Consider the following 71,486-nt stretch of genomic DNA (forward strand, 5'->3'; position numbering starts at 1 on the left):
ATAAACTAAGGAAAAAATCTATAATAATAATAATTGTTTAAAAGGTATATATTCGAAAATGGTATCACGAAAAAGTGAAGTGGATTTTAAAAATAATACCCAAATTGATAGAAACAAGATCAACGATATTTTAAAAAATTCTTAGCAGCAGTGGTAAAATAAAACTTGAAATCAAAGATAATAAAAATGGACACAGGACTCTGACATAACAAATGCACTTTGTGGTGCTACTCGAAACTACCACGCCGACCATCATTTGCTAACAGCGAAAATTTCAAAACTCCAAAATTTCTTCAACACACACAGTTTAAAATTTACAATATAAATTATCCCTCTTGAGTATTTCAAGCTAAGCTAAAATTACTATTGTGATTGGTCCCTCAAATAATATATTCTGATTTGACCATCAGAGACCATTAGTTAAATCAACAGTATTTCTACCTCTACTTTCTTTACCAGATGATTTAAGTGAAATGCAAAGTCGAATGAACATACCTTTGCATTCAAAATAGTGAAGCGAAAAATCTCTGGAGAAATATGATGATCCCACCTCCTAGACAGCCGGAGAATTGACTTTGCAGCAACTAATCTGATACAAGCCCCGTCACTTTCACTACAAACAAGTTTCGCCAGGCAGAATTAATCAATCAAGTTTCAAGATGCACATCCAAACAGCTAGTACATAACACACAACCAGACAACTTTTTGCAGATATTTCATTTGGCATTTTATGTGCCCATATGTCACGTTTCCAGGTATCCGGACAATTATCAGTTTTATAAGGAAAAGAAAAAACATTGTAACCGTTTAAAGCGCGTTTTCCTTATTATTATTTTATATATTCAGCCTATTGTACATAAGTTGAATCCTTGGGGCACTATTATACATTCCACTTAGCTCTAGGGGTAATAGTGCAAATTCTCTTATTCCGTGAACCTCTAAATATGGGCTCTCTTCATTTGTAAATGCATCAGAGTCCTATTAAAGAGAAGACTACACCCTCTTCTTCTGTTTGATACCAAGTAAAGATATCTATAACTTGCGCATACAAAAAAATTAGGCAAAAACGGAAGAGTGAAAACAATTAGTTTATCAGTCATACCTAGAATTCGAACCGACATAACGATCACTGTGCTGCAACATTCTTAACAAAATGTCCAACAAACCAATAAAATCTCGTCTTACACAGTTCCCTTGCTCTGGCAGATAACTCTTTACTAGTGTTTTTAGTCCATAAACCTGCATTAATACGTGTTAGAATGATTGCATAGCCGTTGTGAAGGATAACAAATTTGCAGCATCTAGTTGAGAAATAACACTAACATTTGTTTGAGCTCCCTCAGATTTTATCTCAAGCAGGTTTAGAAAAACTTATCATTGAGAAAGAAAAACAGTTGCAAGTTGAAACTTATCTTATACATGTATATATAGACAGATACATTTATATATAATCAATATGAGCCCAGTTACTGTATATCGTTACTTATGCAAGCGCACTAAGTGAAACTATAATTATGAACCTGGCGTTGCACGGGAAGTTGTGATGACATGCAAAAATAAACAAGCAAAGGTTGAAAATTGCGTAAGGTAGAAATTAATTTGATCCAGCTCATGGTCCCATAAAACTAAATTAAACAAAAAAAAAAGAAATAAAATATAATGGTAGAAAAGGACAAAATATAAAGTATTAGACTAGTAAAATATCTCAAATTAGAATGTCATTTATAAGTCAAATTCACAAAGCGACTTCCTACAAATCTATCTATATATTTAGTTTACTCTAGATATATAACATTTATAAGACGACACACTATGTTATAAATAATACAACTCACTTCAATGTCTATCTAAAATAGGGGTCACATTTGGGTTATATATATAGATATAGAGAGATAGAGATTACTAATTATCAATGTTCAATTTAAAATTTATAATCATACTATTTACGAATTGTGAACAGCCGAACTTATTCTATAGACTTCATGGAACCCATGGACCCGCCTAATTTTAGCAACAAGCAAAAACATAATGTGATATCACGGCATTATTTCTTTTTCCTTCTTTTTGACATTTGTACCTGCAGCTTTATTGGATGGAATTGCTGAATACCGAATTCAAATGCAGTATCTGATCTCTCATACTAACCTTCAATTGGGAGGGATCGCTACACCCAAATGAACCATCAGACGATGTTGCATTGTGAACGTCATCCAAGTGCTCCGCCTAAACAGAAAAATAACTAGCCAGTCAGAGAAACCCCCCCACGTCAAACTTGTCCCCGCATAATAAAATCAAACAAGCAAGAGCGTCGAATTTACTTGAATAATCTTATGAGAAATATATTTTGTAATTTCCGCATCTCGAGTGTCAAAAGTTGAAATAGAGTATTGTGCAATGCATCCCAAAGACTGCAAAACTGTTGGAAGATTGCGCTGGCTATAAAGAGAAATAATAAGTTCCTGTAAAGCAAAAGAGACAGGGGGATCAGGGCAATCTTCACTACTAAGAAGAGTTCATATAAATTATAAAATATAAACACAAGGTTATGCTTGTCATAACCGGGCCCATCAAATATGAATGACAAACATGACCTTCTAATGAGCCAAGCATTGTAACATGCAGCAACACTGGAAGCGAGAGCAAGACTCATGACATGAGCGCCGTTTTTATATAAGAATTTGGTACCATTTATTTTTTCATCCCCTAAAAAATATGACTCAATTACCAAACCCTGTTCCTTATTATAAAAAATTTCACGACACTCCCCTTAAAATTAAAAAAGGCACATATGAACTCGTTTTATATAGAATATCCTCAATTAATTAAAGCATACAACGGAAATCTCAATAAATATATATTTAATCAACATTACACTAACAACTATGCTAAAACTAAGCAAGATTTTAGAATAAATTAAGTTAATTGCTTCAAACATGAAAAAAAATAAAACATTGAGAAATATCTTTTTGTAAGTCATATTTTTAAAGAAAAATAATAATTTTACAGTTCACGATATTTCAATCAAGATAACTAACACATGAATTATATTAAAATAGTTATTTTCTCGCTAAAAAAATATAAAAATAAGAGGATTCATATCCCGTCAAATAACGGTACCTGATACAGATCTGAGAAAAATGATTGATCAGAACTCAAAGCAGCCATTGCCAATATAGCAAATTTAGCCTGTGTGCGAGTGCCCTCCAGGCACATTTTTTGGAGAAATGGGTAAATATCACTGTAAACCAAAAACAAAATGAGGCTAAACCAAAACAGAAGTCAAACACTAGTCAGACATTTAAGAGGAAACTATTGTGAGATCCTTGGATGGAACTGGGCCACGGTTTTCATGTTAGTTAAGCCGTTTTTTTTGTTTTTTGTTTTTTGTATGCTCCTTTTGTTTCCATGGGAAGAATTTCCTCTTCAACTACTTCTTACTACATTTAGATGGTTTTTTGCTGGGCAGCTGATTAAATTGAGTCCGAATCCATCACTCATTTAGGTACTAATCTTCAAAGCCCACCATTTTGATTATCAGGAAACGATGAGAAAGGGCAACTAATGGTGAATTTTATTAAAACCGTAGATGTTATGATGCTTGCCAGAAACATGGGTTTGACATCTATACAAGCACAAAGCAGAAGCAGAGGTGACCTGAGTTTGATCGAAATGTGAGAGCCCGCTTTTGCTAAGACCTCAATCAGCTTGTCATTAACTGCGCTCTTCTGTTCCACCAACTTTTGGAACTGCTCTTCGGAGTCTTTCAGGATTGCAGGAAAAGTTCTCACAATGGCCTAGTTGAAATTGACAGAACGATTTATCAAATGGAATCCGCATCAAACAATAATTATATGATCACGTGTGTGGCAAGCTTTGGTCAATTTCTCAATCAAAGGGAGACGACAAATAGTAGCCATATTAACAATTAACATAGAATGCTCTCAACTCTTATATTTAAAGGAGAAAAACCTTTTTTTTTTTCAGGTATGGTTAGTTCATTAATAAGAAACTCAATAAGCAGATGGTCAAAAGTACCATTCTCACCAAATCCTCAAAAGAAAGGAGGAAAGAAGATTTTCCATCATAAACAATCTTAGATTGACGTAATTCATCTCGTAATGATTACTCGTAAAAAACAGGTGCATCAAATTTGGTAGAGCTAGCTATACATTCTCTAGGGCCAGCACTTCTTGTATGCATTGAAATCAAGAGGTTCTTGGCACCAAAAAGAATGCACCATAAATATCCACTAAGCAGTAAGTTCTGTTACCAGGAGAAGCTTTACAGAAGAATCCTCGAAGCGCCTGTTTCCAACTGTGGAATTGGAAATATAATCTAAAATATAATGGACGTGCTCTGAGCTGAAAATGTTGTATGAACATTTAGAGAAGAGTGAACGTAGAAACTCAAAATATGGATTGCTCTCCGCAACCATTCTCAGAAGCATATCCTGAGAGAAAACAAAATAAGGGTCATATAAAATCAGAAACAATGGACAACTATAAAAAGATGAGTTACATCACTCGGGAAATGATATACATGAAAGATCTTACACGGTAACATGGCAAAAGATTTATTGCCAGGTCTTCAAAACCCCACATCAATTATCCTCATTAGAAAGAGGTTACGTATCCCAAAAGTGAGCTATCATATGCATCACTAGTTTCTCGTAGATTTAATGTAAGATACAGATGCAGTCAAAGTTCATGCAAAACATGCCTAAACCACTTTCAATAACATCAGTTTATCCAGCTCCTATCATCATCACAGAATTTACTTGCCATGGAAAAGAAAACACAGTCATTTATCTGCCACCTAAGTTATGGAAGAATGATAGGCCGTGTGCCAAAATGAGGAACAGAATAATGCATGGTACGCACTTCCTCACACAAGAAAAGGGAACAGATTCAAATAATATCAAGGCCAAAATGGTGAATGTGTGATACGAACACCACTAAGCCCTCCCCCTCTAAACAAAAACATACCTGGATAATTTTTCTGGTTGCAAAAGTCTGCTCCTCCAACATTTGTTCGAGCGAGTTAAATATATTATTATCTTTAAGTTGGTTCACTTTATGTAACCACTCTTCTGCTTTAGGGGGGTCTGGAAAAAATGAGGCCATTTTTGTGAATATATTTTCAATAGTCTTCTGTAAATCTTCAGACCAATTTTCCTGAAAAGCAGATATAAACTCCATTATTTCCCGGATATCAATTCATGGTCAGAAAGCACAAAGATAAATTTGCAACATGTTAAAACCAATTTATCTTCTACAAATAAGATATCATTTAAAATATACATAGGAGACTATACAGCATGCACAAACAAACTCCTTTATTTGATAAGTAAGAAGTTAGTGAAGAAAATAATGCCACCAAAGAGGAAAATGTCTGCATGTGTGCGCACTCGCGAGAGCAGAAGGAGAGGGGGGAGATACAAGCCAAAGAAAACAAAAGGACAATAATGTGTAAGGAAAACCAAGAAGAAAAGACTATTAAAACATCTTTAAATTTAGGAAAATTACTAAATCATCCAATGAAAAGAAGGTAACCAAGATGCTAATATTTTTCAACAAGTTTTATCCCACTAGATGGGGTTAGCCATATAGATTATACAACATCATTGTGCTCTATCATTTACCAAGCTTTTGAGAATGTTAATTAAAATGTCTCAATGAACAACTTTCATAAGTATTCTCCTTAGCTTTCCTCTACTATTCTTAACAGAGCTTAAAATTAGTCATTTCATTTTTCTCACTGGTGCCTCTCGCGGTCTTCTTTGTACATGTCTAATTCATCTTAAACGATTTTCTACCATTTTTTGCTCAATAGATGCTACGTCCACTTTTTCTCATATATACTCATTTCGGATTTTATCTTTACGTGTATGCCTGTACATCCATCTCAACATTCTCCCCTTTATTACTTTAACTTTATGCTCTTGTTGTCTCGCTAAAGCTCAACATTCACTAACATATAACAAAGATAATCTTATAGCAATTTGATAAAACTTCCCTTTAAGTTTATTAGGCATCTTTTGATCACAAATTAGCTTCTTTAACCTTACTCCAATTAAACTACTTAGCTTTTATCTTATATGCAACATCCTCGTTAATTTCTCCATCATGTTGAATAATAACTCCCAAATATCTAAACTTTTTCACTTAAGATACAATCTGATCTCCCAATTTCACTTTCAAATTATTACTGACTGGCCTCTTATCAAAATTACAATACAACTATTATATCTTATTCATACTCAGGCTGAAACCTTTTGACTCCAATGTCCTCTGTAACTCTAGTTTACAATTAATCTCTTCTCTTATCTTTAAAATAAGAACTATATTATCCGCAAAAAACATGCATTTGAGGATTTCCTCTTGAACATGCTCAGTCGAAATATTTAGCTCAAACAAAAAAAATAAGGACTCGAAGATGATTCCTAATGTAGTCCAATCCTTATAGAAAAGTCTTTTATTTCACTGCCAAACGTTCTTATACAAGTTGTTGCCCCCTCATACATGTTTTGTATAGCTTTAATATAAGCAATCCAGAGATTTTACTTGTCCAAAGCTTTTCAAAGTACTTCTCTCAATACATGATTATAAATTTTTTCCAAATAAATGAAAACGATGTATAAATCTTTATATTTGCATAGATAAAGTAGATAAATTGCTTTTGTAATCACTCTATCCGGCATAAAGCCAAATTAATTCACAGAAATATCAATCTCCAATCTCAATCTATGCTTAATTACTCTTTTCCACAATTTCAGTGTATGACTATAAGTTTAACCCATCTATAGTTTGCATAATTTTGAATATCCCTTTTATTTTTTGTAAATAGGAACTTAGATGCTTCTCCTTATTTCTTAGGCATTTTCTTGGACTATGAGATCTCATTAAACAACTTAGTTAGCCATCGCACCCCCCTTCACCTTAATATTTTCACATTTCAATAGGAATACAATCAGGTCCATTGACTCTACCATTTGCTATTTTCTTAAGAACTTCCTTTATCTCACTATCTCGTATCCTTTGATAGAATGACAAATTTTATTTTTCACAAATTACTAAATCCTCCAAGTTACTAGACGAACCCCCTCTATCATTGAAAAGTTTTGAAAAGTAAGTATCCTGTTTGTCTTTAACATAACCATCTATGATCAAAACTCTTCCCTCTTCATCCTTTATGCAACTTATCTATTCCAGATCTCTCAATTTTCTTTCCCTACTTTTAACAATCTTATAAATTTTTCATTCTCCATTCTTTGTTTCAAGACCATTGTAAAGCTCTTCAAATGCTTTAGCATCTTCACTCACAGCTTGCATAGTTTCCTTCTTAATCATATGACACCTTTCCCAATTTTCATCATTATTGCACAAATGGAACGCTTTAAAACATTCCCTATGTTTGACTTTTTCCTATACATTATCATTCCACCACCAAGACTCTTTATCTCTTAGACCAAAACCTTTTGATTCTCCCAAAACTTCTTTAGCAACCTTCGTTACCTTCTAAGGAAGGAAAATTAGTACCCTACCTTTAATGAGAAAACTGGTCCATAACATTATACTCAAGCACACGCAATAAATCAAACACACAAACTTTGAAGCCACTGAGCTATGCTTTCAACTTCTACCCACAGTTTCTGTCCAACTTCAACAATCAAATATGTTCACAAGACCATGCAACCATAATGTATTACCAAGAAGTTTCCATGAAAAACCAGATAGCATTCAATTTTTACTATGTAACAAAGCTTATTTTCATGGAAGGCCAACTTTAAAACCAATGCATAGTTGTTCAAGGAATAGAAAATGGCATAAATAGAATCTGAAAGAATGAAAAGACTTCCTCATCTTATATATTGCTAAGTTGATGAAAAGGCTTCACCAAGTTATGATTAAAAAAATAACTCAATTTTGGTACCTTCAATTGCTTCCGCAAAGCCAAATAGTTTTTAATCTCACTTTGCAACCTGAAAACAGGAAAGACTTGTAACAAATAATCCACTAATCTCCTTTCATCATATTCATAGCTTTCAATACCCCTACCTTCTCTTTTGAGATAAAATAGTATGCAATGCCTTTTCATGAAGAGGGCTGAAAAGAGAAAATATGTGTATCCAGTGATTTGCCCTTTCCTCAACGGAAAGATGCTCTGGAAATAAATCATCAGCGAGAACTAATTCCATGCTGTGTGAACTGAAACAATTTAACATAGAATAAATTTTATCAAGTCTGATGTCATCAAAAGAACTCTTGGTTTGCTTCAACTGGCAATACAGAGTAGATAAGCTGACCTGAACTCCTTACAATCTTTATCAAAGTAAAGCATCAAAATTTTACATGGAATCTCTTCAAAGTGATCGCTAGTTGTCATGCTGCCTTCACAACACTTCCTACAGTAGTCTTGATATACTTCCATAAGCTTTTGCAAGGCCATCTTTCTGACAGATATCTGGAAATGATTAGAAAAAACATATCAAGAGAAAGAAGAGAAGAGATATCTTAGAAAAAAGATGTTAAATTTCTAGACTTCTGTCATGTCATTCAATAGGCAAAAGCATTAAAAGCACATGCCTTTTTATCCCGAATTCTTTCGGTGACTTGAGATATTAGTTTGGATGGTACAAGTTGCAAGTTTGACTTGGAAAGATCACAGGCAACAAGAATTGCCTGCATTCTTACTCTATCATCAAAGTCTAGTAATCGATCTTCAACAGCAGCTGCTCAATATAAAAGATGCCATGAGTCACTTGCAAGATATCATGAGGGAACTATAAATCAGGAGGCAAAGCATCCTAAAAATAGAATTATCCCAATGACAAGTTCTAAGGAGCTTACATATAATTTCATGAAATTCTCTTCCAGATGGATTTGCCACATAAATAGCTTTAGCACAATGCAAGGCACTAATTCTAACATCCACAGACTTATCAGAAAATCTCTTCAAAAATTCCACAAAAAGATCATGATACTTCTGTGCGGCATGATGTTCTGGAAGTGCAAAAAGCTTTCCAACCAAATTAACAGCTTGTATCCGAACATCTACCTGATCAGCCTGTAAACAGGATCTTAGATGCAATAAATGTGAGAAGAGATACATTTCTAAAAGAAAATATCAATTTCAATCACTTTTTTGATTCAACCATTATAGCATTTAAACTATAAAGGGTAAAAGTGAATATACCAATAACTCTCTGATCAAGCTTGGAATGACAGCAAGAAGCATCTCAGGAGCACATTGGAATATTTTAAAAATTATTTCATGGTAAAATTCTTTCAGCCCAGAGCTTACAGCATCTCTGTCATTTATGCAAGAAGTTAAAAACCAACAAACAAGGGGCTTCAGCTCTTTCTCATCTGCACAACTGATGACCAATGCAGCTAGTTGAGAAGCAGCACAGGTTGCATCCTGTAATTCATTCAGAAAGAGCTAAGTGGAACTTTAAGGCCAGTACAGTTTTCTTTGATAGAAAACACCACACCAGTGTTATTCCAAGCAATAAAAGTAAAATGTCATAAATCTATCTTGATAAAATAAGCATTTCAGCAATTTTACTCTGTCCAGTATTCAATTCTTCCAGGTATAACAAGCAAGTAGACTGTAGGGCCATGCTTAGCACAAAGTTTAAGGTAAATCTCACTGTTTATGGCTTACAAATAGTGCAAGTGCAACTTTCCATAAATTTATATGATATGTAGATACATGTATGCATGCTTATGCTTATTTGAGAAAGAAAATTTTGAGGGCAATTGAAAATAATAGTCACATGCATGAGAGAGGTTCTAGAAATTAATTCACATTAGGTAGATTAAATAGAAATCTTTGCTTGACAAATATCAAATGATGCTCAGTTAACTTGGTATTTATACACATTGAACTCATTACATCAGGAGAGATGATTTCAGCTTTAAACCCATAGCAGCTTGCCTTTTTTGCCAACATGATGAAAAATGTTCAAACAAAAGAGCAACAAGCTAATATTCTGACAAAAACACTTGGGAGACAGCAACATTACTGTAGCTTGGAGGACCATGGATTTGTACGGCTCCAACTTGGGGAATGCGGGAGAAAGTTAGCTAAGTTACTGTAGCTAGTTATAAAGAGTTAGAGAAGGTACAGTTGGATGAGATGGCCGCTAGCACTATTATAGCAATCAGACTGAATAATTGAAGCATCAAATTATCGAATTCCAGCACTTATTTTCTCACTGATTGTTAAATAAGAAAAATATATGTACTTGCTTCCTGGAAGAATTCCCATTGATGAAGCAGAATTAATTTTGTAGATAAATTAAGAAAAATACACTTTAGAGGAAACAGCAGACTCCAACCTCCTAACCTTCAGATTTATAACCTTCAAGATGCTATATATCTAAAACGAATATAAATGACATGCATCACGCAAATTGACCAGAAAACAATGCATAACATTCGCTTTGCGTATGGATGATCATCAATATTCTTGTCAGCGCATTGGGGGAAAATATAATTTTACATTACAAAAAAATTACGAGACATTTAACCTCAACTTCTTTATATAAGACTTTGAAAAGTAAATAAAAAAAGATTAAAACATAATATTATATATATATATAAGCACACAATTAATAGGGGCCTTACTTTTCTTCCCTTTACAAGATTTTGTAATATCACCTCCAAGAGTTGCTGAGAAGCTCCTACGTTTAATATATCAATCATGATAGAAGACATAGCATCTCTCAAACTCGCATGGTGGTCATCTCTGAAAAAAGGGGGGGATGAAATGTATTATGTCATTATTGTCATAAAAAATGCTAATGAAAAAATAGGGGGCTGACTACTCAACCAAAAGTAATAACTACAGTCAAGTAAAGCATTGCCTTAAAAACTGATGTCCCAGTCTGAACTTAACAATATGATTAGGGCTGATGGAAAACGTACAAAGAAATGAGTGAAAGCTTAAAATTGATAAACCTACAATGAATCTAACAGAAGTTGAGAGATTTCCATTTCTATGGGAATCAATACAATATAACCTAGAGAAATTACAACACAAGCATATTTCTTGCATGCAAAATATTGGACACAATTGCCCATGGTTTTACTTATAAAAAAGCATCACATAAGTGCATTTGCAATTACCTAAACCAAGACTTCTGTTTTAAAGTCCTTGTTGAGATAATATGAGTTGTTAAAACACAGGACTAAATACTGATGAATTTGTCCAATCAAATAACACAAAAACAAAGGAACACATTTTTAGCCACAAAAGAGGATGGGTATTAACCTTGCAACAGAGAAAAAAATTTTGAACATCTCGACAATCAAAGCTTCAGAATCAATATCCAGCATGATCACACAGCATTTTAACCGAGCCACAGTTTCCAATATCTTCACCCTTTTTGAAAAGAGTGGACTTGAGGTATCAGCTAGATCCGCAAAAGTGCTAATGATAAGTTTAAACACACCCTGAATTAAAACATGTCTCTCAAATCAGTATAGAAGTAAACATAGTACAGGCACCCAAGTGCTGTCAAAAACTAAACACGAGAAAAAGAGAGAGCTAAAAAAACTCCCAGTTATGTTCTGTATGATGGTTACCTTTAAATCTTTGTCCTCAAAAGGTGGTTCTGGTGCCCTGATCCTAAAAATTTCAGTGACACATATAGCAACTAGAAGTCTAACATCTTTATCTGCATGTTGAAGCAGATCGCAAATGATCACGTGTTCAAGGGTCTTTAAGGAAGCTACTCGATTTTGGGCAGCTTCCTGCTTTCTGAGAGCTTCTTTCTGTTTATTATTAGCTTGTGCTTCATTAGCGGATTCAATTAGAGAGAACTGTTCTAACTGAGACAATGCACTTACAGCTTGCTGCACGAGAGTTTGTAATAATAGGATCACGGTCAGCATACAAAATATTAGATCACGTGTACCTTGAAGCAAATGATAAGACAGAATTCCAGCAAACTATTTTAGTGTCTGAAATGACCATGAACAGCACAACTTATTAAATGTAGAACATGCGTCTCTCCAGCCCCCACTCCCCGAAGACAGCAAGACAACATCAAAAATTTGCAAACCACTCGATTAATTATAACCACTTGAGAGCTGAGACTGAAATTCAACCGATTCTTTCTTTGGTAACACGTGGAGACGGCAGATGCAAGAGAACCTACATTACATTATCTGGTCGCGCTCTTTGGCCATGCACAGGATGCAGAGACAACATGATGACGCCAAAACACACCGCAAATGGGCTAAATAGAAGGGGAATACACATACAGTTATATTCTTAACAGGTGTTCTACTTCGAAGAATTAGAGGGCCTGAAAATTATTGTCCCCGCAAAGATTCACTTCCCCACTTTCTATGAACAACATGGAACGCAAAATTTATAGGTCCAACTTGTAAAGCCTACTATAGGTCCAACTGGAAGCCAGCTCCCTTCTCTAAATTCATCAATATCGACAATTAGCATTCACCAGGGGAAAAAAAAAACACTTTCATATTAGTCTGATAATGTGAGCCATCTTAGTGAAGCTTTAAAACAGGTGGAGAGTTGTCATGTGATGGACCGGTTACTGAAAACAAAACATGAGAAAGGAACCGGGGGGCGGAGGAGGGTAACGCTTACTCGCAGGGATTTGACAATGAAATCCTTCGAAGGACGACTTCGCTGGCCGAGACGAGCTCCAATTTCGGAGATGAGCTGCAGCACGGCTTGGTCCATGGAAGCGGCAACGATCAGTTAACCAAAATCGGATAATTTGGGGTCTGCGTGTGTGTGAAGCATGTGAAACGGCGAAAGGGGAGCGCGGTTTATGCGTTTGATTTGTTTTCGAGTGCGGAAGTCTCCCGCCTCTTGCATCAGCGTGGCTATGACGCGCCTCCATTTGGGCTCTTTTTGGCGGTAGGAACATCAAAGAATTATATACTATATACTCCTTTTATTTAAAAAATAAAAAATATTTTTAATTAAATTTTATCTCTTAATAAAATAATTACTTACTTTTAAATTAATTTTATTTTTTTATATTTATTTTTAATAAACACCCTACAATAAATATAAATTCATTATCAATACAAGCATTTTTGAAAAAAAAGATAATGATTACACCTCAAAATACTAAAAATATATTATACTTTTTAACATCTAATTTCTCAAAAAATATCTTATATTTTTAAATGAAGAAAGTAATTCCCAAACAAACATGAACCACCACTAGGCTATTGAAGCCTTTTGTTGTATACATGCAAAAAATTATATATATATATATATATATATATTAAATTTAGGGAGACAAGGTTGGTGAAATAAAATTTAGTATGTGTTTGGTTTCAGTTTGTTAAAAATTAGTTTGGTGAAAGTTTATTTGGTAAAAGTTAATTTAGTGAAAGTCAGTTATTATAATAAAATTTGTGTTTGAATACATTTTTTTAAAAATTAATTTAACAAACTAAAAGTTGTTTAAATTATATATAATAAAATATACTTTAAAATATACAATTATAAAAAAGAACATTAATTTATATCATTTATAACTAGATTTTACTACCCGTGCAATGCACGGGAGATTATTCACCATGCTTTATTAAATTTGATCATAATTTCTTATTCAATGCTTTCATATGAGGCAATAATACAAATTTGCAAGCTAACAATTATTTTTCCTAAGTGAAAGGGGGAAAAGAGGAGATTTCTTTGAGCTTTAGGAAAAAAAGTCAAACTTATTCTTGCACGTGTAGGTATCAATTTAAATTGTTCAAACTAATTTTGACATAAACTAAGATTTATAAATAAGCATAGACAAATAAAATATGGCTGATGATGTAATTAACAATGAAAAATTCAAGATTGAACAGTTGACTAAGGTTATTCACGCTAAATAATAAAAGATAGATTTGAATAATATCTAAAATTAGGTCTCAAGCCTTATTCTTTACATGGCTCTTCTGAAGTACATCTTAGGATGGGTAAGTTTGCATATAGTTTATATGTATTTGTTTAGTTATATTATAATAAAGATGGGTTATTAGCTAAATTCCTATGGCCAGCTAATAATTCTTTCATTTATTCTATGACCTTTTCCATTATTGTGCAAGACATTTGGTAGATTGATCTTTAGAGGCTCAAGTGCCTAATTTCTTGTACCTTTGTTAGCTCATTAAATGAAATTAGAAATTTTACACACAAGAAGTATTTTACTTTTCTAGTTAACAGAAGGGGCCATCTTGTAATAAAACAGATATGCAATTTTTTTTGGACCAATAAGAAAATCAAATTCACAGATATGCAATTGTTTGACTAATCACTATATTATCATTTACTTTTAACCACATAATTTTGTTAAAATAGATATGCAATAGGCACTATCTTGTAATCAAATAGTAATACAACAGTAATCATTTATTTTTAACTACATAATTATATTACTTTTTTCATCTAATTCACATGATTAATTTACCTTCTTTAAAGTAAATTGAAGATCCTCAATGGCAACAAACACTGCATTAATGACTACTTCTACAAGCAATTACATATCAAGTAAATAACATTCGAACATAATATTGATAGAAATTAAACATTCCTTAACTACAAAATTACAAAACATTCATGGGAATGGGAGGCAAAGAAGGCTCCAAGAATTGCTTTGGCTCTATAGTGCAACAAAGTATCAATTATACCTTCTCCTAACCTCTACTAAATGAAAGTATGTTTATGCATAGGTGCTATCATGTTTTTGTTTTGATTTTGCACTGATATTCAATTACATAATAAATTTTTAGCTGTAAAACATATAATAAGCTAGTCCTTACTGTAAAAGAGCATACGAAAGAGATGTAACAATGTTGTGCACCATATACTCTTCCATTAACCTGACGTATTCCATTAAAAACTTGTCTTCTTCCTCCGTCCATTGTTCTTTCTTGTACTCACTTCCTTCTCCTACTTTCATCGTTTTAATTTCTCACAAATAAAGCACTTCCCTTGAAGCAAAAATAATTACAATAAATTTCAAATAAAGCTACAATAAAAGGATAATTGGAGAGCACTTTTTAAAGGAGGGAGTGGCATGAGCAAACAATTGGAGAAATGAAAAGATAAGAGAAGTTAGAAGCCAAAAAAAAATTTAAAACCAAGACTGAGGAATGTTGCTTGGTTCATTTCCATTAGTCTCATAAATAACATTACATGTCTGGTAAACATATAGTAATGAAAAAGAAAAAACTTATCTTCTTAACAGCATATATTCATAGTTAGAAATTCTCAAATATAACTACTCAATAAATATTAAAAAAAAATCCATATACATGTAGAGAGACAACATGTAAAGGTTAAAGGCGACAAAAGGAAGAAGGAAAAAAAATCATACTTTGTAGAGGACACCCAAAACAGTAGAGGATAGAGGCAAAGGTCAAACTTAGACGAAGAAGCACCAGAAGGACATTGATGTTGGAAGAAGGAGATAGAAGATGAAGCACGAGGACAAGGAAGGAGCTAGAACTTATAGAAACACTGGAGGAAGGCTGTTTACACTAGAGTCCGGTAAAGAAGTTGCTGCAAAGGCCATAACTTATTGTATGCCATTTGCAATTTGGAGTTCTATGGGGAGAAGACACTTGAGTTCCTGGCTGAAGGAGATGCTGAACTTCTGAGGCAGGGAAGATGCATTTGGTTAATTAACTAATGGTTTTTTTAGGCCTACATTTGATAGGGATAAGTCGCCCATTAAAAATAAATTATTAGCATAGTTTATGGGGAGAACAAAATAGCCATGACCTTCTTATTAACAGAAAGCCTGGTAGAAAAATGACAGCTAAAGTGAATTCATTTAATGGACTAATTTTTCAGGCCTGCTCTTAAGAAGACAAATCGCAAAAATAGAAAAATGCAAGGTATAACATTTAGAAAATTTTAATCCTGGTTTATTAACCTAATGAGCGAGTTCTTAAGGTGTATGGCCAGATGGGTCTTACATGGTGTAATTATGGTGATTTCAGACTTAAAAGTGGGTATGGATTGATGGCGGGTCACTTGAATAAAGAAAGAGGAAGAAAGATCAAATATTTATTCTCTGTGCCACACGCTACATCACGTGGTTAGTCTGCCACAGTGCACAGAGATAAATTTAAATGTAACGGGCTCTTCTGCACCATGTCCCGTGGCGTACGGGCAAATTTTTTGATAAATTAGTTCATGTTTGTGCATGAAAACATAAGAGAGAAGGGGAAGAAAATGAAGAGAACATTGGAGCTCTACTAGGACACATATATTGGCTTCAATTGTTGATATTTTAAAGCTCTCAAATACCCAAGGTAGTAATCTAAGCTTTCTTCTTCCTTTCTCTACCTCATTTATGATGATTTATGATAGGGATTGAGTTGGGAGATAGATTTTCAGTCCATAAGATTATGGATCCAATGCCATTAGTTAAAATGAATATAATAGGAGTTATTTAGGGTATAGGAACACTACATTAATGGTTTTATCAAGAGTTTGTTGGGTAAAGCATTTAATATCCAAAAAGCCATATAAATGTGGTAGTTGGAAGAAGTTTGTGTTCATTAATGGTGGTTTGAAGTATTATTAATGATAATATGCATTAATGAAATCTAAAGAGCCCATTGGATATGAATGGGTAGTGAATTATGGGTTAATAGAACAATGTGTATGGAGTTATGTGTTGATAAATTCTCAAGATTAAGATAATGATGATGTTTTGTGGTATGGATGTAGTGAGGTTTTATTTTTGGCACCACTCAAGCTTGTTGAGGCTTTGGAAGTTGGTATAGTAAGGGGTAAACCTTTGACCTCTTAAAGATTTGAAGTAATTAGGAGAAACTTAATCTTTATAGTTAAATGTTAATTGTATTTGGGAAATGTGATTTATGATTTAAATCTTTGATGCATATCAGCAATGTGTTCGATTGTGAAATGATTTTAGAAAGGAAAATATTAATTTTGGCCACCTACTTATGATTTATGAATTTACTTGTGGCATATTGTTGTAAAAGTGAAGAATTATGATATGTGATATGTTAAATGTGTGGAGTGACTAAATATGAGATAATTTGTCATGAATTGATTCTTGAAATGCATATTATATGAGAAATGTGTATAGCATGATCATTGGCGACAGTTCACCTAAGGAGAGGAGTAGATTGGTTTAAATCCACGTGGTACTGACAGTGACTATTGGAATCAAGAACTTGCCTTAACACCGACCGTTAGAATCGGGAGGTGGCCCTTGTCCCATAGTTAATTTGAAACAGTCCCACTTGTTATATGAGGGACTAGAACCTAAATAGTCTCTATCAGTTCACGAGGAAGTTAGATTAGGAGTACAACGCCCCATGATTGTTAGCATTAGAGAAAATCAAATTACATAAGTGAGTGAGTTCACCCTGACCCAGTAGATCCTCACAAGTGAAAGGTTGGGTTAGTCTATGAAGGATGTAACCACGTGATAGCCACCGATTTTATGTTGAAGGTAACAGGAGGATATAAGATTGACAGATAATCATACATATAAGTCTGGTCACATAGTTGTTAGTTTTGTAGTCCGGCATGTGTTAGATATGCATGGTTGTTATTATTATGATTCCGTGTTGTGTTTTATGAAATATCATGATAAAGTGTGTTGTGATAAGCCCGGTCACATAGTTGTTAATTTTGTGAACCGTGATCGAGTGTTTATTCATGATATCTATATATATACCTAATTGTATCTATTTATAATTGATGTGCAACTATATAGATTAGGTGAGATTTAGTTACTGAATAGTCGTACTTACCCCTCAATTCTCAATATTTTTAGGACATAACTCATTGGATCCAAGTTGGGAAAAACATATAGAGGCCTAGGATTGTGGAGAAATCCTCTTTATGCCTCTTTTTGTTGTTTTCATGTGTATTTATTAATTTAATTGTCAACTAGGATCATCTGACATGATTATGCACTACTTGTATGATTTTGTACATAACTTGTGTATTTTGTGCTTGGGTTAGTAAGTTTTAATTATAAACCTATGGATAAGGCCAAAATACTTGTGCAAGTAGAGACATGCATTTTGAAAGAATTGGAATGAAAATTGATGAATTGTGCAGCTTTTGCTCCCCCTTTTTGTTTTGAAAAAAAATTGAAGTTGAGTAGTGATTTTATTATAAGCGTGTTTTTAATTGTGTGTGATGTATTGCACAGGTCCGTTAAATTCTATTTAGTATGGTCAGATGGTTGGTATAAGCTATTGACACGTAAGGTTGAGTTAGGACACCCCATTCGTGAAACTTTGTGAAAAGTGGTCAAAATAAATTTTGGTATCTAACTTTGCATATAAAAAGAATTTAAGTGTGAAATCAGTCATCAGTGCCATTAGTTAGAGCTAGGAGAAAGCTCCATGTAGACATCGAAACCACCTCAATCGGACATCGAACGAAGATTTGGGACTCGTTGGAAGTTCGCTCTATGTGCTGTCAAATGACAGCACTGATGCTATCAAATTTGTGCAATCTGCTGTGACATAGAGTGCCTCATGCTATGGCACATGGCACAGAGAAGACAAGCCATGGCGCACGTGTTTTTTTTACACAAATATCAGTTTTGAGTTTTAAAACTTATTGTTTTGGGTCCCACTTGATTTCTAAGCTTTCACATTACTTTCAAAACTCTAATTTGAGCTTATTAAATAACGTTTATGATTCGAAACATTGAATTTGGGATTCCTTTAAAAAAAGATTTGAGAAATTTCCTTTATGAAATTTTACAATTGGGTAGTCCTTTGAGGGTTAAACCCTAAATTTCCATGATTTGGAGTTAAATATGATTTAGTAAGAGAGACCTTACACAGGACGTGCTTTAAGGGTAGAGAAGAAAAGGCGTTACTTTGTCTTTTTTAGTACAAGAAAGCACAGACATTAGGGTCCCACTTTTGTGCAATGATGTCTGAACAAAAGAATTAGAGTTACTAATGAAAGTGAAGACCTAAACAATTTTGAGTATAAAAGGCTGATGCATTGAGAATAACTAAAAACCAAAGGATAAGAAAGTGTTACCTTTTTGTTGAATCATAAAGCTATGGGGGAAGGGGAAAAAAAAGTGAAATGGGCTTATTGCGCACCGATACTCCAGCGTACCTAAAATATTCCCAAAGGAATTGACCCAATAAAATTATACAGTGTCTTCAAATACCACACAAGGACAAAATAAAGAAAAAACAATAGAGTTACAGTGGATAAGGATTGTCTAGGGGAATAGTTATTATAGATATATTGATTTTTGTTATACAAACACTTCATATTAGATTAAAATGTCTTATAAAAAATAAGATTATAAATTGTATTTAATGAACTTTGTTTATACGTGTAATTTTGCAAAAAAAGAATGTTTTGTAAATTTAGATGGAGAAAGTATTAATTAAAATATTTCCTTTGATGTTAGGCATAAATTATAAATGAGTAATATACATATATAACACAATAATTATTAATAACTTATTTAATTAATTTTAATAAAAATTTATCACTTAAGTAGGAGAAATTAATGTAAAAAAATGAAGGATGAAAATGCAAAAAAAATACTAAACCAGGAGAAAAAGAAAGGAAAATACAAAAATAATTTGAGATAAAAGTAAGGTAATGGAATGGAAGAAAATAATTCAATATAAAAATAATTTGATACAAAAAAATCACCCGCTTTTGGAATGGAAGCACTGTAAAAAGAAACTACTACAAAATAATTGTTGCTCGTGTAGTGCCTTGTAGTTGAACAAAACAAATAATCAAATCACATGCAAATGGGTCACTTTTCTAACATGTAAGGGAGCAATTTAATGGAAGAAAATGTAAATGTGCTTTTGAAAAGCTTCTCTAAATTACATTGGCAAATCCACATTTTGGTTGCTTTTAAATGTGCTTCTAGAAAGTCATTTTGAATAGTTTTAAAGTAGCCAAACAACATTTGACTTTTTAAATATAGAAATGTTCTTTCAAAAAGTTAAATGTGATAAATCCAAATAGACCCTTAATAATCAATAATGTTTAAAGTAGTTGTTATTCATGCTACATAACTTGTCAATTGATAATATGCACATTTAGTGCACAACAATGTATAAGGTGGTTGCTATTTATGCTAAGTCACTTATCAATGAAAAATATGTACAATAAGTGGTCAATGGTGTACGAGGTAGTTGTTATTCATGTTAGGTAACTTGTTAATAGAAAATATGCACATTTAATAGTTAATAATATATAAGATACTTGTCATTCATGCTAGATGACTTGTTGATGTAGAATATGCACATTTAATAATCAATGACATATAAGGTACTTGTTATTTACATTAAATCACTTATCAATAAAAAATATGCTCGTTTAGTAGTCAGTGATGTATAAAATACTTGTTTGCATAAATAGCAAGTACCTTATACATCATTAACCACTAAATGTCTACATTTTTCATTGACAAGTGATCCAACGTTAATAACAAGTATTTTATATGTAATTGACTACCAAAGGTGTATATTCTCTATTGACAAATTACTGACAAGAATAAGAACTATCTTATACATCATTGATGAGTCATTGTGCATATTTTTTATTAACAAATAACCTAGGTCTTAATTGTACAATGGAGCCTCTAATTCCATTTTGTCTTTAGTCAACCTTCTCAGTTTTTAGTGACTTGGGGCTCTTGATTTGTTTGTTCAATCAATATAGTCATCTAATTATGGATTAATTAATATTGATGCTTTATTACACTACCTTTTATGACATGACTTATAGACCTTACATATTAGAATTCTATATCATTGATATTCTTTTTCTCTCTTTCTTTCACCCTTTCATTTATCCATATATTCTTATTGCTTCACAACTCATAATCAGATTCGTTTTCATTGCCCACTAAATGTGCATATTATTAATTGATAAGTCATTCGACATAAATAACAAGTACCTTATACATCATGAACTACTAAATATGCATTTTGTTCAATTACCAATCCATCCAACAGAAATAATAGCTACCTTATACATCATTGATAATTAAATTATATTTCACTAATCTTGTCTCCGTAAGTTATATATATATCTGTATATATAACAAACGGCTCCAATAGCTTAGTGGTTCATATTTCTTTTGGGAACTATTTGGGCCTAAAATGTATACATTTAAACAAAGACCAAAATAGTAGGAAACGTAGTGTCAAGCCCAAACAAACGAAGAGGTAGGCTTGATAAGTCTTTAAATGAAGCAAAGCTCAGTCCACATAAAGGAAACCTCCTTGATTAAATAAGTGCTAAGTCATGGAAGAGACGTAGCCTGTAAGACTCAAAATGACTAAGTCAAAAAGATCATTATCTATACAAGGGATCATTACTTGACGTGCCCTAAATTTCGCAAGTCCATGCCAAGTAAGAGCGAATATTTTGGCATAAAGCATCTAAGCTCCTTGTTTGGCAGACAAAATGGCATAAGAGGAGCATTATAAATAGGGTTTAGCTAAAGAACAACCGATAATAAATATAAACACTAAAGCTTCATCACCCTACTTATCTTTCATATTATATTGCATATAAGATTTTAGTTATTCCTCGTCCCTATAACATTAAAAAAATTTAACCCCTGATCAATTAAGCTAAACGAAGGTAATTAAGTAAATTATATTGTTGTATGGTTAAAGGATGGTTATAGAGTATTAATGGCCCAATGGGCAATAGTTTTAACTTAGAGATTAGGACTAAAATGAGGTTGGATCATCCAAACTCTAATCACCCTTATTGTACCACGCATCGTGTAATGTCTGCTTTGACATTATCAAAATATACCACACAACACTATCATGATAATTAAGATTAAATAAATCCTTATATTAAGTTACCATAATAGACAAAGGTCAAAATTCCAAGGTAGTTACAAATTGGGATCCTAAAAAAACCCTTTTAAAATGTGTTTAAGCTCAAACAAAACTTTAAAGTATCATTTAAGAGGACACAGAAGTATGGCAAAAGAATAAACAGCTAACAAATATTAACAAGGCAAACTAGGCATTATGCCAAACGTGCTCTATCCGTTGTAATGCAAATGTCATCTGTTACAGGGGATGAAATAAAGAGGGAAGTCCTTTCGTTATGCTGTGTACCACGGTGCATCCTGCTATCATGACAACATTAAGCTATCAGATAGCTTTCTATAACCAACTTTTGCAACATACCATTTCACCATAAAGCGTCCAATTCAAGTGTTCACATGTAACTAATCAAACTACCTAGTTATTAGCACTGATTTTACAATAAAATACATCATCATTTACAAACTCGATACTTGGATGTAAAAAGTCACCTTTTCACTTCAAAACATGCTTAAAGATGCCTAAAACCATAAAGCAATTGCTAAGAGCCTAGGACTACTTAAACTAACTCACATGAACCACAATGCACCTAATAGAACAAATAAATACACATACATTTATCTCAAGCACAATACAGCCATTGAAACTCCAAATTAACACTAATTAGGGGGTAAATGTATAATTCCACATAATATCTCTATGGCCATTAACTTACATAATTATTATAATAATACTTACACTAGTATTTTCACCTCTCACAACCTTTTTCATAACAATTACAACAATTTAGATCAAAATGTACCAAAGTATCATATTATTGTCAAGTGCAACGAAAAATGCATGTCCTAAGTTGGCAAAGCCAATCAATCATATATATTCGTTGATCACAACCAAAAAAGAAGACTATACAATTGATAACTCTCTTAATCCTTAGCATCATTTTCCTTTCCTTTACCCCTAATAGAGTTTTCACTTGTAAAATGTAATCATGAGGGTGAGAATAATATCTCAATAACCAAATAATCTAATATATCTATGAGTATGCTAGGAAAGTATATGAGCATGTGAAATAGCAAGTAAAACAGGTTGAATAGGAATATATAGAACACATAACACAACTACATAATGCATGATCGACTACTCCACCTTATATTCTCCTTATTTTCTTTAACTGAATCTTTAGGCTAACGATTCAATAATGGTAAGTTTATATGGCTAGACCGGTCGAAGCTCACTAATTATAGGAGGCAGCTAATCCAAATGCGCCTTCACCTATTATCAGATCATAGATTCCCTTTTTTTAATACCAGGGCGTTGTATGCCCAATCTATCATAAGGATAGCACTAGGACTTCCAAACAAGAAAACTGAGCATCGAGACCATTAAAATGCCAATAAATACCATATGAAAAATCACTTTGTACCATTCATTGTAGTGTATGCTGCATGTGCCACAGTGCATGATTAATTTTTTAGATAATAAACATGAGTTAGACTCATGAAAAATATAAGGAATAATGGAGTTTAAGAGAAAGGGACGAGGAGCTCGTGTTTGGTTCTACTAAAGCTTAGTGATTGAAGCATGTTAAAGTGATTCAAACTTGTCTACACTAAAGCAAGCCACTACTAACCTCTCTTCTTCCTCTTCACACCATTTTTAAGCTAGGTTTTACTTTAAGATGATTTTTGGTTTATAGGGATTACGGGTCTGAATCAATTGGCTTACATAGAGTTAATGAGAATTGTTTAAATTATTTAAATCTAACATTTATGGTTTTACAAGTGTTTGGTTGAAGAAGGCTATTGATAGCTAAAATGGCAATTAATGTGGTTGTTGAAAGTGTTTTAATGTTACTAATGATGGTTTGAGGGTTCAATAAAGTGAATGTAAGCTGAAGGGGGTTAATAAACTCATGGTTATGTATGAAGGAGAAGAGATTGTGATATTGAGAGTTTTAAAATGTTAAATTGAGGAGTAAGAGTTGTTAAATCATGACATTGATGATGGCGGTATGATAATTTGTAAATTAAATTACATATTGATACCATTCAAGCTTTGTGAATCTTTAGAAGGATATTATTGAAGGGTAAACATTTAGCCTTTCAAAAGTTTGAAGTAATTAAGAAAAATTTGTCTTATACTTTTATATATTTATTTATATAGTGTATTAAACTATTTTGAATTATGAAATTGTCTAATGCAAGCATGGCATGCAATCTTTAAATAATCATATAATGATATGGATTTATAAATTTGTTTGGGAATTGGTTATAAGGATGAAACATGTGATATGGGGTGTTATTGTGATACAATAAATAACCTATTGCTATGGTAAATTGACAAATTGTGATATATGTACGTGTGTATGTATGCATATATGTGTTATGCATAATAAGGGAAGTACTAAATTGAGGAGTTCTACGATGATATGATGATGTGTGAGTATATGATAATATGAAGTTCAATGACATATTGTAATGTGAGAATGTGATAATTATAAAATGATATAAGTACAATGATGTTGTTAAGCATGCCTATATTATGGATGTTTATGCATACTATGAATTATTGCACTTGAGCATTACATGATTATGTGAGATGGGAGTTCGCTTAGGAAGATGAGCAATGACTTAAAATCCATGTGATATAGTCATCATTTAGAGCTCCATAACCTGTCTTGATATATTTTATATTATTTGTCCCACTTGTTTGATAAGAAACTAACCCATAGTTTATCAAGAAACTTGAACCTATTATAATTTTTACTTGTTTGACGAGAAAGCTAATTTAGGGAGAACGATATCCTATATTATAGGATTTGGGAAAACCATAAATTACAAGTGAGTTAAGCAACCTTGTGTAATAGCCCACAGTTCTATATTGGAGGCCTAAGGAGAATATAATGATCATGTATATTGTTAGAAAGGATGCATGGTTGTTTATATTGTGACTCTTGTGATAAAATTACATGAATCCATGTGATTGGCAATGTTAAATTTGACATGGAACCTTGTAAATGATAAGTTGATATGTGAGTGAAAAAGGCATGTTACTTGTATTTTAATTAATTGACATGCATTAGTATATTTAGATGTATCCTAGTTACTAAATGGTTGTACTCACCTTTCTCTCTTCAATACTACAAGTATTAGCTCATTGAGATAAGGTCGAGGAAAACAACCTAAGGCTTAAGATTCTTATCCTAAATTTATAGGCCTGATTTATTTTGGAGAATTTATTTGTATAATTTAGAATGATACTGCCAACTATAAGATTACATGTTTTTGGCTTACTTGCATTATCTAACTCTTACGTTAAGATTTGTATTTTGGACTCTAAGTTGATTGTGTGTTAAATGTGATATTTAGAAAGCACGAAAATACTTGTGGAAGTGAGAAATAAGTAACTTTGTGAATGATGGTGATTTATATGTTGTGTTATGCAATTGAGATAGTAAGGTCTCTCTTACTAATTCCCAATTTATTAGAATTGAGGTAATCACGGGACTAACCCAACTAAATCACTAAGTTTATAAAATTTACACAAATAAGATCTCAAGTTTTTAAAACTTAAGATGGTATAAAATTATTTCATAAATTAAATTAGAGCAAAACTTGTATACAAAAGCATAGGCATCATACTAGGTAAGATAATATAAAATCAGAGTCAAAAGAGCAAAAACAAAGATTCTGGCAAAATATACTACATAATAAAATTTTATGTTATAACATAAACTACAAAACCCATGACAATAATGTTGTCATGGAAGATTTTTTAACTGAATTTTTGACGAGCCCTAAATCTTTGTCCGGTATTTGATTGAGGTGATCTAGGTGTCTATGTAAAACTCATTAAGTGAACTTGCTAATGGCATTGGTCTCATTTACAAACTTTATCATATTAAAAAGTTAGACACTCAAACCAAAACACCTGCTTTCTCACATTTTTCAACTTTCAAAGTATCCAAAACCCAACCAAAGTGTCATTAGTTCACACAACCATATAGATCATACTCAAGGGACTTAAGATGGCCCATGTAACATACTATAACAACCAGATATCACATATTTTATAAATTTAACCCTCAACCCTTACTTTAGAAATAACAAAGGGAGGCATTTTGACTTCAAAACTTAATATAATCCAATCCAAACATACATATAGTTAAATTTGCACTTGTATTAATATTTTGACCTTGCTTATATATTTTAACTAAAAAGATACCACATGCACTAGGGCCCAAAATACACATTTTCATACTTAATATTCAATAGCTCAGGTAATAACAAAATATGGATATTATAGTTGGCAATATCAATTAATTACACATATACATCTAAAATTACGAGAGGCCTACAGTAGGAAACTAAGCTCCTATGCCTCTAGTGTTTTCCTTTTATCTTGCTCGAAACTAGTGCTTGTAAAATGTTAAATAGAGGGGTGAGGACAACCATTCAATAGTCAATGTTAATCTAACTGATACAAATGCATGTTAATTAATTATAATGATGCAAATTTCATATTCAAATAAAAGCATATTTATATATTAAACCACTCAATTCATATAGTTACAAAACTAACGATCATGTGACATTATGTTACTTAGCATGCAAGGGTCATAATAATAACAATCATGTGCCTTTTATAAGACATGCAAGACCACAAAAATAATAACCATATGGTCTTATAATGATATGCATCAAAACACATATGGGGTTATAATACTAACAATCATATGCTCTTGTCAAATTAAACTAGACCACAATAATGATAATCATGTAGTTGAGATATGATATGTATAAAAAATGCCAACCTTATACCCTTTTGATACATCCAACATGAAATCCAATGGCTATTTAGTGGGCTTTATCTATGAACTTAAACTTCCTAAGCCTTCCACTCATGAGGAGCTCTTTGGCCAAGGCTACTACACTCACTTGTGCGACATGATTTTCCTTAATACTAACAACGATGGGGTGTTGTAATCCTAAGCTAGCTTCTTTATGAACTAGTAGAAACTAGTTAGGTTTGAGTCTCTTGAAGAATAAGTGGGACAGTCCTTCAATAAAAATGGGACAATGGCTACGTTTTGACTCCAATGGTTAGCAGTCACGCTAACTTTTGATTCTAATGGTAAGCCGCCAATACCACATGGATTTGCAGCATGTGCTCCTCTCCTTATAGGCAAACTTCCTCCTCATGTGATCATGTCATACATAACTATACAATACGTTACATGCATATTCTTATTCATCAATAGTACACAAGTCATTGGCATCATTTTTATCATAACGTGCTCAACATTTTTTCCAACATAATCACACTCACATAATATCTCAGTTTATAAGTTTCATCTCATCACACTTACTCGACAACTCAACACACACACGCGCGCGCGTGCATTAACATATCATTTTTATCAATTCAACCACATATACACATATCACACAAAATTTGTCACTTTGCCACCATTTGTATCAAAACTTAGCTTTACAAATATTACATATTTATCAATCAAATCTTCTCAACAATAATTTATTAAACACACAAATGTACAAACTAAATTTTCTCTAGTTACTTTAAACCTTTGAGAGGTTAAATGTCACTCTTCAATCACAACTTACTTTTCGAGCTAAAATCAAGCTTATCGATACTTTACAAGGTTAGTCTACAATTAACACTAATACCTATCACTAACAATCATCAAAATCACTACTTTCAACATATACTAATATCATTCAACACCAAAAATCATCGTCAACATCACAAATTATTCACTTCCAACTCTCAAATTTTAACACTTTAATCACCTAAAACTCTCAACTCTTAAGTTTAATCATCATATTAGGATTATTAATTCTCATTAGCTCCAGCTAACCTCATTAAACCCATTTACCACTAATAGTGGCTTCCAACCATCCTAACTTTTATCACTAATGGCACTTTAATACACAAATTTGTTCATAATTGGGAGCCTACTCTCATGAATACATAAAACCATTATATCTAGGCTTAAATAACTCAAACAACTACCATTAATCTCATTTAGACTAATGGGTTCGAACCTAAAGCCTTAAGTCCAAAAATCCTCATCTCCCAATCTCAAATCTTACTTTCAAAACGTGAGGAGAGAAGAAGAAGAGATAAGAAAGGCATAGATAGGTAAAATCAAGCTCTAATAACCTCAAAAATTTCTAAAAGTTGATGACCTGATAGGGAAAATACTCTCTTTGTGCCTCCCTCTCTATTTTATGGAGTTTCTCTTCATTTTGAATAGTTTTCATGTTAAAAAAAAACTGGTTTTGGCAATTATCTTATAGTGTAAATTTTTATGTTACAACATAATATACAATGGGTCAAAATCTAATTTTTTTCTACAATTAAAGCTTGGATGGCCCAAATCACTTTCAAACCCAATCCAATAGTCATTTCTAATTGTCATCAAATCCATTTATACTTAAATTTACATATTTACCTTTTATTAGTTTAATTAAGGGATTGGTCATTGAAAATGTTGTATATATAAAATGTATATGCTATAGTGTATTGTGTAGCATCATAGAAAATTTAACCCTGATTAAATGAGCCTAATTAAGGTAATTAAGTAAATTCATGTGATGTATGACTAGAAAGGTCTAATGAATATGTTTGATTGTAATTTCATCCTTAATTTCAAGTTTGAAATGAAGTCAGGTTGCCTAGGCATTAAAAAGGGAGAAAATCTCCAGGGAGTGTTTTTATGCCACATGCTACAGTGTGCAGCACCTTTGCTGTAGTGCATAGGTGACAATCTGAAAATAACCTTTCTATACCATGCGCCACGGTGCATAGTCAAATTTTTAGTTAAGTGAACTTGTGTCTATTTAAAACCAAGAGAGAGAGAGAGGAGAAAATAAAGAGCACCCCTTATTCCTTTGCAAGGTCTTGCTACATTGGAGGTTTAGACAAAGAAGATGTAGATATAAAGAGCCATCTCATTAGATATATCTTCTTAGAGCCCATCATTGTTAAAAAATTAGCAGTTTCATTACCTTGCACTAAGGATAAACAAACATCCTTACACGATTCTTTAGCTATAAGAATATCCTACATAATTCCATAACATTTCTAGTCATAGTTAGAATTAAGTTTAAGTGATAGCATTTGAAAAAAAATCTCATAATCCATTTCTATGTAGATCGTATGACTAGAAAAACATCGAGTCACCCTCAAACCTTTTATAATAGCCAATCATTTAGCCATGAGAGTTGAATCAGCAACAACATTCTTCCCACAACCACCCAAAAAATCCTAAAATTCATCTTTGCAAGCAAGACCAATACTAAAAGACTTCAAGACGCTATTAAAGGAGCCATCAACATTAATCTTAACTCCTCCAATAAAGGCCTCCTTTAAAACAAACTTCTATCAACTAACTCCATTTTTTCACCATGCTTCATCAATTTATGTCGAAGCTTTGAATTTTTACACTCATTCACAATCCTAAAAGCATTTATAATAACATTTTCAGCATTCACCCTTTCCTTATCAAATATCCAACTACATCTATTTTTCCAAATTTCCTAATAAATTGAAGCAATAAGTGCCCTTTCAACAGCTCCAATCACATTATTATCACAAAAAACATCAACCAACCAAGCAAAGATAACATATATACTAATATTATATATCAATATCCTAAACAACAACCAAGCCAACAAGATCTTATGCAAGGGTAGTGGAAAAGCACGTGTTCTATTGTCCCGTTCTCCTTCAAGTAAATCAGGCAGAAGGTATAAGCATAACACTTCCTTTTGAATTGGAAAACTTTTATAGTAATAGCACCATTCAACACTCTCCAAATCTTAAGGGGAGCTTCCAAACTCCAAATTCTATTCCATAATTTTCTATAAGGCCTAAAAGAAGAACTAGGCCCTTCCTCCTCCTTCTCTTCATTTTCAACTCTTGCTAAATGATATCCCGACTTCACACTATATTTACCATTTCTATAAGGCATCCAAATTAATATATCTTCACCAACCAAAGGAGGCAATCTCACCTTTAGAATTTCTTTTTTTACCCTCAGCAGAAATCGAATGCTCAATTGAGCCTAAGTCCCACTTTAAGATATATCAATTTAGTCATCTTCCCTAACACCTTTGCCTTTCAACCACAACCCCTTCAATCCAAGAACCCATGTGTCTAACCATAAATTTGCATGCTAAGCATCATTAATCTGCCAAACAAAATTTTTCTTTAACAAAGCACAACCTTCAAGGATGATTTTCCAACACCAAGATATCTAACCTAATTATTTCATATAATTAACACTAAGACGACAGAAATTAAGTAATGTAACAAGTACGCTAGACAATGGTCCAATATTTCTCATATCCAATAACAAATAAGAAAGTACATACTCACATCTATCTCTTGCAGAAAAGAATGGAGTGTCAAGGAATATGCATGCATGAAAGGTTTTTGATGATGACTGGTGAAGAACCCTCCTTGATGAAATTAATGCGAGGCTTTGAATCTTAATTACGCGGGTTACAGCCTGCACCAGCCGGCCCTTTCCACCTGCAGCTCGTTCCCTTTCAGACGAATTTATTTCATAATGTTTGCTTATGACAATGACATACATATCTCCATATACATACTTCGTTAGGATCAATACATCACTTTGCGATCTTTCTCGGTCAAATATTACATCGTGATTTGAATGCATGCGATGGCAATAAAACAAACACATATACTATACACACAGCACCCTTCATTTCTACATCGCACCTGCTCGTTGGATCCACGCAACTACGTAAAATAACGTAGTTATTATAAAAACGTTCTAGCTATACTGTCCCACATGTTATATTCTTCATCATCAAATCACGCGTAATGATCTAAACGGTTTGCTTTAATCTTATCGTACAGGACTCATAAAACTATTAATTATTAGAAAGGGGCGCGTCTCTCCGATTTTGGTCCCCATTACGTTGAAATCTCCTGTCAAGCACAAAAATCACGCAATTGTTTTTTTTTTTTTTTCCCAGGGGAAAAAAACAGAAGAGCGGACACTCACGATCTAATCTAATAGTAATAACAGGCAAATTATCACACCCAAAATAAATCAATAAAAAATTTCTAAAGTCTTCAATCCAATGAGACCAGCTGAAAATCCTGGTCAATGGAAAAATCAAGGTATGTGTTTATGCAGTGGCCGCTATTTTCTGACCCAATTGACCCGCCCAAGCCCAAACCTTGGAAGGGAAACCCCATGTTGTGCGACCCACGGTCCCTGTAAGCCGGATTCTAGCGAGGAAGGACTGCAAGAGAATGGGACTTGGCCTCAAAGGGCAACGCCAGAATCATAATTTCCATTTCCATGGCGTGATATGTTGAATCAAGAGAGGGAGATAAAGAGAGGCAAAGAAAAACACGTTAGAACCAGCCTTACGGTGAGACAGGGACACAACATGTGATTGGAGTGGAAGAGATAACCTCATAGTCACAGTTTCCAGCTCTCTTCCGTTCCCTTCCTTCCCTTGTCTCTCTCTAAATCGTCCCGGTGGAACTCGCAGTTGTTGCTTTCTCTCAGAGACTCATCGAACGGGCTCCGAGATTCATTCGGGCCTGCAAAAAATCTGGGTGGAGTTGTTTGATCTGTATTGAGTTCTTGGACGAGGGGATGGAAGAGAGCCTAGTTTGTCAGTGGAGCGTGATTAGATCCCTCTTGGCAATCCTTCAATGGTGGACTTTCAATGTCACTGTAATTATCGTCAACAAATGGATCTTCCAGGTCTGTATCCTGTTCATCTGATTGTTGATCCCCATTCCTTCCATTCACCTATTGAATTTCGTAAAGCGGCTTACGGGTCATTTCTTTTCTATTATGTTTTGGATTTTAAGTTTGCTGCGATGTTGGCATCTTTTAGTTATCACGATCAGTTTTATTCCCGTGTCCCAATTAATCGTAAATCTTAACCTGTTTATTTGGATTTGAGAACAACGAGGAATAGTATGCTTGCTTTGCCACTGACGAAACATTTATCACCTTTGTTTCAACTTGGTTATATATATGTAAACCTTAAAAGCTGTATGAGGCAAACTTTTGATTCGTAGAATTTGGATTTCTTGAATTTGATTTCCTAACCTGGACGATTTAAATATTTTGTTAGAACCTCTGTTCTCCGGGCGGCATCTGAGATACATAAAAAGCTTGTTAATCATTTTGATGATTTTCTCTTAATCTTGGTTCGTTTCTTAAGAGTTTAAAGAACTACTCAAAATACGCTGAGTGACGCAATGTCCCTGTTTTAGACAGGATATAATTTAGGGAGACTTTAAAATGTAATGAACTTGTTCAGAATAGTTGTATGCCTGTTTAAATTGTGATCAGAATAGTTGCATGCCTGTTTAAATTGTGAACAAATTTTACTTTGACTTTAAAGCTCCTGGAAAAGTGTCATTTTTCAAATGAAGCTTGGACATTCCATGGGCACTTGATCCACAAACTTGGTGCCATTTTATGTTGATCCCTTAACTTCCTCGGATATTCTTAAGTTGTATTCATTAGTTTGTCAATTTCTAGACCATTTCTTAGAAAGACATAAACGATTTAACCAACATATGATTTACTTTTTTTCATGCTTTGTTCCATCCCCATGGGAAAAAAGTTCTTCAACTTTTTGTTGCTTCTTCCACATATTTAGACTGTAGATATCCATTGTCCTTATTCTTCACACGGGTCCCTCAGTTGTCAATGACAGCAACTGCTATAAATCCAAAGGTTTTCTTCTTTTGCAGAAATTGGATTTCAAGTTTCCCCTATCGGTATCCTGTGTCCACTTTATCTGCTCAGCCATTGGAGGATACATAATTATTAAGGTGCTGAAACTTAAACCACTGATAACTGTTGACCCTGAAGATCGCTGGAAAAGAATCTTTCCAATGTCGTTTGTGTTCTGTATTAACATAGTTCTGGGGAATGTGAGCTTACGATACATTCCAGTATCTTTTATGCAGACAATAAAGTCATTCACACCTGCAACTACAGGTGAGGCTCAATAATTGTGTAATATTTCCTTCACCTGCTTCATGTCAAACTTATTAAGGACAAATTCATCTGATCTTTATGAACTTGCACAGTTGTGTTGCAATGGCTAGTTTGGAGAAAATATTTTGATTGGCGCATCTGGGCATCTCTTGTGCCCATTGTCGGGGGAATTCTTCTCACATCTATTACAGAGCTTAGTTTTAATATGTTTGGATTCTGTGCTGCTTTATTTGGCTGTCTGGCTACATCCACTAAGACTATTCTTGCAGAGTCTCTGCTGCATGGATATAAATTTGACAGGTAGGGTCATTATGCTTGTCTTCTTCTCTTTGTATTTGATTGTTTCCTTTCCCATACTTGCCACTAATCGATCAGATTATATTATCAAATGCCTACCCCTTCCGATGGTAAATGAATTTTCAAGTCCTACAAACACTTTAATGATCCAATTTTCTGAAGAACCTTTTGCCTCCAAGATAGAGATAGAAAATTTTCCATATTGGAGCTTAAACAATTTTGGGTGCCGAGAAATTTGATCACATGACAAACTCTATATATTGGTCAATATTTGTTGCAATTTGCACCAAAAAATGGGTGTGACCGGTGAATGGTTGTTTCAAGGTTCACAATCTTAATTTTGAACTTATTTAACTACATATAAAACAGAACTTCTTAGGATATTAAGATCCTGCCACTTGGTTTTTTTTTTTTTTTGGATAACCACTTAGTAATATTTAATTGTGGAGTGTTTACCAAGAAAATCAATGCAAATGTCCTTGTAACAATGAAGTGGAATATTGACCTTGTAAGGATCATGCAAATTTAAAACCTGTGAACTTAAAACATTGGGAAAACATAGTTTTGGATCTTGTAATTTGCTCGAGTTTTGTTATAGGTCCCTATACTTTTTTTTTTCAGTGTTTTATATCCGTACACTTCTGTTTTTCGGTGTTCTAGGAACGTAGAACACTAAAAAATAAAAGTATAAGGACATAGAATACTGACAAAAAATGCAGGAACCCAGAGTTATATTTTGCTTAAAACATTTCACAAATAAAACTTACTATTGGAGACAAAAGTTGGGATCCCAAAATTCATGTCCAGCCATACAGAGTGCCTAGGGCATGTGAAGCCCAAAGTACATCAAACAGTCACAAGCCTGCATACAACCATCAAATACCAGGTATTTAAAACTAAACTTACATCATTTGGCTAAGTGAAACAAATCATAATTTATTTGCATAAGGATCATACTGTAGCAATAAACGTCCATCATTAGCCATTATCTCATGGCTGACATGGCATTCAAAAAGAGTTTTTCAAGTATCATAATTAAAGTTATAAGTTCAACATAAAACTCCTAGGTCCATGGCATTATGACATTATGCAAAAAGAGGCATGTGCTACACCAAGGAGTAAATCTAGATTGATGCAAGTTGTGGGCATCTATATGGCTCATTTTGTATCTACTTGCTTCTAAAGGCTGCGATCAGTATCAAGAATATAACTTTTTTTAATATTTTTTATTTAAGCTGTTTGCGTGTTAACTAATGTTGAAGCCTATTTTATCAACATCCACTAAGGTGCTGAGCTATTGCCTTTGTTTCTTATATTTCAATTTATGTTTTCACTACCAAAATAAAAATTTAAGCCCGTTGGGTAACTTGTCATCTTTCTTGCACACGTGAATCTGTGATAACCTGTAGTTTTTTAATCTCTTCTATACCTTCAGTTCTGCGCATGTATAGATTTGTCTGAATATCTTTAGCATGGCGTTAGTGCAGTGCATATGCTGATTTTTTTTTATTTTTTTTTGGTGTGTATCTTTAGCATAAACACAGTTTATTATATGGCACCATTTGCAACCATGATCTTGGCGATACCTGCAATGTTGCTTGAAGGCAATGGAATTCTGGAGTGGCTTAGCGCTCATCCATATCCTTGGACAGCCCTCATCATTATTTTGAGTTCCGGGATTTTGGCCTTCTGCCTTAACTTCTCCATTTTCTATGTGATACACTCCACCACTGCTGTAACATTTAATGTCGCTGGCAACCTCAAGGTGAGATCCGAGTCAGAATTAGATACCTTAACCTACGATGCTTTTAGGTCATGTTTGAACCCATCGTTTTCACTGTCACTTGGCTTTATATATGTATAGTTGAAAATTCTGCTTTTCTATTCAATACATGTAACCAATCTCATGATCACGTTCTTAGAAAGAGGATGCCATTCCTTCACCTCCACATTTTTCTCATCATATTTCCCTGCTCCCAATTGTCATTGAATTTTTTGTTCAGTTTTACATGATTGTCACTTATGTCAAGGTAGTAAAACCTGGTGTTACATGTTGAAACGGAAATGTTATATTGCCTGCAATCATGGCGATTGTGATTTTCTTATTATATTTTCTAATTAATAAGAACCATGCTTTATATGCAGGTTGCAGTTGCTGTCCTCGTTTCTTGGCTGATATTTAGAAACCCAATTTCACCTATGAATGCTGTTGGCTGTGCTGTGACTCTTGGGGGATGTACATTCTATGGATATGTAAGGAATGTGATCTCCCAACAGCCACCTGTTCCAGGCACGCCTCGAACACCCCGGACGCCTCGAAATAAATTGGAGATGACTCCTCTTGTAAATGATAAATTAGATGATAAGGTCTAATGGGTTTAGGCAGGTATCAGGTTTCTGCCGTTTGGAAGGCAGTAATAGCGAGAGAGGGTAAAAAGGGGGGCAAAGTGTTGAGTGATTTCTTCCCTTATATCACCCGCTATTTCTAGTATACATCCCCCGCCCCGAATCCCGTTATTGTTAGTGTTTCTTTGTCTGGATCAAATATTCGGTACAGTTCTTTTGTCCTGTAATATTTCTTTTCTTTTCTTTTTTTTTTTTGTCGTTCCTCGATACCTATAAATTGCTATTCTTATTTATGCCAACTAATTGAATGACCCTAACTTCGGTTCTGGGTTTCCATTTTTGTCTTGTTTCATTAGGCTTTCGCAAATTTACTTTCATCCCTTTTTTCGAGGGCGTGGAGAAGGGGTGGGACAGTGGGAGGGTAATTGATGGCGGAGCATTGAAGAATATGTCAATTTCCAGCGCCAAAACAATGTTAATGTTTGGACATGATTCTAGTTTTTCTTTTATGGAATAGTGTGTTCGTTATTGAAACCCGTGGTCTCTAGTCCTCAATAAAATATGCAGACCGCATAACCTGAACCGCACATGGGATGTATGGCACCAACTTTTACACAGGTTTTGTCGCTCAAGTAGAGTATAGGCCTGATTTATTTGCATTTTGCGCGAAGTTTATGATAAATCAAAATTTTCATGATTCTTAATATTATTTCCGGCTACTCTTGTATTTATATGGATGAATGTGTTGATGATTCCATACATCAACAGTTCAGAATCACCTCCCGAAATTTGAAGATTGTTTAGGCAACCTTAAGGGCCGTTGGTTTTCCATTGAACAAAAATTAGTTTGTTAAAAATTTATTTGGTAAAAATTAATTTAATACAAGTTTGTTGTGATGACAAAATTTATGTTTGGATATAATTTTTTTAAAATTGGTTTAATAAATTAAAAGTTGTTAAAATTATATATATTACAATATGTTTTTGAATGTATAATTACTAAATAGGGCATTGATTTTTATTATTTGTAATTTTTGTTATATAAATATTTTATATTAGACAATTTAAATATAATTACATTTTTCTAATAATTTTAAATACCCCTCATATTTTTACGAGACATTTTTGAGAAGGATATTTGAGTCTTATAAGAAATATTTAGAAAATTATTTAATTATTTATTACATTTTTTAATATTACCTTTTTTTTGTTTTGGTTTTTGTTTTATTTGGCTAATTTTTTTTCTGTTATAACACATGTTTAAAGATGAAATAATTTGATATTTTTTATTTAGTGTTATTGAATTAAACAAACCTTCTAATTTTATCTTGTAAAAATACAGAAACTAAGAGTACAACGCAGCTAGTGTGAAAGTTCAATTAGTAAGGTTTTTAATTTAATTTGATTGGGATGCCGATGATGGAATCAAGGGCAGAGTGTCAAAGTGATGGATGATGTATAAGCTTTGAGGGTTGAAAATGTGATTTCAATTTGAAAAGCTCCAAGAAATAAAAGGGACCGTTTGGCAACTTATTCTAAAAATAGTTTTTTATTTTTTAGAATAAGAAAAAATTATATGATAATGTATTTTTAAAAAGTGTTTTAAAAAATAAAAAAAATAAAAATTATTTTGGAGAGCAAAAAAATGAAAATAACTTTTAGATGTTTTGATATTATTATTTTGGAGAATAAGAGAAAATGAGAAAAACACATATTTTTATTATTTTTTTATTTTCAGAACATGTTTTACGAAATATTAAATTTCAAAACAATAAAATAAAAATAATTTCAAACAATCCCAAGTTTGTCAAATATATTTTCAAGCCTAATTTAAGCGTGCTTTTAGAAAAGTCAAGTTGGATATAAATTATTACTCAAACAACTTTTAATATTCTAAAAGTCCAAATGAACTTTCTAGCCTAGCAGGCATTAAGGCATGTCTGGTAAAAAAGAATTTTGAAAATGAAAATGGAATTGACAAATGATTTCATACACAAGCATGTTTGGTACAATTTAATTTTCATTTTCAAGAATCCTAATTCCAACAAATTAATTAGAATCCAATTCTATATGATACCTAAAGAATTCAATTCCGTTCTACCTGTTTACCACCTTATCCTCACTCTTGTTACCACTATCTTTGATCTCCACCTCAAACCTTGGTTTATGATCTTCACCTCTGTCAACACCATCTCCCCTCCCCATGACTTTCCACTATATGGATCACCATGTTCTCTTCTTTAATGTTAGACATTGTTTTCAGATCCTGCAGCTTATATTCATGTTCAATCTCTTGATGACCGCTTCTTCAATCTTCTGCACCCACATCTTTGTCATTGTTCATCTTCTTCCTTAACAGCATCCACTTTGCAAAGACTCCATTTTGTACTAGTTTCTTTCTCTTTTTTAAGACTCGGCACTATTTAGTTTGTTTCTCTTCTTGTCTATGGGTATTTGGTTGAAAGAAATGAAGCAGCAGATAGTAGCGATGATGAGGGGTGTAATGGTGGGATGCATTTCCAAAGGTTTTTTATTATTTCTTTTTATTTTTTAATAGCAAGGGGTGAAATGGGTACTTTAGTCTTTTTTTTTTATTTTAAGCAGATATATTTATTAAAATTATATCAAGATTTTATTTCCATACCAAATACACTTTTAAAACTCAATTTTATTTTAATTTTGATTCTAATTTTGATTTTGATTTTGATTCTAATTTTATTAAAAATTTTTCAATTATACCAAATGAAGCATAAGTTATCTCCTCATGCATGCTTGGTGATGTGATGTAGTAAGTGGTAACTAAGTCAGCAAATCTAAGCTAGAAGCCAGAAGTTCTTCTGCCACTTTGTGCCGATAAGGTACCCATTAGTGCCTTGGCTTCGCTTCCTCGCCCACGTTGTTCCACAAACTCCTCTGCGCTGCTGTTTCCACATAGGCTGTCATTATTTAAAAAAAAAAACGGAAAATTAAAAATAATCGTTTTCACAGACAGAATTGCTGATCAGTAAAAAATCATTTTAAGGCAGAGATCAAAAGCTGAAAATTTAGAGCTTGTTTGGTTCTATTTTTTGTTTTCATGTTCTCAAAATAATTTTCTAAAATAGTTTTTTAAAACAAATTTTAGAAACAAGAAATGAAAAAATATATTTGAATCATTATTTTTAAAAAATATATCTACATTGTTGAAACAAAGAGTGAAAAAATAATTTATTTTATTAACATCATTGTTATTAATAAAAATATAATATTTTCTATCTTTTCTCTAGTTTTGCAAAACCAAAGTAACAAAATATTCAAAAAAATGTTCTGATTTTTAAGTTTTTCAGAATAATTTTTAACTTTTGTTTATTTTTCAAAATAGATAAAAAAAACATGTTTTAAATAATGTTTTTAAAAACAGGTAATCAAACAGGTTTTAGAGGAGAGGATGCATGACTGGAGTCTGACCAGTCGAACAGAAGAGATGGCTTCTTTTGGCCCAGAACCAAGACCGAGACCTCCAGCTTCTTCACCTGGTCCATCACTTTGCTCAGTTTTGGTCCTTCAATTACGAGTGCCTCCGCTTCCACCTATGTCACACACGCACAGCAACATAAGATTCCATCAGAAAACAATGGAAAGCAGAAGTGTGTGTTTTTTTTTTTTTTTTTTTAACTTCACTGTGAAGAGGAAGGAATAGAGTGGGGGACGGGGGACATGGGGGGCAATTTGAAAAAAGAAATGCTGGTGCTGCTGAACAATTCCCATGATTTCCATCTGGAAAGTACTACTAAACATAAAGAGAAGGGATTAATTCTAAAGAAAATGCGGAAAATATTTACGGCAAAAAAAATAAATTGTATTAAAAAAGGTACTCCAACTCCTCTCTTGAATATCATTGAATCCCCGTAGAACAACTCGACTCTAGATCTAATCAACGCTATAACCACCCCTGGCTTCTCTCTGGACGCATGGGATCCGTAAAATAACACGAAAATCTCTTTATTTACCCTCAAGATTGGAAGAGAGTAGTGATTGCAAAAACAAGTCTGGCTTGAAAATAATCCAGACCAGTCAAATTCAAACGAACGTACCTCAGGTCTGCAATCTTTACAGAGGGACCGAGGATAGTTGAGGAGATAGGTGGAATAAGAAGATTGAGAAGGCGAATGTGGAGGGACTACGTGAAGTAGAGTGAGCAAATCAGCCTTATGAACAACATGGGTGAGTGCCCAAATGAGTGCATGCCTGGAATGCGACGAGTGATCGACCACCACCATCACTCTCTTTCTCGCCGTCGTGTTATTGCCCTCGTTTCCACACACTTGATTCAGACTCGGCTCCAGGCTCATCCTCCCAGTGCCTCTGCCACACTTATTTTTTCCACTCCATCTGTTCGACGTCGATTTCCAAGCCTCCCTCGCACTCACCTGTCTCAAGAACAATCCTGAACTGGCCATTCTCTCTCACGTAAACAAGCACTTCCCCCGCTTTCTTCCAATGAAAATGTAATTTACTATTATCAGCCGATAGAGGAAGAAGAGAGAGATGAAGGGGTTTGAAGTGGAGGCTGGAGCGAGAGTTTGCAAACTTGGGGGTTTTGTCTTTGCGCAGTTTAACAGTGTCAACTGTTACAGGAATCTCTGGCCTAACGCGGTGAAAACTAAGTAATTATTAAAATTGGTTCACAGCAGAAATGCTATCGTGTAGTGATAAAATATATTTTCATAACGAGAATATTATAGTAATACTAAAAGAATCGCTATGATTAGTTTTGACGATGAGGTTAAGGATCTCTGGTACGGCATCTTTTTGTAATCATTAATAAACCCCGAAAAATGGCCATGTCAGTTAGTAACATAAAAACAAAATTAACCATCCCACATGATGATGAGTTAGTTGTAACTTGTAAGTTCCATAAATCTTGAGTAGAAGTGGTTTGTTCTTTTAAAAAGAGCCCATCTATGTGGCCTGTCAGGGTATCGGAACCCACCAGCTGCCACTACAGGAAAAAAAAAAAAAAAGGAATAGCGTCATGATGGTATATGATTACTGTGACAGCTCTAAACCAGCAAAGTAATCATACTAAAAGATCAAGTTGGAAATATTAACCTTGTTAGAGATTTTGGCTGAAGGCTACTGCGATTTCTGGCCTGGCAGGAAGCTTATGGGCTCGTCTCATCTCATCCTCTAAAGTCTAAATAAAAGGAGTAAATATTTTGTTATAGAGATCTGAGCTGATTGGAATTGGAGGCTATAAATGAGACATAATTGGGGTTTGGCATGGCATGGAAATATTCTGGAGAAATGCATAAAATAAATAAACGTCGAACATAGTAATCAAGAGATACAGAAAACCATTAGGTCTCCTTTGACCCCATATTCATCCCTGTCACCTTTCCTCGTAATTTTTATAATTTGTTTCTCTCTCCCTCTCCCTCTCCCTCTCCCTCCCTCCCTCTCCCTCTCTCTCTGCTGAATATGTTTATATTCCCCTTCTCACGTTGCATCTCTTCTTTGATGTCGAGGGAGATCCGAGGGAATCACCTGGGCAGTAAAATATTAAGACCAACGCTTTTTCATGAGAAAAGACGAGCAAAAAATGGCTCTCAAATTCTCATTCCCTGATGCCTGGTCAGACATCACTGAGGAATCCTGACCAGACAGCCAATAGCAAGACCTATCCCGGAAATGTTTGGCTCACTAGACCTAGAGTAATTAGATCTGCCATCTGTGTGTGTGAGAGAGAGAAATATCTAAAATAACCAGGAACCATTGATGGTTGTTTCATTATTTTTTATTTTCACTAAAATTCTTATAAGGTATTGTATTATAAAATTAAAGCCGCCCCAGCTAAATGGATGCGTGATAGTTACATACACGTACGCACGTAGAGGGAACATGATGCAAGCTTAGTACAGTGCTCTTAAATGATTTCAATTCGCTGCCGGTGCTGCTGTGGCAAACTTACTCTGCTTCTCTAGTGTTGCATCTTTATTCTTTAAACTCAGGTGCGGAAGCGCTGCAATGTATTAATTATGAACAAGAATAAATAGAAGGATGCACGCAATATTTATTTATTTTAATACATACTCGTGTAGTGTATTTTCCCCCAAATGGAAGCGGTGAGCGAGCATGAAATGACAGTTAAAAAGGGGACATTGAGGAGCGGATGGAAGGGACTGAAAAGTAGGGTTGCACATATGACCAGGCAAGAATAAACTTTAACCTAACTTAAAGCTTAATGTATTTCGTGAAAAGATTAAATTAGCGAATTTCTAATCTCATCTAATTTAGATATAACTTGAAAATTAATAGGATCAAACTTGATCTATAAGACTATGAGACTGATTCTGATAGTCTAATACTTACTTATCTTTTTTTAAAAAAAATGATCAAAAAGACTTGGTTAGAACCAAAATTAGTCTCAGGGACCAAATGAATTTGAGAGACAACCTCTATTATTATATTCATAAAAAAATTTTAATGTTGATTGAAATGCCCCTATGTGAAATCCTCTCTTCGCATGCCCCAATCATATAACCACTAGAATGCCTTTGAAGCTGCTGAGCTTGAAGATGATTGGCCAAGGTGACTCTTCCCACTATAGTTGCCTCCACCTATTAAAAGTGATTGGCAACTCCTCCCTCCGTTGCCTCCTCATCCATCACCTTAGATCTCATTCCAAATCCTATTGCATCATATGTGAAACCATAAAATCAACTACTGTTTCAATTAATGTAGAACTATTAGAGAAAATATCTCCATGAAGAGAAGCTTGAAATATCAAACCAAAAGAATAAAACCATTGAGTAGCGTTTCTTTTACTTACCTTCTCTGTTGACATTTGTACTGTGAATTTTTATGAGAAAATCTTGCACTCTTGCTCAATTTATTTTGCCCTTTTAGCTATTATTTATTAGTCCACACAAAACATCAACTAATACTAACTATAGGAAGAAGGAATTCTTCATCTATGCTAATCTTTCATATCTGGGTGTGCCAGCAGAACTAGCCATATAATAAAGGTATCCATGCTAAAGAGTTTGACATCCAATTGGATTTGACTAACCTTGGTATAAAAGAAACACCAATTCTAAGATGTACCATGTGCAAGATTTTGCAATAGAATGTCTTCGACTCAGTTTGACCAAACTCCAATAATAATTCAAGGGGCACTCATGAGATGAGTTTGATTAAAAATAAAAATAAAGCAGATCATGTTTAATTGAATCACTAATGTTGGCATCTTTTAACTAGCCCTCCAATATTTAGAAACACTGGACTTCATATTAGTAAAGATGAGAGCTCATGTAGATGTTATTAAAGCTTATAGGCAAAATCTGTTGTGATATGCTAATATATATTTTATATGCTAAAGCCACTAGGCAAAAAACATGATTTCAAGATTAATTCCTATATTTGCAATGATGGGAAAAGCTAACTCCCCTTTTTCTTTTAAATTAAAGTCTCTGTGGTGTAAATCAATTTCGTAAAATTATAAACTAATTGAGAACTCTTTCATGCATTTCTTCTGCCAAATCAGTTTTGTCAATTTCTATTTATCTTCACCTTTCTGTTGCAATAGTATTCAAGGTATCTTAATTTGTATATATGCTTGTACTAGTTTATATTTTGAAATTTGGGCAATCCATACTTTGATTTTGATAGAAATTATACCTTGCTTTGTTTTTCATTTGCACAGTGGTTATCTGACCCCATACATGCATTAGGTGGTTAATTAACCTTAAAGGCTATTTTATACAACTTTAGAGTTTTTGTACTAGAAATAATTAGTAGCAAGAGCAATTCAAGGACAACTTAGGGAGGAATTGACAAGGTCTTCTTGGAATGGGTAAGTTTTGTTTCTTGCTTTTGCAAGGTACCATGCAACATAATACATAAAATGATGCCTTAATTCTTTTTCATTTTACAAATTCTCATGTTTTCTTTCATTAGTTTAGTCATGACCACAATTTCTTACTTGCTGCTTAGTACCTTGGAGAAATTAAAAGCATATGACTTACTGATTGAAGGAGAAGATTCTTATAATCATTTTATTTTAGATAAACATCATATACCTGAATATAGCATGGCATGAATGACTCGCTTATGATGGTTACTAATTTTTATTTTAGGCATAATGTTTTAAACATACTGAAGCATAAGGTTTCGTTTGAAGATGAGAAAAATAAGTTCAAGTTAAGAAGCTCTTGCAAATTCAACTTATGTATATTATAAATCGAGTGAGCTATGAGAAAATGTTGATAAAGGAATTTTCTTAGAAGATTGAATGAAATTGTGATTGCACTTTGAAGTGTATTTATGATCATCCCCTTATTTATTTATTTTTTGTATATGGTAGGATGTAGTTTAATATAGACATGATATTGTTCTTAACTCCTATGGCATATTTTTTAATATGGGGTGCTCTATAGTCTTTTTTTTATCATTTTGATTATATTTGCAGAAAGATAAATCAAACCTGATGAAATTAATGTTATTTCATTGAAATTATTGTTGTTCATCCTCAGTCTTCACATTTACTTGTTTTTTCAAGACAATTCAATTGCTCTTCATGTTATATTATTGAATTCACGTTTCTTACAAGTTAACATGGCTTGTAATACAATGTATAATACTCAACCTGATCATTATCGCACTCACTATTAGACTTCTCTTATTACTCTCTCTCTCCCTCTCTCTCTCTCTCTCTATATATATATATATATATATTAGGTTAATTCAAGCTTATAACTTCAAAGCTTTATCGTTCTGACTCAAATTAATTACAAAGTCTTAGTTTAGTCCCAGAGAACTTTTCTATTACTATAGGGTAATAAACAAACTCCTTAAAACTCTTGAATTCAATTTCTCAATAGTTTAAACTAAGAGAAAATAAGGTAGAATTGAAGGTTAAGGCATTATAAGAATTACCCGATAAGTAACAGGTTGAAAACGTTGTCCTTGCTCCCAGAATTTGTTGTCCTAGCAGAGATCTCCTTCTTCTCCACTCTTGTGTGCCTTTTCCCTCTTTTCTCATATGTTTTCATGAGTTAACACGTCCCAATTTATCAACATTTTGTGCCATATGCTGCAGTGCATCCATCACTAACCGCAGCTCGTGGCATAGTGAGAAAACTCCTCACCATGCTCACACGCTCTGCTTTGCAACACCATTCTCTTAAATTTGTTCATATAACCCCCTAAAGAGTCAAAATAATATTTCACCATTCAAAATTCTAATATCACATTAAATTAGTAACTCATCCCTTAATTAGCATTAATGCAAGAATTAATAATTTAGGATGTTACAATATTCATGAAGACTAAAGGTCCACCTCAATTCTTTATAGTGATTTTCTTATAAAAGACCATTTTATGGTTTCAATAGATGGCATGACAAGAAAAATTTATGGCATTTTGATGATTTCAGTATGGTTAAAAATATTATAGCCCTGAAGGTTAATCATTCAAATAACAAAGGAATGAAAGAGTTGCGTAAATTAAATTGCTATTGTCTTGACAACTAATATTCAATGAAATTGATTACGTGCTATTGAAAGCATTAGCAAATCTCAACAAGAGATAATGATTATGATAACACGACATTATAAAAATTAACAAGCTAATTCCAACTATTGAAAAGATATCGTATTGCCATAATTGTTGAAAGATAACGTTGGCATTGAAATAAAATTATGAGAGAATGTTATCAGATGGCTAGAAGCCATATAGACATATGTATGAGCAATTCATTGAAAGTAATATCAACATTGGTTACGAAGCCAAAAGAGCAATGAGATACTAATGAATATATAAGGTAATTATAAAATTATTAAAGCCACATGTTGTGATATCAAAAAATGCATGGACAGGATTTTGTTAGGAAGAGGAAAAATAATGACAAGCCTGGAAGGTTATATGATATTTAAATTTAAAAGGATATATGGTGTTCAATTTTAAAAGACTATGTTTGAAAACCTATGAAGTGTTCAATTGTTCTTAGTGTTTAAAATTATTGCTATTAATCTTTCAAGTAATTATCATAAATATTTGATATTGATATAATATTGATGTAATTTAAAAAAAAATATTAAGAATTGTTGCAATATGTGTAAACTTATATTTATATTTCTTTTTTATTATATTGAATATGGTATAATTTATAAATTACTTTGTGTTGAAATATGTCAACTTTTGAAGAAATTATTTCTTACATAACCAAAATGGATGCCTCTCATTCTGTGGTTGGAAAAAAATAAGTAATGAAATATGGTCATAAATTTATATCAAAGATTGATTGACTAAATATTTGAATAAATAACTAAATTAAAAATTGAGGCCCACAGTTTTGTGTGGGTTGAGAAGCATTCGGGTTTTTTAATAAGAGGTAGGTTGCTTGTTTATTATGTACAAGCCATCGTTTTCAAAAATGTAACAATAAAAAAATATATTTATATAACTTTCACTTGAGGTGGAGATTGTAAGGGCATAATAAAATTATTATGAATTACTCATATACTTGCTCTTAAAGTTTAATGGACCCCTCAAATAGATGCATATTGATATTATAAATTAATTACATGCTCTGAAAAAATGGAAAGTTTATATTTAATTTTTGTTACAATAAACTAGAAGTTTACTAATCCACCACACATATTATTAGCATAACTTGTTTCATCATTCCAAATCATATTAATGCAAATGGTTATTGAGAGTACACATTAGCATCCATTAGATAACTAGAAGATTCTTTGTGAATAGAATACATGTTACATACTTTAAGATTTCATATGTGCTAGTTGTTTTCAAAGAACAATTAAAAAAAGCTGTTTTCCAAATAAAATACGATATGTTTACTGTTTATGATTGAGAATTGATCTATTTTTTTCTAAAAATAAAATAAATTCAAATATATGAGCCCATTAGATAGTATGTGAATAGTACAAGTATTTAATAAATTTGATAGATGCATAAATAAGATGTTTTTGCAACTTGAAGTTTACAAGATTGCATGCATAAATCATTATGTAAAAAAATACAATTTCCATATTATGTGATATACACAATTTTAGTTGAAAATGCTAGTAAATTTATACTTTAGACTTTGAAAAACTATTCAAAAGGTGCTCCAGCGAAATCATTCATTAAAATCTCCTCTATAAATAGTTAGATCAATGCTTATGAGAACAAAATTTTCATTGTTAATTTAAAATATTTGATTTTATAAATTACAGCACAATACACATTAAATCGAAAAAGTATTGTAAATTTTCTATTTTTGAAATTAGCTTTTAGCCAAGAGCCAAGTATATGTCATTTTAGAATTTTTGATTGTGCAATGCTTTTTATCATTGTTCTGCCACACTACATGTAGATGGTTATTTGTGAAAAATTGGGATAAATGTTAGATAAGAACCTCTCCCTCCTTACTTGTCTTTAAATGAAACGAAGAGATGTTTTTGAAGAAAACAAGTGAATTTAGGAGACTTGTATTGCATGATTACCTGATCGTCATTATTTGACAAAATTTTCCAGAGGGAGAAAATGAGTAGCTATGAAAGAAAATATATGAAATTTACTATCATTATATCTTATTTAAATCCTCACATGAACCAAGCGTTTATCAAAGATTACATTCTTAAAATTTCACAAAAGAATCTACTAGATACAATCACTAACTTATGTGAGAATTATTAAATTTTTTGTTCTAACTAAAAAAAATTCTCTAATTAAAGTAAATGAAAATGAGGCATGATTGCAATATAAGAGATTAACCGATTCCTAATAAAAAATCTTGGTAAAAGAGGAGCATATAACTAAGGTGATTATATTGAGGAGGCATATACTCTATAAGAGGGTTAAGAAATAAGTAATTCTAAAAGCCCTAGAAGAGGTTCAAGTACCTGAAAGCAAGAAAGAGATATCTCTATAAGTTATGTTATAATTGAAAGAATGGAATCGAAAAGGTGAAGTAGTCGACAAGAATTTTGATAATAATATCACATTATTAAATGAGGATTTTGTATGCAAATTTTTCATGAAAAGTATACAAATAATAATTGGCCAAATATAAAAAGGCAAAAGAAAAGGAGCAATATGAGTATAATTATATTCATTTTCCATGTGTGAAAATTATAGCATGCAATCCAAAAACTTGAAGTATAAAGTTATTACAAGATAAATGAATGCTTATGTGAAAACAAAGATTTTCGTAGAGGTCTAATGATGATCAAGTACATTATCTTGTGATGAATTTTTGTATACATTTTTAGTTTGACAATATATAAAATTAAAATATAATAGGCGTCTATTAAATATTATTATAGCCTATGCATACTACTCACTGCATAATGAAATTTACATGATAATATTTGAAAGAGTTAAAATGCCAAAAATGTGAAAAATTCTTAGGAAAATTATTCAACATATATACATGCTTATGCTCTCAAGCTCATATGAATTAAAATATTTCAAGTGTGTGTGTGTGTCTTGGCAAATATGTTTTGGAAAAATGATAGGTTGTGATCAAAGGAATTTGAGAATAAAATTTTGATATTGACTTTACATTCAACTTGTTGATTTAGTATTTAATACCCAATAGTTATAAAATCATTATGTTATATTTATTTTGTTTGCAAAACTGTATTGAATTGATTTGTTTTGAATTACCATATATTTATGAATATTTATACATTTAACTAATATTGTATATATGATATAATTTTATTAACAAATTTTAGTTCTTGGTTAACTAATAGATTTGAAAAAGAAAGATGACATTTTGAGAAAAGGTGTTATATCTTAAATATATGTTAGAGAAATATATTTTCAAAAATTATATATATGATAACAATGCATTTAGCATGGTTAAGCCAAAAGTAAGATTTGCTTAATAAAATATTGACAATATTTACATTTTAGAAACTAGTCTACTATCTCAAAGTACAATAATTTAAAGGTGACGTTGTTGTAAGGGAGAGTAGAGACATGCTATATTCTTTTTTTCTTAATCAAGATTTTGTCCCATCAAGTTTTCTTGTTAAGATTTTTAATAAGGCAGCATTAAATAATATATAAATGAATGATGTACTCTTTTCTTCTGTTAGGATTTTGTCTTGCGATGTTTTTTCTGGTTGAAATTTTTAATGAGGCAGATTTTTATCTAATAGACATACAATGGAAGTGTTATGAATACTAAAAATCATCTGAATGTCTATTTCTCTCACCCTTTCCTCTTCTCCAAAACTACCACATTTGATGAGTGTTAATTATTCTTTTTTTTATTATTATTTGTATAATCCCAAACATAAAATTATGTCTATAAATAGGGCATGTTATTTGTATTGTAAAGGATGGAAGAGAGCACAAGAAGAGTTATCCTCATTTTTTATTTTTTATTGCTTATACTCTTTTTTCATCTTCTCTTCTTTCTTATCATTTTTATTCTCTCTATATTTTATTTATAAAAGAACTTGATATATATATATATATATATAAGTCGTTTAAAATTTTGAAAAAATGACAATTAGGGACCTCTTAAAGTCATTAGTTATAATTAAGAATCCTAAGTTATTAAAATCTCAATAAGAGATTATAGTCTTTACTTAGAATTAAAAATATACATGAGTTTATAAAATCACCCTTCACTTGAAAAACAAATGAATAACACTGTTGAAATTACTACAATAAGATGAGAATATTGTTAATTTTAATTGGCAAACCAATAAACAATATGAAACTAAAATTTATCTTTAAATTTTTTTAAGAATACTTGTAAATATACAATTGTCATTTAAAAATTTATTAAAGTCACTCTTAAACATGAGCTCAATCATTTGTAAATTTTTATATTTGTTAATACATAGGTAGACCATTTAGAAAATAAAAAAATGATACTAAAAGTACTATCATGAGACAAGAATAGTTTTAATCTCAAATGAAAAACAAAAACAATAAACAAAAATGGATTGTTTCTCAGTCTAAAATTAAAATTTATTTTTAAAATTTTTTAAAGATACTTATGAATATACACAAAGTCATTTAAAAATTTACTAAAATTATTTTTAAAAAAATTTAAATTATTTATATTTTTTAATTTTAAATAAGGATCATAGTTTATTATTAAAATTTCAATTTAATAATTTAAGGTTTTTAATTATAATTAATCACTTTAGGGCCTTCATTGTCTTTTTCCTAAAACTTTTATATTATATATATATATATATTTTTTTTTTTAAAAAAAAAAACTAAAGCTAGTAAGGCACAAGGACAAACCATCCAGCAAGGCACCGGTGTTGGGAATCTCCAAGATCGAGAATCTGCTTGTATATTTCTGTAGTACTATAGTGGTTCTGCTCCACCCTGTCATTCACTGTTTCTCACTTCGCTGCTACTTTCAACTTTTCCCCTTCCCTCTAACCTTCCTTCGGCTTCGCCTTCTGGGCTGGGGTCTGCACAAACCCTAAAATCCCTTCTTCCGACGTGTCCTTTAACAAGTGGAGAATCACACCCTTGTCTTCAAACTCTTCCCCCTCCTTATTCTTCCATTTCTTGTCTTCCATTCCATCTTCTTCCTAGGATTATTCTTCACTACGTAGGCTTCACTCTACTCAGTAAAGTAAATCCCCCCTGAACCCACTAGTTCCTTTTTGGCGTCGCAAGTAAACTCATTCTTGCGTGCGTGAAGCGAAGCTTCATTCAGCCTCTTCCAACAATATTCGACGCTCTTCCTTATTGCCTCTGCAAAAAGTACTTCTCATTGTCAGGTCATTCTTAAGGATTGGAGCTGGCAATGCCGCACCAGAAGACCATTTTGCGAAGCTCCTTCCATCTGTTACTTTTGCAGGTCTTAATCAGAGTTGCTCTTGTGAGCTCCAAATCTACAATCGAGCCTTGCTCAAACTCCGACTCCTGTAATGCCCTTCTCGGCTACACTGTTTACACTGATCTAAAAGTCTCTGAGGTGGCTTCCCTCTTTCAAATTGACTCCATTGCTCTTCTCACCGCCAATGCCATCGACATTTCGTACCCTGACGTAGAACACCACATTCTGCCCTCCCAACTCTTCCTTAAAATCCCCATAACCTGTTCATGCGTTGATGGGATTCGTAAATCGGTATCGACCCATTACAGAACTCGGCCCTCTGATACTCTTTCATCGATTGCAGACACTATATTTGGGGGTCTGGTGTCTTCAGACCAGCTTAGGGAGGCGAACTCCATAGCCGACCCTTCAGTACTGGATGTGGGTCAGAACCTTGTGGTGCCTCTTCCATGCACTTGCTTCAATGGGACCGATAACTCTCTGCCTGCAATATACCTCTCGTACGTGGTGCAGCCCGTTGACACTCTGGCTGTGATTGCTGCCAGGTATTCCACCACTCTTACTGATTTGATGGATGTTAATGCGTTGGGAAGCACGGCTATCAGCGATGGCGATATTCTTGCTATTCCTATCCCGGGTAATTTCTGGTTACTTTCACCGCATGACGCGTGCTTCTGTAATGGATTGATTTTTGTCATTTCAGTGAACCCTTCATGGGTTTTTATTGATCAAGCTTATGTTTTCGAGCTTGATATGTCACGTTGTTATAGATTGTCGTTATTGGTTGGTGCTAATCCTTATATTACTGTCATATTGTTATATCGCTTTTTGATTAAGGAATACCGTGACCTCCAACTCGAGCGTTAACAATCATGTTGGTGTTGTTATTGCTTCTTTGTCTAGTGTCTTTTAATGAGATTTGTGCTATTTATTTGCTTATTATATTTCTCATTTGACAGCTTGCGCGTCAAATTTTCCGAGTTATGCGGCTGATTATGGTTTGCTTGTCCCCAATGGAAGCTATGCGGTTACAGCAGGCCACTGTATGCAGTGTAGTTGTGGACCACAAAATCTAAAGTACTAAGCAACCTTTCCTTTTTCTGTTTCCTTCTGTTCTTTCTCCAATTTTAAAGAACAGATTCTTTTTTATGGAGGAAGGTCTGTTGCTAACCTCCATATTTGGGTTTATTCATCTCTGTAGTTTGTACTGTATGCCTGCTTCTCTGGCCGTTTCTTGTTCTAGCATGCAATGTAAAAGCAGCAACCTTATGGTTGGGAATGTTACAACACAACAAAGCAGTGCTGGCTGCAATGTTACTTCTTGTAGTTATGATGGTTATGCTAATGGCACAATAATAACAGCGTATGTTTTTCCTATTCAAACTAGTTCTTTTCCACCGAGACATTGAAATTCCTTTAGCCTATTTTTTTTTTTGAGTTTTGAGCTTATTCAATTATTTTATCCACGCTTCAGGTTGTCTACTTCTCTTCAGCCTCGATGCCCAGGTTAGAGTCAACTAGTTGTTTATACTTTATATATGTTGGTTCTGAGATCTAAATGCATGTTAGGAATGTGATGCTCTCCCCCTTGGATTTATGGCCTCGCAGTCACTGCCATGCAGCATGCTGCTAATGCTTTTCGCTCATTTATTTTCATTCCTTAAAGCCTTTTTTTTTTTGGGGGGGGGGGGAAGCCTGAGAATTATTTGCAGTTTGGAGCGTTGTTATTTCTCTGTCGTGTCCATGTATCCTTAAGTTGTTTCAATGCTAGGAGAAAGAATTCACCGTGTTAAGCACCAGAAAAGAAGGAGAACGCTCAAATTCTTCATGTTTCATAGTAGATTTTTTGCCTTTCCTTTTAGGATATTGGGTTTTTGAGCTTCAATCCACAATATTCTCGTTGATCCGTTTTGGAGGTTGATATGTGACTTAAAGCTCTACATAGATCAGTTCAGTGCTATTTTTAGGACTTTTAGTGACAAACTTGAAAGCATCTGAATTCTGAAAAGAAATCAGGTTGAATGTTTATGAATTGGGAACTATAGATAAGTACGTTGACTACCTTCATCAGTTGAGTGTTTCAATGTGTTGCTTCAATCACAGCTTAACTCTTAACTCCGGAGTTTAAACGTTGTTTTGATTATATATATATAGAGTGACTATTTAATGCAGATGAGAGTTACCAGAAAGCATATGTAATGATAGGAAGCTTCCTGTTCTTTTTCTGTTTTGATGTTGTAATATGTGCTTTCTGACTGAATTTCAAATCATTCTGCAGGGCCACAGAAATTTCCCCCACTCGTAGCTCCACCTACTACTGTTACTAGGATTACAGAATTGGCACCAGCACCATCACCTCAGTCATATTCAGGTGGTCCGACAAACCCCAAATCATCAGTGGTGCCTTCGACTGGGTCAATTCCTGGATTCACCCGCGCAAATGGGCCAGCCGTTGGGCTACTGTCCGGTGCTTCTGCTGCAAGCTCCTTGTTGAATCCTATACCCACTTTGACACCTGCACTTGTGTTATTGTTTGTTAAGTTGTTGATCTCTTTAGCATGGTAATCTCTTCAATTTTGTGCCAGTGGGTTTTGTTTTGCCCATTATTCGTCATGGGTGCGGTTGTGTATTGTAGTCATCACTGTTCATTTGCCCCCTTTAACTGATCTATGCACCTGGAAATCCACGGGCATTTTGGATTTCATTGACGACTTGGCCTTTTATGAATTAGGGTTAGTAATTCTGTCTATAATCCATTATCGAAACTTTAGTCGACACTCCGGGCTCCTCTTATGGAATGCTTTTCTTCAATGTTCTACTGTTTTTGGTAACTTGATGGTAGCTAGCAATTTAATTGATTTTCTCAGTTGTGCCAAATGTTAGGCAAACTTTGATCTTTTTGATGGAGAAATTTTAAGATTTGGATTCGGTGATTGTATTTAATAAATGTATTAGATGTCTGTACTATTTGAACTATTAAAATTTAAATTAATGGTTATGAATTTATTTTTCACTTAAGATTAATAAATGAATAAATTTATTTGAATTGTTGATTTATATTGTAATGGTTTAGATGGTACATGTATTCAAGACCTGTATTAAGTTTAGTCATTGAATTCAAATTCAAAATTCTACGGCATGATTCCGTCTTAGAGGCGAGACTACAAGATGAGGCTTTGAACATTTGTTACGTAAATGTGTTTCAAATCGAATCACCTTGTCTTTTCTCTCTTATTACAACAGCTTGCGAGATGATCCATGTTGCAATCCATTTCTGTGACCTTTGGGCTTTCAAAAACATCAAGAATTCCTCATTATTGCCTGCATTAACGGCTACACATCTTAAACCCAAGCCTTAGCTTTGCTTTCGCCTGCGCTGTCACTGTGGATTGGAGTGTCAAGTGGGACTGAATAATATAGGGTAGCTCTAAAATACTCCTACAAATCTTATAAGATATTTTAAACTATGTTTGAAACAAGTGGGTAAATTATTGTCTAAAAATATGATATATTTTAAATTTTGCCTTTTTCTAAATAATTTTTTTAAAATTTACATTATATTTTCTTTTATCATTAATGAGTTTAATAGGGTAATATTGAAAAAATGTTATTAATATTTCATTAAGTATTAAGGAATATTTCTAAAATGCGTCTTATGATAGAGATCAAGATAGTATATTTAAACTTTAAAGTACAAAAAAAGGAAGTGAAAAAAAAAAATAAACTTTTGAATAATGTTGAGATTAACTGTGTCTTTTTTCAATACTTGAAAGTTTATTTAAAATATAAAAAGGGGTTCAAAAAATACGGGACCCGATTTAAAGCATCAGGAAGGAGTTATTTTGCCCTTCAGTATATTATGATTTTGACATGCCTTTATAGTTAAGCTAACTACTGTCGGCTACTTGAATAGCTTTTAGTAACATTTTTCTGGCAATGGGAAAGATACATTTGTTATTGCAAAGAATTCCAATATGTGGTTGTTTCTTGTGATTTTTGCGCGAGAGTGTTTGAGTGTGCCCTCAAAAGATACAATGTTCTTTAGTTCTAAATCAACCCATGAGTTTTTAGGATTATTTACCATAATTTTCTTGAATGCAAGCTCTTAAAAGTGAAGGAAATGAATGAATAAAAATAGAGAAACATGCCAAATTTGTCTGGTGAGAATATACATGATATTGATAATAATAAAATGAAAATAATGGGAAATAAAAAAATGGAAAGCTAAAAGTAAAAAGTGCTAGTGAGCTATTACTACTGTTATGTTAGGAACTGGTGCTCGATTGATTGTTAGAGAATTTCAATATCTTTGTTGAATGCATGGTGTGTTGAGGGCGTTGTGTCGAATCTGCTAAATGATAAAAAGAGGATGGCATATGGTTAAGGTTTTTGCATTGAGCAAGTAAATTTTAGGATTGAGTGGTTGAAAAGATGTGTAGAGTTGAAGAGTTAAAGAGAGGCCATGTGCTTTTGGTGTCTTCTCATTTTATAAGCACAAAGTGACAATTTTTTCAGACTCCATGCTCTACTTTTTTAAGGCCACTAGTTGCAATTTTCTCCATCACTTCCTTTACTCTTAGCCATTTTTCTAAGTGATGCATCAATTCATTTTCATAACAAGCAACTACCTTTCTCCTAGAAGACTTATGTGAGCTAGGACTAAATTTATTATTTTTAGCCTAAATAGTTGGGGTTGAGGCCAAAATTAGATTTTAGCCCAAATAATGCCTTGCATATAGATTTGGCTGAGTTTGTCTTAAGTTGATTTAGTGTGGTTGAGTTCATCTTAAGTTGAGTTCATCTTAAGCCTTAATAATGCCCTGCATGCAAATTCCTAATGTATGCAATGTTGAACTTGGAGAGCCAGGTCTTTTTAGCCAAAGTTTCAAGTGGTGGTTTTGTTTGAGGGTTTAGGTGTGGTTTTTAGTAAACATGGAACTAGTAGTTTTCTCAATAAAAGACTCTGGGTGTAGTTCTTGCTCTCTATTTGATCCCAAGGGCATGGAGTTCTCCTCTAGTTTATTGGCTTAAGAAAGTTGGGCGCTCTCAAGTAGTTGCCCCTTAAGCTTTCTCATGTGTAATTAGATCTAAAGGTCATGAGTTGGCCTCTAGCTTATTGTCCTTAATGGACTTATCCTTGAAGCTATAAGAAGAGTGCCTTTCGAACTCTTTAGATAGGCTTAGATCTAAAGGCCAAGAGCTGGCCTCAAGCTCGTCATCCTCGTTGAGCTCATCTGAGTTATAAGAAGAGTGCCCTTAAGCTCTTCAAATATACTCTTAAGGGATTCATGGCAACTCCTAAGAGATTCTTCTCTTCGTTGAGCTCTTTGTTTTATTACAAGCATTTTTTCCTTAAAGCTTTCTTAATGAAGCTGGATCTCTAACTTGTTGATCTAAGCTCCATGTTTCATCTCTTGCTCGAAATGTTTATAGAGCTCATCTATAGCTGTGATCAATTGCCCTAAAGCACATTGGATCATTCATTGACGATCTATGTTGCATTGTGAAGTTCCCAGTATTTGTTTTGGGTTCCAATGTGCAGTTGCACAGGGCTCTATTCACCATGATTGTTTTTAAATTGTAATGGAGTTGATAGGTGTACTTCGCCTAAAGTATCACATTTAAAATCTGAAGACCAAGTATAGTTTTTAACATCATTTCTTAATTTAAGGGTGTGTCTCCATGCCGATTCCATACAGATGTGGTCTCATTTTGGTTGGCTCCATGACTTTTCTTGAGTATTGATCTTCATAATGCAGTTCTCTGGGTATTCTGGTTCCTGGATCATTGGCTCTTGAGGAGCTCAGGTCATTTATTATAGGGTTACACTTTTCTATGACTCTATTGGAGCACCAACCTCTAGAGTATGATTCTCTGGCTCTCTGTAGGTGAGGATTCGTTAGTAAATCTTTTGATACTCTGGTTCCCATATTCTTATCTCTTAGGGACCTAGTACTTTGATTCTAGAGTTGTGTCGATCTATGACTATGCTAAAACATAGATAATTAGATTTCTGTAGGTGGTGATTTGTGGGTGGATTTCTAAGTATTCTGGTTCCTAAATCACTGGCTCTTAGAGAGCTCAGTACTTTAATTCTAGGGGTATGTCGATTTATGACTTTGTTGGAGCATGAATCACTAGATCTCCATAGGTAGTGAATTGTGAGTGGATCCTTGGGTATTCTAGCTCCCAGGTTGCTAGCTCTTGGGGAGCCCAATACTAAGGGCAATCTTATAAGTCACCAGGTTTAAAGAAATAATTCTTATATTCAAAATATCTAACTCATGGTGGTCCTATTAGTATACATGCATAAGTCCCATCAGGTATGCCAAAATATGTTTTTTGTGTTTTGTATGCAGGATTTCTAGAGAAGTGTGTCCTCAAAAGGTGCAATATTCCTAACTTCTAAATCAAATGATGAGTTCTTAGGGTTCTTTACCATAACTTTCCTGAATGCAAGTACTTAAAAGTGAAGGAAATAAATGAATAAAAATAGAGACACATGTGAGACTTGCATAATGAGAATACACATGATATTGATAATGATAAAATAAAAACTATAAAATATAAAAGATGAACAACTCAAAAGGAAAAGTGCTGGTGCGTTGTTACTATTGTTTTACTAAGAGTTGGCACTTTACTGGTTGTTAAAGAACTTCAATACTCTTTATTGAATGCGTACGCTAAGGGGACTATGTCTAATCTGCTGAAGGATAAAAGTAGTCATGTAGGGCAAAGTAAGGGATAACATGGGGTTAAAGTTTGAGTTTCATACTAAGCATGTATGTAACATCCCAATTTAAATTTTAATAGTTAATTTAGGTTAATAGAAATTTTTTTTAAAAAAATAATAATAATATTTAGAGGTAAGAAAATTAGTAGAAAATGATTATTAAATCTAATTTAGGATATAATTCTAAATTTAAAAAAAAATTTAAAAAAAAATAAATAAATTTATAAAAAAAAATTAATTTAAAAAAAATTAATTATTAAATTATTATTATAATAAAAAAAAGGGAAAAAGGTATGACAAAAAAAAAGGAAGAAGAAGAGAAAACGAATTTGCTTTCGGCGCCGCATGAATAGTAAGTATAAAATAATAATAAAAAAAAGGGGGGAAGAGAGAGAAGAAGAAATAATAATAAAAAAAAATGTGTGGGACCCACTGAATTTTTATAAAAACTCACCTTCCTTCATTTCCTCATTCATTCTGCGCGCGAGCTGAGGCGGAGAGAAGCGAGTTGCCGGTGCGAAATATCTAAATTTTTAAGGTAAGAGTTTTTAATAGAATATTTAGAGTGTGATTTTAAGCTTTTCAAGACTAAGTAAGTGTTCTAAAAATTTTTCTTAGTCATCCTTCTTATTTAGTTTCTGAGTTTGTAGTGGTAGAAAATTTAAGATCTGGAAGAGGGATGAATTTATGTTGAATAAATATGATTTTTGAGGTTGTCAGTAGTATAATAAATGTTCTAGAGTATAAATTTATTGATAATCTTTGAATTTGTGGCTTATGGATCAAATTTTAAACTAGATCTGAAAATATATGTTGATTTATTGAGGTTTAGATGATTATTTGGGATGAGAAATGAATTATTATGGTTATAGGATTATGATTCTAAGCTAGAGACTCAATTTTTAATTTTTGGGTATTTTAGGTACAAATTTATAAAATAAAAAGAAAATTTTGATAATAGAAATTAGTTTAAAATTTGATTTTTAGATTATTAATGTTTATTGATAATTAAAAGAGGAGTTAAAAATTTTACTTAATAGTATTAACTATAGATTTGTATTAAGATTGAGATTAGGAATTATGTTATATTTTTAATTCTATTATTAGAATTATTTTATTAGTTTCAAAAAATTGAAACTAATATTTATAAATAATATGTTATTTGTAGATTGTATTACTGGTGAAGATTGTGGAGAGAGAGAAATTTTAAGGAATAATTTATTGAAAAAGCCACAAGGTAACCATGCTTTTAATTTATGATTAGTGTTACTTCTTGTTAATTGGGTGATTATTGAGAAAATTATGAATTTTGTAATATTGTATAATTGTGCAATATTATTATGAATTTGTTTAATTATTGTGGGAGGTGTTGGGAGACTTGCTATTATTGTTGTATTTATGTGCCACGTGGTACGCCCCTATTGGAGCTCAATAGGTGGCTTGTAAGGGCTCGGGCTAATCTGCCTTTGGCCGGGTAATTTAGCACCGAGTGAGGGCTACGGCTCGAGGTTAATGGAGGGATATAAGGATGGTTGTTTGTGTTTATTATAATATTTCTTATATTTGTTGGAATTATATTATTTTTAATTCTCACTTAGTAAGCACACACTTAACTGTTTGTATACACTATCATAAATTGGCTTTGGTTACTGGGACTTTTGAGTCTCATTATGTGGTTAACAATTTTCAGGAGAAGAGCCACGAGTGACACGTAGAGGAGTCCCAGAGGCTTAGTAGTATAGATCCATTGTCTCTTTTGGGTATTTAATTTATGATTTATAATGTGTTATATTGCCAATATTAGGACTTTTTTATGTTTATTGTCAATTATATGAATATATAAATGTAATCATGCCTTTCAAACTATTTCTATTTTTGGTACAATTTGGATGACTGTAATTTTAATATTTGGTTTACTTTGGATTGGTTAAAATGGCATGATTATAAGGCCAAATAACTGGCTTGTGTTGAAAATTGACTAAATTGCTTATTTTACTTGTTGGGAGTATAAGGATGGACAAATGTGATTTAGTTTACTTGTTGGGAGTATAAGGATGGACAAATGTGAATTAGCCTAATGGCATGTGGGAGGTAAAAATTTATCTGAAATGTTATAGTATGTGAGTTGAAGCCAATTATAAAATATTTTATATCAAAATTATTGATATAAAAATGTGTTGGGTGGCTGTAACCCAACTATGGTTGAGTTAAATTATTTAAAAAAAAAAATTTGGTGTGTTACAATGTAGATTTTGAATTGTTTGAAAAGATTGTTGAAAAGTTATGTGTAGTGTTGAAAAGAAGCTTTATGGGCTTGGTGGCTTATTCTTTTATAGGTATAAAGTGATAGTTTTTTCATGACTTTATGCTCCATTTTTTTAGGACCAATGGTTGCAATTTTCCACATAATTTCTTTCATTCTTTGCCATTCTAGAAGTGGTATGTGAATTCATTTTTATAGCAAGCAACCACCATTTTTTCTAGAATACTCATGTGGGTTTGGGCTAAAATTATTATTTTTAGCCCAAATAGTTTGGCTTGGGGTCAAAGTTAAATTTGAGCCTAAACAATAGTAAATGTAAATTGATATTTGCTCCCCTCTCTCTATATATTATTTTTTATACAACATTAGATGTATTACTAATTATTGATATTGATTATTTTTTGGCTTGAAATTGATATTATCATTGATATAATGGTAACTATACGTGTCAATTCAATATAATTTAGCATTATTTTCTGCTGCGATAATTTTTTTGACTAGCTTTTGCAACGATAATTATTTCTTGTATAAATATCTTTTCATTAAAAATAATTTTACTCGAGTTACAATATTATAGAAAGAACACTCTCTAAATCATCAACATAAAATATCAATACAAAATATTGAAAAATATAGTGCCATGATACACAGAGAGATTATAGAGAGGGGAAAATATATATAAAAAATAGATAGAAGGACAGGTAGGTTGATGAGTTTGATTTTAAAACAATAGTGAAGTTAAAAAAATTAATTAATTTTTTCACTCTTTTAGTTTATATGTTTTATTAAAATTTTATGATTTTACTTATTTATTTTATAAATCAGTTTTATTAAAATCTTTGATTTTCCATCCTTCATGCTCTTTCAGCTCTAGCAAATAGGATATTGACGATCACATGTATTGAGGTACGTAGCTTCTCTCAATAGTCTACAGCCTTTTCTCTACGGTGCAGCTACTGCTCTGGCAAAATGATATTGCTTTATTGAGAAAATCTGGACCGTCGAGGAATTTAACGATCAGGAACGCAAATGCACTAAAATTGATCGTGGCCGTTGCCTATGAGAGATATCACCGTCTGTTTCTACCCCATTTTAACTCAGCCCTGCTTCCGTTGCTCCATTCTCATCGCAGACTTGCCTCGTCGTGCATTGCTTGGTGGTCTCCTCCGATGGGCTTTACCAGTGCCGTGCATGTCTTCGTGACCCATGGCACCGATTAGGTAACTCTTCTTCCTGATTTATTCATTTTGTTTTGTTCTGCAAACGGTAAATCTTCGAAAAGATATGGCAATGCATTGAGAGTATTACAACGCGAGGTGCACCAGTGTAAGCATGGCACATCGAAGAAGAAGCAACTTACTTGAGTATTTCTTCTTCTTTGCTAACTGGGGGAGTGTTACAAAATGGAGTACATCGTGCAGAGCTGGTACATCGGAGAAGAAAGAACTGGAATATGTATGCTATGTATTTGATGAAAGTCCTGAATGAAAAATTATTAATTGAAATTGATATTTGTATAAATTTTTTCCCTGGCTTTGCATTGTTTTTTTTTTCCTTGAGTGGTTGCTGATAAAAGTTCACTCTCAGTCATTGTGAATCGCATTTTCTTCTTGCTTATACGTGCTGTTGGACATTGTCTCAAATTTCCCAGATCTTTTGTGAATTTCTTCCGAATCTGAATGAAAAATTTATATCTACGCTAGATGGTTGATCAAAGTATCGAATGAACATTATCAATTGGAATGATTTTGCGTTAGAATTGATAACTGAAAAATTTTCATTTGGTCACTGTGAAACACACATTGGTCCAGATTTGCTTCTCCTTAATAGCTCGTTTTCATGGAACAGCAGAAGCACCACTGAGGGGAAGCTGTAGAGAAGCTGAGCACTTATCTGCAGGACCAAAAACATATACTAGAGAGAGAGAGCGATCCTAAATCCCTAGGACAAGAAGGTTACATGAACGCCCCACATTCCCATGATCATCGTCTCCGATTCCTGCTAAATATATAACAACTGAAATATTATAAAAGGGCTTCCTCCTCACTCACATCTCAACCTGCCATGACTTCAGCTCCTTCAAAGCTCTATGCAGGTTCCTCCCTTACACAGTCTCATATTCACAATAGTTGCTCTGATCCGTTGATCTCTATCTTTGACTGTGCTTTTACAGATGATGTTAGCCTTCTGGTGGTCTCATTGGATACAAATCCCTTCTTTTGGAGCACATTTTCCCTCCCATTTTCCGAGTTTATTTCACATGTAATAATCTCTATTTCAGTAACAGAATTCCCCCAAGTTCATGCTTCATAAACCCTAGTTCTCAATTTATCTGCCAAGAGAATTCATAGACAGAAAATAAAATCAACATTCTGATTCCTTTTTTTTTTTCGGTGCCCCAGGTACTTGCGTTTTTGAATTCAATCTTACTTCTTGGTCAACTTAACCAAATAGTTGTTATTGCCACCGGATGCAACTCATGTGGCTACATATATGATTCTTCTTCTAACAATAACCACAGTTCAGAAACTGTAGGAATGCCTGCACTTTATTCTAATTTGTTGCAGAAATTGGAGGAATTTGTCGTGAAGGATGAGCAATTGGGCCGGGCCCAAACACCAGGGGCCATTGCATCTTCACTGCTATCTGGATCGTTGTCTATGGCCCTTTGTTGTATCCTATTTAGTGGCTTATTAATGTTCTGACTGTGCTGGTATGTGTGTGTGTGTGTGTGTGTGTAAAATCCTTTTAATTTCTGACCAATGAAATGCAGAAAACTCCCTATTTTAATCACGGCTTTCATATTCATTGCTACCTTTGAGAGGAAATTCCCAGTACACTGAAATTATATTTTGCATTGGGTTTGTTTGGCCTTATTTTCTACCCAGATATACAGAGAATTTTTCGCTCAGGACCACTGCATCCTCAACCTCGGGTATGTATAACATATATTCATGTTCAACCATGAATATTTGAATATTCTATTAGGTGATTATTTAAAAAAAATAACCAAAATTTGGATATGGTAAGTTGCAGGAGTTGGTTCTGTTAGTCAAAATATCAAATATAATCGAAGTTTTCTTCTGTATCTATGGGTGTTTTGTGGATTGAAATCATATCAATTGATCTCTCTCAATTTGTGGAACGTAGTACAGATTACCCAGTATGATCAAAATATCTATACGTTACAAACTTGTGTTTGGAGTAAAAGGTAAGCTGGTAAAAATGTTAACCTTCCTCCTGTTCCATGCTATAATAGTCATTGGCCATTACACCAGCTTCTGACTTATAGTCATAACTAGTTAGATTCAGCATAAGTTTTGAGTAGAATCGAGGAAATGGAGGGGTAGTTCTTTATAGCTCTTTTTTTTCTTCCCTTTAGGGCTTTTGATTCCATGGCATGCTCAAGAAAAACTCAAAGCAGTGGTGATAAAATCTTAAATAGATTGTTTTTGGCAATAAAAAAATAAAATAGAGCATGGGTTTTCGTTTTAGATGTGGTGAAAATTAAGAAGAGGTGTCATTTTAAAATTTTTTTGTGGTGAATAATTTTTTGTCATTGTATTTTCAGCTCAGTGGCTCCAAATAGTTACTTTTGTGTTTACTAATGTTTGGTGGCAGATTTTATGTTTGCAAGGATCTCCAGATGGACCAGAACAGTATGCTTGTCATGATCTTTACATTTTATATACTCATCTTTTATTGATACTTTATTTTAGACCACATTCTAAATCTGTTTCAGGTATGTGGCAATCATGAATGCAATATTCTCTGCACAGCGTTCTATGGTATGTGTCCAATTTCTTGCTCTCTTCATTCTTAACTAGTTTAGACCTTGGCCTTCCCCTGACCTACACAATGTTATGAATAGTCATTCATTTTCTGGGACTCTTTGAAGTTTTCACTAACTAATTAATTCACTAAAAAACATGAGCCATGTTGAAGTGAGAACATTGATTTGCCGTTTGCCCATTCCTTAAACTCTTGTGCACGTGGTTTAATGAAAATGCTGCACGCCAATTTCTTGAGAATGTATTAGTTGTGATGCCATTGATGTAAAGCCAATTTCACTTATAACCATAGGATAGTAATTTATTGATGGGAAATTGAAACATGAAGTAAGACATTGATTTGCTAAGGATCCCAAACCTGCTCTAGGTAATTGGAGCTAATGGCTGTGAAAAGGGTTAGGGTTGGGTTTGGTTTTGGGTTGGGTTGGGTTGGGTTGTAATAAAACCCGTTCAGGAACAGGTATTTTCAGATTCTCTGTTTAACTTGTAGGTTGTGAGGCGTCAAAATGCACAACTTATATAGATGTTCTGGTCTACAACTTTGAAACTTGCCAGAAGTGAAAGGGGTTGGTAATTCATGGACCTATCTAAAGGGCTTAACCTTGCCTAATTGAATTTTTTGGCCATACTGAGTAAGTTGGGTTATCTAATATTGACATTTTTAATACATCTGTTGAAGGTGCTTTTTAAAGTGAGACGTTAAACATTATGTGTCTACTTATCTGTTGCCGGGTCTTGTATATTCCTTGAAGTTTATGTAAATATCCACTTGTAATGCTACATTGTGGATTTCTCCAGCCCCAGAAATATTGACTGTTTTATTCATATTATTACCATGCAGGTTCCCATAGATTCTTGTTATATAGGATCTAACAATTCGGCATTCCTCCAGCAGGTAGCTCAAGTAAACTTGTTGAATAATTTGATGTTGCCAATAATGTAAGAAACTAACAATAAATTATTGACTAGTGATTTTTATGATGTTAAAATTAATAGGCTTCATACATAACTGGTGGCATATATCACCGGCCTCCCCAATTGGATGGTCTTTTTCAATATCTTTCAGTAAGTTTTTCTCCTTATTGGGCATCTCAAATCAATGGTGTGACTTGAATAGGTTATTAAATTGCTTTTGTAGTTTACTTTATCTTAGCAGTTTCGGTGTAATTTAGGTTTTTTAACTTTTTTTTTTTGGTTATATAGGGATTTTTTTTTTATATTTTTAATTTCCATTTTTTTTTCCTTTAATTTCTTCTGCAAACATGTCATGTTTATCTTGTCATTACTGTCAAGTATTCTTTTGAGTTTTAAATAAAATTGTTTTGTACTTGTTTTGATTTTGACACTAATTTAACTTTGTTAATGCAGATGGTGTTTGCAACTGATTTACATTCCCGTGCATTTCTACGTCTTCCTAAATCTGTTGGTGTGGATTTTCGTGCCTCGTAAGATTCCTCTTCTATTGATATTCCTTGTTCTCCCTTCCTTTCTATGGTTGCTAGAAACATTCAGATTGCAACCTTGATATTTCCAAACTTTTCTTACCTGACTTTTCTAAGATTTTCCTTTTCCAAATGATGTTTAGACAGTATCTGCTATTTTGAAATTATTCTAGGTTGCTTCTGAATTACACAATTTTGAAGATGGAGATATCTGACTTTACATTGACCAGTTCTTTCTTTTGAAGAGAAAATGACTCTTGCATGTCTTTCCCCCAAAGCTGATTAGATAACCCAGATTAACAACTATTGATACATGGGAATTAGGAATAGTAAGGGTAATTAGGGATAAAAGGGTAGTTTGGGTATTTAGTTATGTTCTCTATAAATAGGATCTTATGGATGTAATGGGTCTTGTGAAAAATGAATTAGTCTCTCTTCTCTCTCTCTCTCTCTCTATTTCCCTTCTACCTCTTTCTCTCACTATATTTCTCTTCTACTACTAATCTACTATCAAAGGTATCAGAGCTTCCTCTCTGGCCTTGGCTTTGCTAGAGAGACGATCCAATGAATGCATTGGTGCCCTCGAACATCGTTTGAAGATGCAGTTGGCTTTGCTCCAACGCAACCAGCAAACATTAAACTAGCAGAATCACGACTTCATTGAGATTAAGCTGGCCATGTCTCAGCTTTCCTAATAGATGACTGAAATCTCGGCTAACCTCGCTATGCTCGCCAACCACTTGCATCTTATGGTTATTATGGGTGAACCATTTAACACATGTAACCCTCCACCACTTCCTTCAACAGCAACGACCTCTGCGTCTACTATAGCTATTCCTCCTTAGCCTTTAGTCACCGAAAAAAACAATTGTTAGGACAGTTGAAGCATGCATAGTAACAAGAATGAGACATGAAAGACAAAGACAAGGAGGAGAGAGTTGCTGAAGAGTCTGACATCCATTTGAAACTTACATTTGCTATTGAGGTAGAGACGAAGAACCAATACATTGAAATGGGGGCTGTGGATGCCCTAAAAGTGGATGATGTTTTTGTAGACATCATGAAAGACTAGGAGGAGCAAGAAAGTGAAGATATGGAGAAAGATAGAGGGGCAAAGACATTGAATGGTTCTTTGAATTCTTTTCGATCTCTTTCTCCTTATTTGATGTTCAGCACAACACCAACAAATGGCTATGGTGGAGTTGAGGTAATCAAGGACCAAGAGAGGACTATGGGAGAATACAAGAGTGGTGACAATGGTGATTCTATGATTGATGAAAACATGCTAAAGCATGTTATCGCCCAGCACAACTGGGCTAGTTTTGGTGATTTCTAGGGTCGAATTGGCTAGATGTTTGCTAGGTTTTTTTGGATTGGAGACTCAGACATGTGTGGGAAGTGGAATTGATGCACACCTAACAACCAAGTAATAATGATTGGGTTGTCCTCTATTAAAGATGAAGAAACTGAGCTCAAATGTCCAATTCTAACTCAGTGGGGTCTTGATTCCTCTCAACACAAGATGATTGGCTTGATAGGAGACAAAGCAAGGAATGTGAAGGATGATCTAGAGGTGAATTGGGTTGGGGAAATGCTGTTTTAGGGTCAGGTAAGGCTGAAGAAGACGGGTCGGGTGGAGCTTTGCAAGTGATAATAGAATTAGGGCTTTTGTTGGGATTTACTCAATCTTCTCTTGCCATTGCATTCATGAAGAATTGATCCGGGTCTTTCTAATGTGTTTTTCACGTGGAAGCAAGTTGGACCAAATCCGAAATGTATAATGTTGTTAGACCTTTTGTTGATGAAGTTTAGGTTTCTCAAGTATATATGAGCCCAAAAGCTTTTGGGTGGAATTGGGGTGGGAAGGTGGAGCTATGGGGTGTTCTTAAGCTTCAGCAATGGGTATCTCACAAGTTTATGTGGGTTGCAATGGGCTTTTGGATTAAAGGAATACTGCAGCATGCTTGGGTTTTTGATGTCCATTAATTTTGTTTTCAAATTATTTATTTTCTTTTACAAGTTTTAGCAACTTAAGGTCCAAAAAAAAAGAGTTCGTATTTTAGATATAATTTTTACTTTTCATCTTTGTTCTGACCCTTGAGGACAAGGATCTCTTTTAGGGGGAAGTATACTGATACATGGGAATTAGGAATGGTAAAGGGAATTAGGGATAAAAGGGTGGTTTGGGTATTTTGTTATGTTTTCTATAAATAGGGTCTTATGGATGTAATGGATCTTGTGAAAGAATGTCTCTTTTCTCTCTCTCTATTTCCCTCCTACCTCTCTCTCTTTCTCTCTCTATTTCTCTTCTACTTTTATCAATTATGACTAGTGCTATGTGTGTACGCTAATACTATGTATTTCCATGTGCAATATTGATGTATCCTTTACAATCCATTTTTTTTTCCCTTACAAACACGTCGGAGGGTAGATACTGATGGGTATTCAGTTGGAATGGAGAACTTTCCCCTAAAAACTAGTTATTGAAAAACAGCCATTTTTAATATTTCATTGAGCATCATGTACTACTTAATATGGGACTCAGGCATCCTATATTGTCTTAATCTCTAGCAATGGGTCCCCTTGGTGAGCCAATGTCTTGGTGGCTGCACTTTACAAGCTTCATTTGGTGATACTTCATTCGACTTCCTTTTCAGTCAAAACCTTCCATTAGACTACCCTTTTTAGGTAGTCCTTTTCAGAGAGGCTAGCAACCGGCTCTAATACTAATTGATAGGTACTTAAGTGGAATGAGAAATCCTTTCTTGAAAGCTAGCTATTAAGGAGAGAACCAACCTACTTAAAAATCCATTAAGCATCTCATATTGCTTAATGGGTGAACTTGGGCGGCCCATGCATCCTATGCTACCTTAGTCTCTATCATAAACCTGACTTTTGAATTTGACAATTCTTCAGCTGACCATTGAATTACTTGCTGTAATGTGTGTGTTATTTTAGTGGATTGATACATGTGCTTTTATGGGAGATTCTTTAGAATAGTAACTTAATTTGTGACTATCAAATTGATGCCTAGATAATTGTATGAAAATTGCAGGTGCTTCTGCCATAAGCAAACAATTGATATGGGTTATGTATGCTCTGTATGCTTATCCATATTCTGTGAGCATCATCAGAAGTGTTCAACCTGTGGGTAAGTACCTAATACCATTTATGTGAATTGGTAAACCCAATGATAATGCCTTTTGATAGAAGCGTGTGAACAAACTATGACTGGGTTTAGGTGGCCACAATGACTGAAACCGCTTTGTTGAATTATTTCTCAAAGCAGGGAGGTTGAGTTTGTTAAGTGCCTTTTGTTCTAATTACTTTCTCCATAATGCCTCCTCAAAGATATGGTCATAATTCTTTAGGAAAATATCAATCAAGGACCGCTGGAGGAAATTTATATCAATTAAGGATTACTTGTTGTCAAATTCCGAATGGATACTTGTTGATTTGGGTTAGTCTTTTATCAACAAGTATCTATTTGGGTTTTAACAACAACTTATTCTAAATTAACAATAGTTTATTTGGGATTTGACAACAAGTGGTTCTTAACTGATGTAAATTTCCTCCAAGTCTTTGATTGTTTTTTTCCCTAATTCTTCTTTCATTCATAGGATAAGGGAGAGAGGAAGCTTTGACACTTTGAGAACATATTATATCATCATTTATCTCTTTGACGACCTTGAATCTGCATATTTTCTGCAGCAGTGTATTTGGTCAGTCTCAATCAGCAGCCAAGCGGCAAAGAGAAGCTTCTGATGCATGAGGCTATGGTTTATTTTTGTACGTCCATCATGAAAGTTAATGGGTTAAGGTGCTTTGCCATACCTTGCAGCGCAATGAAATGATTGGGCATTTTGTCATTGTCTACTTTATCTCGCTCATAGAAGTGGCTTTTCTTGGTACAAACTTGAAATTTGTTAGGGAAGATTATTGTAGATCTACAAAATTCAAGATTTAGATAATTGATTAGTAGATTTACAGGATTTCTCCCTATGGGACGTGGATAAGATTGTCTTCTGTCGGAATGCTGTCATTCAATCAAGAAGCTTTCATTTGACTTGTGTCTAGTTTTGCTTCTGAATGAATGGTTGAGGCAGGATTTTCGTTTTATAGGCCAGTTCTTTTCAGGTGAACTATATATTGTATCTTAATGGTATTTATGCTTTGTTGGAGAAAGCCTGTAAAGTTATGTTACTGCATGGGATTCATGTTCTATTATACGCACTTTGAAGAGGATCCAATGGCTGAACTTTATGGTTTGTGTAGTTGTCTTGGATTATTCAGGGACTGGGTGGGGAGCTGGGGATGGAGAGGGGTGCAAGTGTAAACACTTTCTGACAATGAAGCCAGGTCGACTTGAGTATGTTTTGAATCTAACCACAACGTGATTGAATACGTCAGGCCGTTATACTGCAACGAGCATTTAGAAATTAATGAGCTACTAATTTTCGAAGGTAGGGGTGCGAGTGGTCATTTTTATACAAAACAAAAATTTAAAATATTTTCTTTTTCATTCTCCCAAGGAGAAGTTGCTTGATGCCAAGACGAAGCTGTTGGGCTGCTCATGCATAATTCCTGTTCTTTTAGGCATGTTGATTCAATATTTTATTACATAGAGGATATAAAATTACCACACATTTTTCTCAGGAATACGAAATACGGCGGTCTTTATTTATTTATTTATTTATTGGTCAAAGGAGTATTTGTTGAAGCACCTGATCTTTATAAAATAGGTGTAACTTTGCCTTTCACATGTCCACGTTTTCTAGGTTATATTTACATTTGGCAAATAAACTACGAAGAGAAAAGCAATTAAACACAACAAATTGACACTTTTCGTCTAATGCGGACCATTCCGTGATAAGACTTGGAGCAGACTCTGTAGAAATGACGGCTAATGCCATCAAAACATGGGACATAGATATTCAAAGGACAATTATTCAGTCGGGAATGTGGGATTGACTTACGGAAAAGAACAATAAACAGGGGTCCTTATAAAAGCCCGGTCTCGGTCCCCGGACAGAGTGAAAAGTGCATCCGGATAGCCACTGCATTTTTGTTTTTTGAAAAAAAATTACTTACTCAATATCTAACTTCAAATAATTCAATTTCAGTCATGTCCCAAACTAGGGTATTTCTCCCAAACACATTTGTTAATTTTTTAATTAAATATACTTAAAGATAACCTATTTTATTAAAAGTAACTTAAGTTATTTGATTAGGCATATTTTGAGTTTGATATATTCATGATATATATTTTTTTAATTTCTAGATATGAAATTTTTTTCTTTAATATTTATTTTACTATTTTTTTCTTCATTTCCCTTGCATGGACTAGCAACAATCCCCTGATTTTATATCTATTCAATTTCTTCTTTTTTTCTCTCTTTCTGTCTAATCTCTTGTTTTTTTCCCTTCATCTTTCATTATTTATTTCTTTAATTTTTTTTTTGGTTTTGTCCCCAATCAAATTGCTCTTAATATCATATTAAATTCTTTTAATTAAATATATTTAAGGATAATATATTTTATTAAAATAGTTTAAACTATTTAGTTAAACATATCCAAACTTTATATATTCATGATATATCTTTTAATTTCTACACATAAGGATTTCTTCCAAATAACATTGCCCATCGCTTGTGGCATCAAATCCAAGAGGTGATGGCTCAGGAACTCATACCTTTTACATATGAGCCAACATGCATTGGTCAAGTAGCTACATTTGAACCACAATAAGAGAGTGTACCCCATATCTTTAATTACTGATTAACATTTGATTGACTTGATTTGGGTGGGCATATTATGGCCCCGGTCTCAAGTGTTGTGTGACGTAGAAAAGTGCAAAGGCATCTGAATGTGATTCTCTTCATTGCAGAGCTATCTGGATTCATTCATTGAAGGCATGGAATTAAAACCCAAACCAAATTGGCTGGTCAAACTTGTTCATTGGTCCTTTAGCCAGTCTGGTCAAGAAAGTAAACCGGTACTTAACTAACCTATTCTAACCCGGTAAACTTGGGAATAAACCGGTAAAACTGGCCAACCTGGGTTAAATGGTTCACGGTTTACTAAGATATTAAAAAAAAAAAAAAACTAGCAACCAAACATCCACACCAGAAGAAAAGGAATGAAGAAGAAGGAAGGAAAAAAGGGGAAAGAGATGACAATAATATATGAAAAAAACGTCAAAGAAGGAAAAAAGAAGAAGAAGAACTAGATATTAAACCATGACCTTTCTCAACTCAACTGCTGTGCAATTTCTTCTGTAATGAAGAGAAGGGGAAGATGGATGCTTGAGAGTCTGAGATGCATAAGGATGAGGATGGAAAATTTTCAAATTGAGTTTTTGAAATAGTGAGAGTAATAGAAATTCCGATTACAGTGCCAAATATCTGCACATACACAAGTTTTCAACACTTTTCTTGGGCTCTTTTTAATAGCATTTTGAAATTTTAGGCAGAAGTGAAGAAAAATGGGCTTTGTTAACATTTACTTTTTTTAACTTTTAAAAAATTGAATGGTTTTTAATCTAAACTATCTCCCCACACGCTAATTTTTCGTGCTTCCCCACACAAAGACTGTCGAACAAAAGCCAATATTTAGGGGCCCAGGGCATAGATTAGATTAGACAAATATTATATTATTTATTATATATTATTATCTTTTAAATATATACTTTTATTATATATGTGTATATTTTAAATATATTCTATTATTTTAATTATGACTTATTTACCTTTGGTTGGACCCCAATTTAATCCTGATTAGACTATCAAGCCTCGAACTAGCACTTCAACAAAAACAGAGACAAATGCTCTGCTGCATTATTCTACTTATATTCTTAACTTCAGAAACATCCAAAAAAGTTCAAGGAAAACAGGAAACTAAAAGGTACAGGTTAGGAGGGCATGAAGAAAGATTC

General features: G+C 33.4%; 6 protein-coding genes across 14 annotated transcripts in view; 3 read left to right on the top strand and 3 right to left on the bottom strand.

Moving 5' to 3' along the window:
• Nucleotides 1-12,814, bottom strand: part of LOC129303270 (sister chromatid cohesion protein PDS5 homolog B) — a 19,448-nt gene extending 6,634 nt beyond the window's left edge. For all 4 annotated transcript variants that reach the window (XR_008591447.1, XM_054942467.1, XM_054942468.1 and 1 more), the window contains exons 1-18: nt 12,625-12,814; nt 11,592-11,861; nt 11,278-11,459; nt 10,632-10,752; nt 9,196-9,420; nt 8,850-9,066; nt 8,586-8,731; nt 8,306-8,463; nt 8,058-8,207; nt 7,933-7,981; nt 4,986-5,174; nt 4,271-4,450; nt 3,655-3,794; nt 3,118-3,238; nt 2,319-2,459; nt 2,146-2,223; nt 1,103-1,239; nt 496-613 (exon numbers count right to left, since the gene is read on the bottom strand). Coding sequence is in view for 3 of the 4 variants with exons in the window: in XM_054942467.1 (XP_054798442.1) it covers nt 496-613; nt 1,103-1,239; nt 2,146-2,223; nt 2,319-2,459; nt 3,118-3,238; nt 3,655-3,794; nt 4,271-4,450; nt 4,986-5,174; nt 7,933-7,981; nt 8,058-8,207; nt 8,306-8,463; nt 8,586-8,731; nt 8,850-9,066; nt 9,196-9,420; nt 10,632-10,752; nt 11,278-11,459; nt 11,592-11,861; nt 12,625-12,720 (2,718 nt within the window). In the remaining variant the exon portion in view is untranslated. The remainder of the gene's footprint in view (nt 1-495; nt 614-1,102; nt 1,240-2,145; nt 2,224-2,318; nt 2,460-3,117; nt 3,239-3,654; nt 3,795-4,270; nt 4,451-4,985; nt 5,175-7,932; nt 7,982-8,057; nt 8,208-8,305; nt 8,464-8,585; nt 8,732-8,849; nt 9,067-9,195; nt 9,421-10,631; nt 10,753-11,277; nt 11,460-11,591; nt 11,862-12,624) is intronic.
• Nucleotides 12,815-31,095: 18,281 nt separating this feature from the next.
• LOC129303258 (UDP-galactose transporter 1) lies at nt 31,096-35,850 on the top strand. The gene is made up of 5 exons (XM_054942454.1): nt 31,096-31,614; nt 32,622-32,871; nt 32,964-33,171; nt 34,702-34,933; nt 35,314-35,850. Exons 1-5 carry the CDS (start codon nt 31,504-31,506, stop codon nt 35,539-35,541), a joined length of 1,029 nt encoding a protein of 342 aa, XP_054798429.1. The 5' UTR covers nt 31,096-31,503; the 3' UTR covers nt 35,542-35,850.
• A 2,428-nt stretch (nt 35,851-38,278) lies between these two features.
• On the bottom strand, nt 38,279-40,004 carry LOC129301650 (uncharacterized). Its single transcript, XM_054940228.1, has 3 exons — nt 39,588-40,004; nt 38,962-39,083; nt 38,279-38,450 (listed from the first exon to the last, which is right to left on the bottom strand). Exons 1-3 carry the CDS (start codon nt 39,951-39,953, stop codon nt 38,333-38,335), a joined length of 606 nt encoding a protein of 201 aa, XP_054796203.1. The 5' UTR covers nt 39,954-40,004; the 3' UTR covers nt 38,279-38,332.
• A 9,844-nt stretch (nt 40,005-49,848) lies between these two features.
• LOC129302019 (lysM domain-containing GPI-anchored protein 1-like) lies at nt 49,849-53,270 on the top strand. Its single transcript, XM_054940685.1, has 5 exons — nt 49,849-50,960; nt 51,283-51,400; nt 51,525-51,686; nt 51,798-51,829; nt 52,602-53,270. Exons 1-5 carry the CDS (start codon nt 50,291-50,293, stop codon nt 52,886-52,888), a joined length of 1,269 nt encoding a protein of 422 aa, XP_054796660.1. The 5' UTR covers nt 49,849-50,290; the 3' UTR covers nt 52,889-53,270.
• A 7,115-nt stretch (nt 53,271-60,385) lies between these two features.
• On the top strand, nt 60,386-68,820 carry LOC129303423 (general transcription and DNA repair factor IIH subunit TFB4). Of its 6 annotated transcripts, none has more exons than XM_054942716.1 (13): nt 60,418-60,539; nt 60,645-60,783; nt 61,168-61,414; nt 61,493-61,581; nt 61,722-61,992; nt 62,208-62,254; nt 62,941-62,978; nt 63,062-63,107; nt 63,952-64,005; nt 64,107-64,175; nt 64,479-64,555; nt 67,608-67,703; nt 68,264-68,820. In XM_054942716.1, the coding sequence occupies exons 3-13, from the start codon at nt 61,384-61,386 to the stop codon at nt 68,322-68,324; spliced, it is 879 nt and encodes a 292-aa protein (XP_054798691.1). In that variant the 5' UTR covers nt 60,418-60,539; nt 60,645-60,783; nt 61,168-61,383; the 3' UTR covers nt 68,325-68,820. The 6 variants fall into 6 exon arrangements, with proteins under 6 accessions (XP_054798690.1, XP_054798694.1, XP_054798689.1 ...); XM_054942718.1 differs by having other exon boundaries at nt 61,171-61,414; XM_054942715.1 differs by lacking the exon at nt 60,645-60,783 and having other exon boundaries at nt 60,386-60,539; nt 61,171-61,414.
• Nucleotides 68,821-71,355: 2,535 nt separating this feature from the next.
• Nucleotides 71,356-71,486, bottom strand: part of LOC129302161 (WAT1-related protein At4g08300-like) — a 2,944-nt gene continuing 2,813 nt past the window's right edge. The window contains exon 7 of the mRNA XM_054940840.1: nt 71,356-71,486. This exon is cut by the window's right edge and continues 311 nt beyond it. The gene's annotated coding sequence lies outside the window, so the exon portion shown is untranslated.

The sequence above is a fragment of the Prosopis cineraria genome, unplaced genomic scaffold (genome assembly GCF_029017545.1).
Source record: "Prosopis cineraria cultivar Desert tree isolate PC_DT_omini unplaced genomic scaffold, ASM2901754v1 PC2, whole genome shotgun sequence".
Taxonomy (NCBI): Eukaryota; Viridiplantae; Streptophyta; class Magnoliopsida; order Fabales; family Fabaceae; genus Prosopis; species Prosopis cineraria.

What these genes read in the sequence shown, in the direction of transcription:
- LOC129303258 (XM_054942454.1), top strand. Translation starts at nt 31,504, where the DNA reads ATGGAAGAGAGCCTAGTTTGTCAGTGGAGCGTGATTAGATCCCTCTTG. An exon ending in ATTCACACCTGCAACTACAG is followed by an intron (nt 32,872 to 32,963) that starts GTGAGGCTCAAT and finishes GAACTTGCACAG; the next exon opens with TTGTGTTGCAATGGCTAGTT. An exon ending in CATGGATATAAATTTGACAG is followed by an intron (nt 33,172 to 34,701) that starts GTAGGGTCATTA and finishes GTGTATCTTTAG; the next exon opens with CATAAACACAGTTTATTATA.
- LOC129301650 (XM_054940228.1), bottom strand. Translation starts at nt 39,953, where the DNA reads ATGGCCAGTTCAGGATTGTTCTTGAGACAGGTGAGTGCGAGGGAGGCT. An exon ending in GTAAAGATTGCAGACCTGAG is followed by an intron (nt 39,084 to 39,587) that starts GTACGTTCGTTT and finishes TGTGTGACATAG; the next exon opens with GTGGAAGCGGAGGCACTCGT. An exon ending in CCATCTCTTCTGTTCGACTG is followed by an intron (nt 38,451 to 38,961) that starts GTCAGACTCCAG and finishes AAATAATGACAG; the next exon opens with CCTATGTGGAAACAGCAGCG.
- LOC129303423 (XM_054942715.1), top strand. Translation starts at nt 61,384, where the DNA reads ATGACTTCAGCTCCTTCAAAGCTCTATGCAG. An exon ending in GTCTTTTTCAATATCTTTCA is followed by an intron (nt 64,176 to 64,478) that starts GTAAGTTTTTCT and finishes TTGTTAATGCAG; the next exon opens with ATGGTGTTTGCAACTGATTT. An exon ending in CAGAAGTGTTCAACCTGTGG is followed by an intron (nt 67,704 to 68,263) that starts GTAAGTACCTAA and finishes TATTTTCTGCAG; the next exon opens with CAGTGTATTTGGTCAGTCTC.
- LOC129302019 (XM_054940685.1), top strand. Translation starts at nt 50,291, where the DNA reads ATGCCGCACCAGAAGACCATTTTGCGAAGCTCCTTCCATCTGTTACTT. An exon ending in TCTTGCTATTCCTATCCCGG is followed by an intron (nt 50,961 to 51,282) that starts GTAATTTCTGGT and finishes CTCATTTGACAG; the next exon opens with CTTGCGCGTCAAATTTTCCG. An exon ending in TGTGGACCACAAAATCTAAA is followed by an intron (nt 51,401 to 51,524) that starts GTACTAAGCAAC and finishes TCATCTCTGTAG; the next exon opens with TTTGTACTGTATGCCTGCTT.